The following is a 72,089-nucleotide window of genomic DNA, read 5'->3' as shown; positions in this document are numbered from 1 at the left end:
TTTAAAAAAAAACTTTCCCGGATTTAAGTTTCAGGGTTTTTGAAGTTTAAAATGACCTTTCTCAAATTTTATTTTAGAACAAGTGTATTTATTATTCGAAAATTAATTTTATGCATTATATTATGACAGAATGAATTCTTTGAACACGAATGCGAATTAGTTTTGAACATTGATAGCCTAGGTACGGCGTTCATTCTCAAAAGAAACTCACTTATTTCTATTAAATAAAAACACATTGAAAAGTTCTTGGGGGAAAAGATCTCTATCTAGACTGGCTAAATTTTCAGGGATAATTTACCAAATAATCGGAGAGTAACCAAAATTCTTCGCATTCCATCATCTCTTTATAAAAGTAGTTTCGTCTTTTCAACACCTGTTAATATACATTACTTCGAGTTCTAATCGAATACACGCAGAATAATTGAAATGTCATTATCAACTGTTTTGATTATGTTACTGCTTCCACAGAACCTTCTGCTTCCTTGTTTTTCCGTAATATTGCAGCACAAAAGATATTTCATATCATCTTAAATTTTATAGAAATATATTTTCAATTATAGAAGTTTAAATACTTTTTTGTTTGACTTTATTTAATTCTTAAAGTCTTTTTTTTTCAAATTTTTACAACAATACTTCATTTTATTATTTTAATGAAATTCAAAAAGGTTTTATTGTTGTTGAAATTATTTCGAGGTGAGGAAATTCAGCTTTTTTTCTAATTGAATTAATTTTTGTTTAAAGCATGTTTTTAATGAAATTAAAAAAAATTTTTCCCTTCATTCTGTGGTAGTGAACTGCTTAGGTTTTACTTCAGAAGTCAACAAATATGAAAGATTTTTAAAGTTCTTTTTTTTAACCACTGTTCTTCTTGTTTTATAACTGGAAGTATAGAGGTATCACTCTTTTCGTTTGAAGTTTTGTTTTTTTATAGTATTGAGCATTTTTTTAAAATTTTTTGTTGAATAAGATCATTTATTTTGAATATTCTTCCGAGATATTAAGGAAATCGTTAAATATATTCTGTAGTATGCACAAAAGCTTTAATGCTGAATGATTCTAATTTATATCCTAACATTTTTTATGAACTTGCTTCTATTCAGCAAGCATGCTATTGTATTAAGTACTCAATTATTGTATTTTTAGTTTAAATTTTGGATGATATGACAGTAAATTTGGGAGTCGTTTAGTATAATAAACGTGGTAATGTAAGGGTACAAAAAATGTGGTAATGAATGGGGTGTAGAAAAATGTGAAGTTTAAAAATATTCTGACGAAGCTTAAAAATATTCTGAATATTCTGAGGAAGTTATTTAAGTTATATATAAAGATTTATTTGAAATTTTTCTCAACCAGTAGTCTCGATGAATCAGTTTGTCGGCAGAGACAACTGGTGATTACTGCAGTGTTCTTAATTATGATGGTTGTTTAAAATGATTTGAAGTACTTGTTCTTGAGACTATTTGGATTCGGCACTCCTGTTTTGAGAAGTTCTGTGTTAGAATAATAAAAGAAAGTAAAGGAAATTCAAGCAGCAATCAGATGTATAAAATCTCTTTCACTTATTACAGCATACTGTTTTATGTATTAGACACTCTGACATTGAGTATTTAAAAGAAGAAAAAAAAATATTACGCTGAATTATTTTAGGTAATAAGTAGGACTCGTTTTGCTTTTCCCCTCGCTTTATGTTTTCTAATGTGAATGAAGAACTGTTCTACTTTTAATGTTTTACTGCTTGTGGAATATGTCGATTCTCTAGTTATACTTCATTATTGTTATTCTCCCGTGGCAGCATGACACAGTTTCTGTGCATGGCCGGCAACATATACAAAATTAAGTAACCGATAAATAAAGAGTTGTAACATCATCAGACTAAATGCTCATCAAATGGTTTCTTAAACAACAACTTAGATAAACAATTTTTTTTTAACTTCAATGAATTTCGTTTGACCTTTTAAAATATAGTAAATTAAAAGAATTAGTTACCGTCAGTGCAGATGAAATACTTTTAGAAAACAGAACATTAAAAGAAATCCATACTTTTAGAAATTTCTCTCAATTATAAGTACTCAGTCGTATTCAGAAAGGTTCCCGAACAAGAAATGGGGAAAGAGGGCTGTTGGCGGCTTATTTCAAATGAATCAGCTGTCCAAGGCCACTGGGTGCAGAAGAGGCGGGAAGGGGGAGGGTCACAGGCTGGTTGTTTAAAAATCTTATAAGCCGGCTTGCCCAATAAATAAACTTTATTTATTGGTTCAAGAAGATTTTAAGAATTATGAAATGTAAAAATAATTTTAAAAGTGTGTCAAGCATAATTGGTTAGATATCTATCTGTTTCATCACGTTCCTTTATTATTAGAATTTTAATAAACACCGAGCGTTTATATAAATAATACCGAGTTAAATTTGGATCCATACAATCTTGACTCATAATAAACATTAGCATTTATAAATTGACAAAGTTACTAAAATAAAGTTCACTAATAAATGACTTGAAATATTCATGAATATGTTGATTAAGTTTAAAAGTCTGTTGAAATCTGAAACTAAATTGTTCAGTGTATTAAAAGGGAACTTGGTAATGTGTTGTTCATATTGGATCTGGGTCATTATTGTTGATACTGGTTGATAGATGATGATTTACAGTGACTCATTTCAATGTAATTGCCTCAATCAAAGGTTTATTAGAGTTTTAAAATTGTTAGATGGGGAACTTTAAAGTAGTAAAATGAATTTCAAAATTTCATCTTTGCTGGTATATCAGTCGAGTTAAATAAAATTATGTTAAAATATATCCAAAACAGCATCATTTCAAATAATAACTGAAGCACGAATTTATTACATAATATGCGATGATTGTCAATTGCATATAAAAGTAAAAGAAGCACAGAAGATATCTTGTGTAACCCATTCTTTTCGATTTCAAGCTTATTTATTATTTAAATATACGATATCTCTCCATCTGCCCTAAAGAGTATACTCGATAGTAAACAAGTCTTTCATAATGATCCTTTCATAAGTAACAAGCTATTAAAGCTTCAGAAATATTAATAGTTGTCCAACTTCATGAGGTCCACAGTCACGTTTTTCATATATACGTCACGCTTCATAGGGAAATATGTAACAAGAATCAAGCGTGATTTTTTCATTGTTGTTTTACTTTCCCTGATCTTCGAAATTCGCGAATACTGCTGCAGATCCACACGCCTGCGCATCCCAAGCGTTAGAGTGAAATAATTTTCAAGGTGACCTTCTTTTAATGGCAGCTGAGCCATCACGACTTTTGCATACGAAGTTCGGAAATTAGCCGTGATATGTTTTGCCTGTGAAAATGGAACTACACAGACAAGTCAATTTGCTGTATGAAATTAGGAAACAGGTGGTGTCTTTTGCTGTTTTGGAATTTTTGAGTAGGGCAACAGTTTTTGAAGCATGGAGTCATGAGATTGATTTTCTTGTCTCATTTTTAAACAGAATGGAGCTTTTTAAAAATGTACTGTTTTAAATATAATTTTTTCACCAATCAGGTAAATCACGTTAACCAAAATTAAAAAATTTCTCAAAATTCAATAAATAAATTAAATTAATAATATAAGAGCTGTTTTCATTTTAAGAATTTACTAGTAGTTTCTAATATCAGAATAAGTATTTAAAACTTAGTAACTAATATTACATATATGAAAAACAACTTTCGATTGCATAAAATTGTTCTTAAAACACTTCCAGTCTAATTCAGGCAGATAATATGACAATTTAAAAATTTTACATGGGAAACCCTTTTTGGCTTAATAGGGATAATTAGAATTGTATAGTATCCGTTTCCATCAAACATTAATCCTCCCCCTTCCCACTCTAACTTTATGTTTGTAACAATATTATCACAATATAAGAATATCAATTTGGAAATATAAATAATTCAAATCTATATTGTTATGATTCTGATTGAGATTCGGGGTTGATATAATGAATCTCAAAAAATGTATGCAGAATTGAAAAAACAGTTAAATTTTCAAGAATGTCTGGGAAGTAGAAGATTTTTTAATTTGTATACATTCAGAAGTATAAAATAGTTAGAACTAAAAGATCCTTGCTCAACGTGTAGTATCTCAATTATAGCAAGTGCAACATTTAATTCGTCACTTTTTTTGTAAATATTTATTATAATTATATTGTGTTTCTTTTCTTGTTCATTGTACTGGCAACTTCTTAAAAAGTTATAGAATTCTCCTATTATTAGAGGATTTTTTTTAATGATTTTCGATTCTGCTATTTGAATTTGAGAGTTTTCATTTAATTAATGTTGAATTGCTTCAACAACAATAAAAAAGAGTAGCCGCCATAAAGTGCGTAAAAAAATGTCGTCATAAGGGCATTTTCGTCAGAACATAGAAAAAAATAATTGACTAACAAAATAAAGAAAAGAAGCATTTAGAGAATCAAATAGAACACCTTCTTTTACTTTATTTTATACTAGCCGCCTTTGGAGACCAGCCAGTTCACCAATCTTAATGCTCATTAAAATTTTAATAATTAAATATTTTATGTTACTAAATATGTTATGTTAATTAAATATGTTATGTTATGTTTAATAGCTTCTTTATCAAAATATTTAAGCTTCAAATTTTGATAGTTATATAATTCCCTCATAATATTAAAAAGGCCTTCAGCCATGACGTAATATGTATTTCTCTAATTTTCTGTTAACTCCTGCAGAATTAATGCTTTAAGTTAAAGTGGAAATGATTAATCTGCAATTAATATAAGAACATTTTTTACTGAAAAGAAGCATTTTTTTAAATATGAATACTGGAAACAGAGTCGCTGAGCATTTAAACCTTATGGGCACTAAAGAATATCTTAGTTAATTTATGTAATATCTCAAGAAGTTTTCAGAATATTTTCTCAGATTCGTCATGAACAGATCGATTCATTAACAATGTTTAGTTTTAAATGGATCAAACACTAAGAAAATAAACAGAGTCGTTTGAAATAATCGGCAGAAAACATGTTAAGATTTCAAAACCAAGTCCGTATCCGTTATCCGTTGTAAATAGAGTTGTCAACAATCAGAACACAATGCGCATGCGTGAATTTTCAACGCCAATTATGGTAACGCAAATGCGTAAATTTTCTACGCCATCTGGGTAACGCTGCGCAGATAAGAAATTTTTAATTTCCTTTATTCTCTGTTATTTTAATTCAAAAGTACTTCAGAATGAACCGAAAGATCGATTAATTAACAATGTTTAATTTTCAATGCATCAAACAATAAGAAAATAAACAGAATCGTTTTAAATATTCGGCCGAAAATATATTAAGCCTAACATTTTTAGCGTGGGAAAAAAACTGTAGACTTACTCATTTGGTGGTGGGAAAATGAAAAGTTTTTTTGACGGGAAAGTTAGTTTTTAATATGTAATTAAAATGCTAATTAAAAATTCAAAAAAGGGACCTCAGGTGCACATTCCCGACCTCCAAGGTATGCATGTGCCAAATTTGGTAGCTGTAGGTCGTACGGTCTGGCCTGTAGAGCGCCAATACACAAACACACACATTGAGCTTTATTATAAGTATAGATATAAATATAGATAAATTAATTAATTTCATGATGTGTCACTTTTGTATGATGTGGCAATTACAATTAAAATTCAGATGCCAATCTCACGAAATACCAATGAGATACAGCAAATACGAATGTTTTCGCTATTTAAACTTATCACAATAAATAATGTAAAAATACACGAAGGAATTTCAAATACTTCATTATAAGAAAACGCCTAAATTTCTAATTTGTATTTATCAACTATGTGTTACACTCTATGAGTTTTTTTACTGCTTTTTTCTGAAGAGAAAATTGAATTTTATGGATGGTAAAATTTTGAAAATTTGAAAACAATCCTTTAATGCTTGTATTTCAAATTAGTTACATTGACTTCTGCATATATATTTTTAAATTTTTCATTATTTTTCATTCAAATTATGTACAAATTTTATTTAATAAAAGTAAATGTTAAAAGAACATATATCAATATTAAAAAAGAGATTTTTGAAGCCAATTTTTCGTTAAATAATTAGTATTAACCAATAAAGAGATGCAAGATTCCTTATAAGAATTATATGATTATTGTTTCATTGTAAAAATAAATATATATTTTTTTTACATAAAAATTCCTTTTTTTTACTACTTCATAGTATATTCATAAGTTTTGTAAAGTTTATTTATACGTAACAACCCCTTTTCAAGTGTAATACGAGCTATTCAGGAGTAGATCTTTAATATTTGGAATACAGATCAGATAATGAGGACAATACCTGAGCCAGCAATCATTCCCTAAATTTTCACAAGAATCCTTAGACGAATACTTTAATATGAACCAGGCCATATACATGGCTAATCTTATGTGAAAGCGAGTTTCAAACCCACGTTCCTTCAATATCAAAACCAATGGACCACAGTGAATAAAACCATGATCAATGGTGGTTCTGGTCTTTGTCTAGTATATCGAGCCAAATTCATGAGTCAAGGGCTCATGATGGTGGAAAAGTGTCGGATCTTTGGTTAGTCAATTAGAGCATTTAACTACCATTTGCAATGGCGTCTGATTTAAATCATATGTATAGGATGAGGTTGGCTTCTTTCAAGACATCCAGGAGAAAATGAGCTACATTTATATTTTGCTTGTTAGAAATTCAAGAAAACTTCTAACATCCAGGTCGACTACTACCAGCAATTCATTATTAAAATGTACATCGATTCTATTCGTTTTTAAAAAAAATGCTGTTTTCATCTGATTCATATTGCTTATCCGTGCCTCGTCATACCTTAACTCACTGGATAATGGAGAGCAATTCATGAATAATAAACCCTTTGAAAGAGGAACCTAGCATTTCGGTCAAATTTTAACTGATATTTCGTGAGAAGGATTAATAATATTGCATATTTAAACTCTATAACGGATATGATATCTTTTTTCAACCAAAATTGAAATTAAAGGATAAAAAGTAAAGTTTACCAAAGTTTTTTTTTTTTTTTTTTATAATTTTGGTGCAAAAAAATTGTTTTGGATTTATAACTTTACATAGATTATGGACTAAATGTCTCTTTGATCGAACGCATTAAATCTCCTTGATCGAAAACAACAAAATAACGACTAGATTTTTTTAAATATAATAATTATTAATTACATCCATATTTTGACAACTCGGCGATATTTAGATGATTAAGCCAAGAAACTAAGACATTGAGTTTGCTTGCCGATATTCAGACTATGCCGAGATCGCTAGCTCAGTTATGTCTAAGATGTTAAAATTCCGCTAAAATAGTTATGGCAGTTTTTAGATTACACTAAATTGCCACAGCCAAGTTGCTAATCGCAATGTTAAGGAAGATTTGCAGTTTTTTTGGGGGGGGGACGGGTGGCGATTTATTACGGAGGCATGAAAAGAAACAAGTGAAGTCAAGCCTCGCTTAATGAGCACCTCACATAATGAGTGATTCACTTAACAATCAAAACAAAATATTAAAAAAAATTGACTTGCTTAACGAGCGATGTTTCGCAGAACAAGCAACAAGGATGCACGTCGATGCCACACGCTGGATTAGCTTGTATCCATTTGTGTTGAGTGTTTTGAGAGCTTTCACATCTATTTGGAAGAAGTTAGCGTTGTCGAACTCGACTTCTAGGGGGTTGAGCAAATAACTGTGGAGCCTTAATCGAAAACATTGATTTCTGGCCAAATTTACAGAGCTAGAGGAGGTTAGTAATCGATTTGGTGAACGAACACAGCAAGAATTTGCAAGAGCTTATGAAGCGACATTCTATGTCACAGCAAAACGCTGCAGGATACTTTTTCAGAAGCGGCAGAAATAATAGACGCAATAGAGAACAGCCTTCTATTGAAATCGAAAGTTATGAGCGTTATAGATTCATTTAACGATAATGCTGTGTCTCATTTTTGCCAAATTGTGAAACGTAGATAATCCTCTTGTAAAAAAGTTTGTATTATAAATCATAAATAATATTATTATAACTTTGTTTGAATATTTTTTTCGAAATGGAATGCATTGTCCCATTTTACCTGGATTCCTATGGAAAATATTGTTTCGCATGGCGAGTAAGATGTGAAAACGAATATGCGTTTAAACCGACATTAGTTCTGAATTAATTTGTTAACTGGATATTTCTTTCCCTGTTTATAAGGAGATTTGCGTAACGTAGGCGGTCGGATATCTACTGCATAGTGTATCAGATATTTCTTCATTTCAACGAAGTTTACGTACAAGGGAAATGTCATGGCGCAGCATATTTTTATTCCTTTTTTTAAAAAAAAATCTTGTTTTTACATTATTTTCTTCATGAGCATTTGTTGAATATAAATCGCCCCCTTTTGAAAGAAACCGTTCACGAGATTGTAAGCGAAACGTTTGTGACCAAAGGAAAGAAAAATAAATACCCCCATAAATGTATTACCATCACCCTAGATCACTCAGATAGGAGGTGAAAAAAATGAAACCAATTTAAGCCCAGAGATATTCACATCTGATTAAGTTTAAACTACCCTTTTATAAGATCCCTTTTAACAGGGATATTACCAGACCTGCTGTCAGACCTACCACGTCATTAGCATCGAGGGAGAACAAACAAGAGCGCAATCACTGCTGGCATGCAGCCGGTAGCAAGGTCGGTGCCAAATCATGGGTTTAACGTTTCTAAATGTGTTATTTTTATGTATCCAGAGGAAAGAAGGTACTTAGCACATTTTAAGAAACCACCTGCTGGTTGGGAAAGAGCAGGATGTGATGGGTTTCGGTCATGCAAATGAACTGGGGAGTAAACAAGCTCGGAAATTAGGGATGTAGTCCAAGCCAGATTGTAATGGAAGGCGATTACATCTCTTCTGATTCTGATTGAAGGTTTGTGAACAATGCCATCTGGCATTTCAAATGTCGATGCTTCTGTGAGTTAAAGAGATCACGATTTTTGCGGGACAGAAGAAATATGAGGGCTGGCGTAATGGCTGCTAATAATCTGGCATATCTACGTTATGTGAGTTTAAAATCCGAAGCACGCGCTCTTTGTTTAAAGTTAAAAATAAAATTTAAATTTAGAATATTTTTAGGCGAAAGTCAGTTTTTGTCGATTTTGTTTGCCTTTTTATCTGCTGTATATATATATATATATATATATATATATATATATATATATATATATATATATATATATATATATATATATATATATATATATATATATATATATATATATATATATATATATATATATATATATATATATATATATATATATATATATATATATATATATAAGCCATAATAAATATTCGAAATCGTTTAAAATGAAATTATTTTGTTAAAATAATTTAATTAAATGCATATCCCAATCAGAAAGGTTTAATATGAAGCGGCTTAAGAATCTTCTGAAAGTGAGTAATGTCCTTTTAACAAAGAAAAAAAATATCAAAAGTTATGTAAATCATACATACATTTCTTTGCAAACAAGAACAAAAAAATCCAACAATTGTGCAGAATTTCAAATACCTTAGCATTAATATATCATAATTAATTAGTTAATTTCAAAAAATGAAAAAAAAAATTCTTAATCCATTTTCAGAAGTATCGCTATTGTATTGTTCTCTATGACAATACTTATTATCGAATTACATGAGTTCTTTTATATTAAACTGATGTGATATCTGATGCGTATCCTATATTCTTCTTAAAGGAAAAATATAGAATATGAGATAAAAATGAATTTTTTAAGGTATATTTATTAGATAATTTAGACTTAAATATTTTGATGATTCAAAATTTAAACATCTTAATTTTTAATTGATAGTAAAAATTGTTGCTAATTCATTTGCTACTCGATTACTTAATGCGAAAAAAAACTTTTAAAGAATTGTTGTATTATAGAGATTTTATTCATCTATTATAAAATTCAAAAACTGGAAACTATTATGCCGTTTAATTAATTTTCCATAATCGTAAGTTTTCTGGCAAATACTTTTAAATTTTATTGTTTCAAATTTTTGTCAAAGAATCAAGTGCTTTAAAGAGAAAATATCTAGCCCAACGGAATTCATAAATTTGCTGTTTTAAATATTTAAGTTAACCGTTTGAGAGCCTTATTGCTTCCATTAACGAGATGAAATTATTGACTGAATTTTTTCTTTCTGGTAAGTCTGATAATAATTTTCAAAATGAGTTTTTTTATTGTACCATAAATAATCGAATTTCTTTGTTGAAACTTAAATACAATTCAAACTTGATATATGACCAGTGTTTCAAAGATATTCAGAAACAATTAACGTATCTCAATAAAATTTAGTTTTCAACCTCGATATTCTGCTTTCTAGCATACCTGAAATTACAAAAAAAAAACTATCTCTATTTGTGCCGGGAGCTGGACTAAGAGTAGTGTAGATAGTATTATGCAAATAGTGGTGGTAGTAGAAAATGTGAAGCTCTTATGACTGCATTTACGGATGATATAATTGTTTGATACATTTTACGTGCTTCCAACTCGAGTTAGTTTTGATTAAAATAGTTAGTTCACCGAATAATATCAAACTTTGTTCCGTTATCTGCGGGGAGTTTTGGTCTGTTTGGTGAGAAATACTTTCTTCTTGATACAAACCACGATTCAATGGTTTAATGTTTTACCCTCCATCAAAGAAATACACCCTATATATTCAAATCCATTAAATGCAAATTTTTTTTCTCTAGGCATTTGGAATGTCTCAATTGTATTTCTTCTTAATACAACTTAGATTGTGAAGTACCTACACCGACAACATTGTGAAGATGTTGCATGCATTATTAAAAGTTGAATTCTTAGTCCACTATGAATATTTTCCCCTTTTCTCTAATATTACCCTTATTATATAAGAAGATATGCCTATCCAGATAAGCAGATAGAAGATATGCGTATCTCCTTCTGATATAACGGCCACATATTAACTAACGAAAGTTGTACCATGTATATTGTCAAAGTGCTTAAGAAATAAAAAAAATCTTTATATATTATTTATGCAATATAATACTTATTAACTTTAAAGGTTTCGTTTCCTTTGCAGTGGGAAAATATGTAAAGAAATACTAAAAGCCTTATTTCCTAGCAGTAGGATCTTCTCTGTTCATTATATTCACAATCTTCTCTATTCATAATATTAAATCAAAACTAATCCCTAAAATCAAACTGACACAAATATTGGTCCACTAATGTTGAATACAAAGGGGAGAGGGGATGGTTTCCACAAAACCATCTCGCACACTCTCTTATAAAGGTGTTATCCCAGAGATCAACAACTGTAATTACTAAACATTAACCTTCGGCGTGAATTGAGCATTTTTACTGGATCTATCGTGTCATCCTTCGCGTGAAAATGAAGCAATATTGTATTTTAATAAAACCTTTTTAATAAAATGAACTGCTTTCTTCAATTCATCATTAGCTACTTTCTTATTATACCAACCTTTTTCTCTACCTTTTATCGCAAGTTGCCTAATTTCATTGTATCAGTGGTAATCATACTAACAAGAAAAACGGATTGTAGCATAAAGAAATAAAATTGAGATGAAAAAAAAAAGAAATACATTATGAAAGGCGATTTCATACTAGCGTGAAAAGGCCGTTGATGCAATTACGAATACTTAAAAGCAATAAAAAAGTAACATTGTTACGTCGGCACATTCGAAATGCTTGGATTATTTATTAGTGCCAATTGCTATAATCGAAGAATAATCAATTCCTCCCTCTTGTTGTAGAAGCATCTCTATTTCAGAAGCTTTTACTCTGGTAATATCTCAATAAGCTCACATTCACGGAGCATCCATTGATCAATACGACACTCAGGAAAGAAAGGGGGCAATTCTCCGCCCATAACCTGCCGAAGACATCGAAATAGCTTAGTGTTTGCTTTAAGTCACCATACTTATCATTTCTCGACTCGCATCCATCTCTGTCAATTGACTCCGAGGGGTTTTATATCGTGCGATTCCCTTCAATATGTAATTTCCAATCCTCCGGTTGCAGGCAAATGCGATTTAAAACAGGACTTGTCCCCCTCCGTGACTAAAGTGAGTGTTAAAATGTAATTTGGTGTCTACGGATTAAAAGGGACAAAAGCCTGTTTCGGGACGCTGGAAACAGGTAATCAAAGATCTTCCTCCGCTGGAAAAGAAGATCGCTATCGGGTGTTTTTCGTGACTGAGTTATTATGGACTTGCCAATTCCGTCAACTGGTGGTTGCAGCCGATACGATCGAAGGAACACACTGAAGGCTGTAATAAATGTCCGTACTCGGGGAAAATAGTCGGTATATAAATGATGAATTGTCTCGGGAAGAAGCAGTGATGGCCTATGTCGTATGCGCTTGATTCAATCTGCTTGAACTGAAGATTAAAGCAGATATAAACAAATTGTATTTCTTTATGACTTTTAATTTAGTAACAAGTCCTTCATCACTGAATGGACGATAAGTATTTATATGCATTCGTCATTCATTATGGAAATGATTGTTTATTATGAAATATAAAAAGTTAAGACAGTTAAAATTGGAAAACATATCATCTTCAAAGCAGTGACACAACAAGGAAGGGACAACAAGAACATACACTGAGATGATAAAAGTCATTGGATAACAATATTCGAATATACAGATAGTAGTAGTATCGCTTACAAAATGTATAAATGGCTAGTGTATTGGCAAGGCTTTCATTTGTATTCAAGTGATTCATGTAAAAAGGTTTCTGACATGATTATGACCGCACGACGGGAATTTAACAGACTTTGAACGCGGAATGGAGTTGAAGCTAGACGCAGGAGGCATTCCATTTCGGAAATCGTTAGGGAAGTTAGAATTCCGAGATCCACAGTGTCAAAAGTGTACTGAAAATACCTACTTTCAGGCATAACTGCCCACCATGGGTAACTCTGTGGCCAGTCACCTGCCCTTAATGACTGAAACCAGCGACATGTACGTAGTACTGTCAGTGTTAATAAACAAGCAATACTGTTTTAAACAGCCACAGGAATCAATGTGGGACGTATAATGGAAGTATCGATTAGGACAAAGTGGCGAAATTTGACTTTAATGGGCTGTGACAGCAAAAGACGGACTCGATTGCCTTTACTAACAGCATGACCTCACCTCTCCTGGGCTCGTGGCCATATCGGTTGGACCCTAGAAGATTGAAAAATAATGGCTTAGTCAGATGAGCCACGATTTCAATTTGTAAGAAAGTGTGGGAAGAGAGTGTTCAATTTGTAAGACCTCACAAAGCTTTGGACCCAACTAGTCAACCAGACATTGGCCTGCTGGTGGTGACTCCATAATGTGTGGGCTCTTTTTACATGAAAGGATTGGGTCCTTTGGTCCAATTAAAACCATCAATGGAAATAATTATGTTCAGATACTTGAAGACCATTTGCAACATTTCATGGACTTCATATAGCCAAACAAAGATGGAATTTTTTTGAATGACAATTCGCCATGCCACCGGACAACAATTGCTCGTGATTGGTTTGAAGAATATTCTGGACAGTTTCGGAGAATGATTTGGCCACCTAGATCGCCTGAGATGCATCTCATCGAACACTTATGAGACAAAATCGAGATATCAGTTCATGCACAAATTCCTGTTCCGGCAACATGGCTCAATATTTCTGCAGGGGACTTCCAGCAACTTGTTGAATCCCTGACACTGCCATGTTGTTGCACATGGCAGTGTCATGGACCGGGGTAAAGAGGGCCCGATATAATTTTAGGTGGTATGCCGTGACTTTTATAACCTCATTGTATATGCCTGTGGTTGAAGACGTCAGGAAGACAACATATTAAATAGATTTCATTCATTTGTTAAAAACAAAAATGACAAAGGAGCAAAAAACATTTTATTCTGTGTAGCATTTATCATCGCAAAGCATTTAAAATGTCAAATTTAAATGTTAAATTATGATTGTAAAAGGAAAATAAAATTTTATAATTTCTTATAAATAAAAAATCATTTGTTATTTTTCAGAGCGAAGATTTTCCATATTCGCAGTTTCATCATTTAATATGAAGAAATACTGTTGAATACGTATTCACTTAATAGAATTGCATGATTTTGAATTTATTTAAATAAATTTATTGGATATCTATATTGTTAAAGTTTTTTTTATTCGGTTTCGTCTATCAAGTCAAGTCGAGTCATTTAAATGCAATGGTATTCTCTCTCTGGCTTCTCCTAGAAGAAGACAAGAGAAACGGAAAACAAAAAGAATCATTTATTATCGTTAATATTCTTTACGAAAGAGGGGCGCTATCATCAGAATCATTGAGACAGTTTTCATTTAAAATTCCTTTAATGATTTTTTCTGAATTCTTTTTCTCCAAGAAAATTTTTAAAATATCTAAAATATTCAAGTACTTAATTGTTTTTAAAATAACAATTAAGTAACTGAAAAGAAAGCATATTCTTAAAATAATCAAAAAATTTAAAAGATTGGACATTTTAATTTTTTAGTATAACTCGTTTGTTTTCTGTTGGATTGCAATCCTGCTCTTAGAACTATTACATTCCTATGAAGATAATCGACATTGGCTTCTTGATTATCTAACGTCATTTTTATTTTAATCTTATAATCATTTTAGTGTTTATGTTTAAAAAATATTTGACTTTCAAAAATATATTTAAAAAAATTATTCCAAAAGTATTTGGAAGAGTTTTATATAAATTAGTCAAAGACAAGAAGACGATGAAATAGATCCCAATAACGTGGCATTGAACATTTATTTTAAAGTAAAAAATGTTCAACATGATCATACCATCACAAGGTATTAGGCAAATAAGGCGTTTTTACGCTTATTACATCTAAATATGATATATTTAGCTGCATCGAGGTATATATTAGATGCATCGATGTCACCGACGGTTCGTCGAATGACATCTTTCAATTCTACCAAGATGACTAAGGAGCCCCTGGACACACGAGACTTTAAGTATCACATCAACCAAAAATCTGCCGGAGTGAGTCTAGTGATTGTGAGGGCCACTTAAACTTACAATTTCGACTTATCTCCAGATCTTCAGTGAGGGTGCGATGTTGCCGAGATACGACTTATTTGCTCATTGACGTCATCATGCAGAAAAATGGGTTACATATGATGTTCAGCAATAATTGTGGGCTATGTTCCACTTGTAATCAAACAGTTCAAGAAGCAAAGTTTTGTCTTTCTTGTGTATGTGCCTGCAATGAAGCGTCGGCATCTTACAGACACAGATCCAAGATTCCATGCAAAATACTTCTAATAGATGATTCCATAATCCCTGTTATCCTATTTTTCACAGGTACTGCTACTCTCCGCTGATGTCATGGTTGCCAGTTCTTCCATGACACCTTTTATAATATGGACACAGTCTGTGCTGAAGGGCGGTGTTCTATTTCATGGACAATTCTCCAAATTCCCCACTTCCTCAAACCATTGTGCTAATTTCAATATCCCATTCAATTAAAAATATTTTTTTGCATCTTCAATCCTTTATTTGTATAAATCTTTCGCAATAACGTAGTTATGGATTCCCCATTCTTGTAGAAAAATTTGACCTGGCAACAATAACATGCTGCAGGTATCGAATGACAAATCCATCATCAGCCAGGTGTTTTATTCCAAGCCTGATTTGATATCTCAATATGGCTAATGAACGCCCTCTTTACTTTTGGTCAGTTTTTGCAGAATTTATGACGCACCTTATATCTGTGAGTATATGTATGTCTATCAGGCTGCTTGACATAAAATTATCGAATTTTGTGCAAAATACTTTGGAGGACAGAAATGTTCTCCAAATCGCTCCGTATCAGAGCGATTGTTTGACATTTTTATCAAAATTTTAAATAATAAAAATAAAACAAGATTTTTGCGTTTTTCGTGAAAATTTCCAAAAATATTAATATACAAAAATAATTTTTGAGACAGTTTAAAATTTAAAAAAGTTTCTTTCTAATAATACTTAGTTGTCGTACAATTATTCCAAATTTTGACAATTTTTAAAAAATTACTATTATTTTTTTGCATAATCTTCAGCAATATTTTCATTGTTGCAATAAAATTTCAACCATTCTTATTACTTATTACTTTATTACGGTATTTTATTACGTTATTTTACTTTCTTTCTTGACAGCTACGAATGAAAAATTCTGTTAATCATCTGCGCATTTTATAAGGAGCGTTAGGAAGGGAAGTGATGCTACCATAAAAAGACAACATGCAATTAAAATAGGTCACCCAGACAGATTTTTAATAACTCTACAAAAAAAAGGAGCTCGACTTCATTCGGAAAGTTCACTTTCGTAATAAACATTACAAATGCAAAAATATTAAAATAGTACGACCTTAATGTTTGTCATAAGTTTATGGTTAAAAATAAGTTGTTGAAGGAATTATAAACACACAAAATTAAACACAACCCCTACTCCCGGCAAACCAGTTTTCGGCAAAAATGCCGAGTTTAATAATGAAAAACGGGTATCCCTCTATATTTGCCAGTGACTATTCAGAATACTTCCAAGAAAAATTGTAAGCGAAATGAAAATGCTATTTGCCATGTGGGAAGGATAAAAAAAAACGATTCAAAGAAGATGTAAGCCATTTAAATTCAAATTAAATGGCAACCGCTGAAATGCACTTCAAGATCCTGATAAAAATCCACTAGGAATAATAACAAAAAAAAAGAAGTGTCATCTAACGGAACTGAAGACATTTTCCATGGGTTCCGGTTGAGTGATGAAGTAAATTGAACGCCATTTATTTGAAGAACTAACAACTGTTTCGTACCTTTCCGATTCGGTGAATCTGTAGATGAGGCTTACACTTAGGCACAGAAATGGCAAGCTACACTTCGCACAAATAGTCAACCCGTATTCCAGAAAAGGTATTGTAAAAAAATGCAACCTCATCCGATTCCACATTTCTGGACGTCGTTTCTTGTTTTATTATTTACATACAGGATTTCTATTCGCATTTTAGTTCCAGATAATTTTTAACTTGATGTCTGAATGTTCTATGTATCAAAAATGGCGCAAAAATATAATCTAATTGTATGCCGCTTCTTTTATTACTTATGTACAATATTCTTTATTTATTTTAATACTGTTAACTTTGATTCGGTATTTAATTACACTAAGTTTTACTTATTCGTTTATTTATTAATTAGTATATGGAAGGACATTTTGAAAAATACGCAATTAAGGTAAACATTAATTCTTTAATTTTTCCTAGAAGTTAGTTCTTTACAAAGTAAGTAAGATTCCCCAAAAGTAACAATAGGAGTCTTCGTAGAGTTATATTAAAAAGATTTACAGCAACTGGGGAAAAAAGGCTTTATTCTCTTCGACGACACTCATGTAGTAATATAAAAGTGAAATCTTAAAAAAAAAAAAGACGGTTTCTTAAAATTTATCTCATTTTCTATCCCTACTAAAAATAAAAATGAACATGCTTCTTTGTATTCTGCAAGTGTGTGCTCCTTTTTCAGAACACATCGTTTGACCTGAAAATTTGAAATAGGGCACAAATATTTATGGCCTTAGGAGAGTGGGAATGTGCACCTCAAAGACGATTTTTTTTTCTTTTTGAGATATTAATTATTAAAGATTAAATCAAAATTTTGGGATGTAATTGGCGATAATTCTCCAAACTACTACAACAGAAAAGTAATTTTTACCTTATTTTACAATTTGAAATACTATCTTTTCAACGATACCTAATTAAATGTAGCTCCATTTTTTTCTGGATTTTACCAATTTTTAACAAATTGTTAAAATTCCATATAAAAATATTTCAATATTACAAAATGTTTTAAATGCTTGGAACAATACTTTTTATTATTACAATTAAATTTAAACGATTTTTAACGTTTTTACAAATATCCAATGGCATGTTTTCTTCCATTGAAAGCTAAAGAATGAAAAATATTTTTCCATTTTCTTTGACAATGTTTTAGTGGATTTTTACTATCGCAACTTAGTCTAGCATATTCGCAATTTATTCTATCAATTTTTTCTGTGAATTATATTAAAAATTCTCTTTAACGTATTAAATAATATATTCAATATAATGAACGATAATATTTTTTATTCTTTGATTTTCATATCAATATGTTTCCATCCAGCAAACATGTTGTTTGACATGCTTTTATAATAAAAAAATAAAATATCTCACACTGTTTTAATCTTGGAAACTGCTGCATATTTTTCACGAGGAATAAGAAAGTGAAATGACAGAAAGCGCGCGAGACAATGTGTATTTATTTGTTAGATGAAATGGATAGTTACATATATCATGCAAAATTGATATCATATGATTCGACTCTGTAAGTGATATCCGCATAAACAAAACAAATACAAAATCTACTAAAATAACACTGTTGAGGAAGACATTAAGGTAAGATTTAAATAAAACAATAAAACATGATTAAAAAACACAATAAATAATAGTTAAATTCAAAATAAAATTATTTAATTCAATGAGTAATGAAGGGATTCAATGAATTTAATTCTTAAAGGATTTTTAGTTATTCAGCAGTTCAATTTAAAATTGAAGGAGCTTCAGCAAATATTGTGCCGTTTCTCCAGACTGAAATTTTAATTCGCAAGTCATGAACAATTTAGAATACTAAGAAAAAGAACTATCAAACAACAAATGGAACTTTTCTATACATTTTTAGGAATAATAAAAATGAATGTGTTTCTGTGTGCGTTGGCGCCACCTGCAGGCGTTTGACCCCACAACTACTAAATTTGGAATACTTGCAGGGCGAGAATTTCATAGGCATTTTATTTGCAATTTTAATTATTTAAAAAATAAATTGAATTTTGGCGTTTTTCTTCGATATTTTCCGAAAATATTATTGCATAAAAGTAAATTTTACACTGTTTTAATATATAAAAAAGTGTCGTTTTAATGATATCAATTTAATAATTTTGAGAATTTTTGCAATTTTTTAAAATTGTTTTTTTGCTTAATTTTCAGCAATAGATGACATTGTTACTCTAAAATTTAAACTGTTTATATTATTTTATCAAAAATGTATCATGTGATTTTCTTCCGTTGTTGAAAGCTACAGAATGATTATGTTAATTATTTTTGCAGTTTGCAAGACGAATATAAAAGTGAAGTTACAATATCGCGAAATTTAGAAGATAGATGAGAGCAGAATGGCATGTCTAATAGATCTATGATATCATGGAACCGGTTTCCAGTAGAAAGCTTTATATACACAATAAATAGAACCGTACTAAGACAATTAAAATAACACTGCATTAAATCTGATACTTTGGCTGAATCATAGATATGAAATTATAATTAAACGTTTTATCTGAAAACAAATATAACCAATATTTCTGATAAATCAACTAGTCGACTGAAGTGATTAGTAGAATATAAGAATTATGTAGAAAAATATCCCAATCTCAAGAATCAGCTATTCTACACTTATGAAACAACGTAAGGATGAAAATAACAACATAAGATGGCTTCCTCCTTTCTCTGTCTTTGTTCAAAGTATATCATCCTTTACATCATTTTGTACATACATTAAAAGTATTTTTTTCAAGTATTATTTAGACTGTATTTCTGTGGATTCTCTTACATATATTTTACATGTATAATTTTATGCTTTATGTATTTGTATTTTGAATATCTTATTTTGATAATGTTACCGAAACTTTTCCTTTGGAAAATTACAGAATGTCTCTGTTTGCATGTGAGGAGTTTTTTGAAATTTCTCTTTGCATATGTGTATATTCCTTTATTTTTTTGCTTCATTTTTCATTCTTCTTATTATTATTTCTTATTTTTATATTCTTGTCCCTTTCCCCTTTTGATTTGCATTGGTACTTGTATTTTCTCCACTTGAAACTTCCTTCCACTATCAACTGAGTATTGACTTATGCTTGTAAGATTTGTGTTATACTTATTGGCACACAAAGAATTCATACTTGGAGCCTAATTTTTTTTTAAAAAAAAATCTATGGCATGCAATTAATAAGAAAATACTTGAAAATTGAGCTTGTATTTTGGTCGTTCCTTTCTGTCCTATTCAGTCCAGTTGACAAAATTTCACATAAAATTACAATTGCAATCACAGCATTATATTCCAAATTTCATTTACTCAAGTCATTGCACTTTTAATTTGAATAAATGAAATTTGGTTTACTTGTATGCAAAAGTATAAACCGACAGATGGTTACCAGTTGTCAGATTTGGTTCAAAATTTGATAGGTCTCCACACTATAGACATTAAATCTGCGTATACAATCCTATCCACCTAGCTCTCTTCGTTTTGTGTTTATCGTATTCATTTTCATTTGGACAGCCTCAAAGATTTCCTGTGATTTGATTATTTTCAAAGTTTGCCAAAATCTTCAAATTTGATGTGTCGTCCTTCAAATTTTCATCCTTTAGCTCAATGCAGTTTTGAGAATTCACAAGCTGATAGCGTTTTAGCATAAGTCCAAAAATGTATTTTTCAATCTCAAAAAGGTCTGAAAGGTGGAGATTCGTTAAAATACTGAGTTCGAATTTGTTGATGATTAAAATAATTTTTCTTTGTGTATTTTCTATACGAAAAAGCAAAAATTATAGATTTCACATAAACCAATTTTTAGTCCCTCTGCTAGTGAATAAATCTCGCAATTCAAAATCCTCTCTCTGCCCCGTGATTTGTAAAATGCTTGAATCCTTCTGTAACACACTTCATCTAAGTTTTTAAGCAAAAGCAAAAAAGTTTATGGGCATTTCCGAATAAAATCCATTTCTTTTCAACTATTATCTAAAACCAGATTAATAGAAATTTAGCACGAAAATACTTTAAAAAAATGATTAATAATTGCCAAGTTTTCGATAATCAAGTTCACTAATTATTCGATCGACGTGCCAAGTATCGAGAGAAGGATTAACTCTGTAAAAGTTACTTTCCAGCATAAATTTAGCAATTGCAGAGAAAATATTATTTCTGAACAAATGATTTCATAGTGTACATAAAGAAGTTTACAAAGAGCTATAATGTAAATCACCTGTTTAAAACTGGAATAAGAGTATACTAAATAAAAAACAAAAAGAATATATAAAAAATTTCTAGTGAAATATTTATAAATTTCAGAATATTTTTCTCTGTAACAAAGAAATATTTCATCTGAAATGCAACAGTTTGTAATGTTTTAACTATTCGAATGACATATCTGCAATAGTAATGCAAATTTGGATCCACTGCTTTTAAAACTGCATTTTCATTGCACTAATGTTTTATTTCTAATTCAATCAAAATATAAGATTCTATCAAATAAAAATATCTAATATTTTTTTTCCAAAATGGAGTCCTTTCAAATGGCACCACAAACGTGTAACAATCACCATAGCGCATGTCAGCTAAACCTAACTGTAGATTGCTTTACAGTTTATTGCAATGAAATATATGAATATTTAATGCAAGACGAACAATAGATTCAAAAAATTAAATTGTCTAATGGGAATTTGTATTGATTCCAGTTTGTCCAGATGTTTTACATAATGTATATCATTTCGCGCTCAAGAAAAGCACAAATTGTTTGTTGAGATTGTTACGTTCTAAGGAAGGACTAATACCTCTACCTTAGAGATCTAGAAAACCCTACTCTACCCAGTTCAAATGGATTGTTATGAATTTTCAACAAGCCATCTTTGACGATTCAGCTGGCTTTCCAAAATTAATGTTTTGTAATAACTTCCATTATATATTTAATGTAACTAGATCTTACTGGATTCCTCAGTAAAGTAGTAATAAAGTGTAAAGTAGTAATAAAGTAATAGTCAAGTAACTTTTGTTTCGAAGGGAATTTCGACTACTTCTGAATATAAATTCTCTTTGTAAGTAAAACATAATTTCAAAAAATTCATCAAAAGTTTGTTTTCAGTAGAAACTACCAAACATAGAGGGAAAATCCGTATTTTTTATCTTCATTAACAACATCGAAAGAAAAAAAACACGATGAAATATTCGTATGAACAACGGAAAAGATTTGAATTTCATGTCAACCATGAAATATAGTGTCGTAAAATAACTTAAAAATATGTTTTTAATTTATTAAAATTAGATAAAAACCATATCACATTGCAATTGATATCGCTGAAATGAACACTATTTTGAATTTTTAGTTGTTGTAAAAAATAATTTTTACGTTTTAATATTTTTGGAAGTTACAATGAAAAAAAGTCAAAATACTAATTATAAAAAATTAATTAATTAAATTTTTTATAATTATTCCGAAGTGAATATTCCCACCTTCCGAAATATATCTGTGCCAGATTTAGTACCTCTAGATTTAACTGCCTCCCTATAGAGCTTCAGCATACAAACACACATGCATTTCTATTAGTAGTAGAGATTATTCAAGAATGTCATTGAATGAATAAAAGGAAATTTTTCATTTCAAGAATGTCATTGAATGAATAAAAGGAAATTTTTCATTTCAATCAATGTACACTGACATAGAAAATATATTTTTGATTTTCTTGAGAATTTTAGTCTATGCATAGAAAAATTTGTAAAATATATTTAGCATTGGCTATTTTGTAAGAATAGAAGTAATCCATCATTCCTATGCAACTGAGAGGTCACTCTCATACGAGAGTTGTCATTTAAATCGACCAAGAGCGAAGATGAATGTGGCGTTTTAAAACTCTAACACAATGGAGCACGAGTAAGCCCCTACCATGAATTACAGAGGAGAGCCCTCTTAGATGTCAGTGAGAGAGCATGCGGCGAGCCATCAGACACTTATAATAAGCAGGTCTGTTAAGAAGCCTCATTACGTCAGGCGCCTGCTCGGAAAGTTCTGCTTCTCGAATCGGAAAAACATAGGATTAATGATAGATGATACAGGAGATCTCAAAAAATAATAAGGAAGAAATCCACCTCAAGTCGAGGCCTTCCAACTTTTATTGAACCGTCTTGTTCAACGTTAACCTGGGGCATTCAATTTTGTTTGAATGATTTTTAATGAATTTTATTTTAATGAAACACACATAAAACCGAAATCAAAACAATATAGACCCTGTAAGTAGTTTCATTTCTGTAAGTAGTAGAGTCCTTTCACTCCAACTTGATAGTACTTTTATAATTATAGCTCCTGGTGATTTTTAGAACATTTTACGGCCCTAAGCGATGTAAGTTGATGTTTCTCGTTTAATGAATTGATCAGTTTAGTATCCATTTTCAACACATTTCTAATTCAATCGACATGTTAATTTTAGATTATTTTTTTATTTGAGTAATTTTGTGCAAATATTAATTACTTATTTTTTATTCATGAAAGATCATCATATTTAATCATATTAAAACATACAATGGATGCTAATAAGTACTGTCATCACTTAATGTAAACATTGAAACAGACATAAATCTGTTCATATATTTTTCAAACTGTTAATGTTATCTTAATACGTTACAATGAATAGAATTTGCAATTTTTACCGGTTTTTATTTATTAGGAATATATTATATTGCATCATTGATTGCTTAGTATCTGATATTGAGATTGGAAAGTATCAATTAAAATGGGGGTTAAAAAACAGAAATCAGACTCATAATTTGTGATGCAAATATAAATTAAATATTACTAGAATAAATTCCTCACTCTTTTAAAATACAAAAATCCACTCTGGGTTTAATAGCTAATTTCTAAACCGCTAAAATGAAACATGCATTTCCAATTGGATAAATGTTTTGTTGTGAAAAAACACCATTAAGATAAATGCAATCTAATATATAAAAATGAATTTTTGTTCATTCGTACCCTATGCGCTGTGGTACTCTTCATCCGATGGCTATAAAACGGCGCCAATTTATTGCTTTGAACCTGGAAAATCCATGTTGCTCACATGGGCAGTTTTATGTTGGATGCTCACCAGTCGGACAGCCAAGAAATTTATTTATTTTTGCTGATGACGGATAAACAAAAAATATTGTTTAACCTGAAGTATACTTGAATAATAAAGTTAAAAAAAATAGAATAACACACTTAACAAAATTTACACTTCTCCTTTATATATCATTCAATTTCAATGAATGCATTCATTGTCGACAAAAAAATAATTATCATTCTTTCTATCATTTCTAATCAAACAACATAGCTATTTCCGATTTCAAAAGACATTTCAAAAATTATTTCTTCTGTGGCAGTAAAGCACCGGATAATAGCTATTAAAAAATAAAATTAATAATTATAATACATGACAAAGAATATAATTATTGTACGACGAAATATCTGGACAAAAGCCAGAAGTGCCATTTAACGGATTTCAGGTTTAAAAAAATTGTGAGGTATTATTTCATCTGAAGTGAGGAATTCTTCAAATACCAATATATATATATACAGTAGACTCCCGATTATCCGCGCCTGCCGCACAATTTTTTTTTTTTTTTTTTTTTTTTTTGTACAAGCGTAAAACAAAGAAAATGAAAATGTTCACAAAACTGATCGAAACGTTAAATTTGCGTTAAATTGATAAAACAGTACATATGTATTCATTTTTCTGTGTATCCTTGACGCCTTTCGTAAATACAAAGCACTTTTCTGTTTTCATTAACAAAATACATTTTAGGTTAGTTTTGAGTGATATACTAAAATATTAAGAGTTAAACATTCCCTGCTGTTTATTTTACGTTTTATTGTACATAAAATGATTTTTCAAAGTTGGAATGACTGTCTTCTCTTTTGCTATACCCGTTTTTAGCTTTTTTCGGATTATCTGCGATTTTTGTTATCCGCGGCGGCCGCGCCATCCAATTCCGCGGATAATCGGGAGTGTACTGTATTTAAATTCGTCTTTTAAGTATCAATGAAATCAAATGATGTGACGTTACCATTACATAAGAAATTGAACCGGGCATATCATTTAGCGCGTAATTGCCAATTATTTTATTCCCTTCTGTGGCAGCACAATTTTCCAAATTGTTCAAGATGCATAGAAAATGAGAAAATTAGGTTGTCGTGGTATGTGCATCAGGTGAGCATGAAATGGTTCCATTATCCATCCGTAAATTCAGCTTTATCATAAAAAATGAGGCATTTCAAAAAATTAGAATTGAAAAAAAAAACGCTCTAGTTTGTTTTCATGGAAGAAAATTTATTTCAAAATGTTAAAAATGTTTCTTGTTGATTGAAAAATGAGGAACATTTATTTACTTTTGTTTATTTTAGCTAATGTATTCGTACAAGAACTTTCCAATTAGAGGCAAAGGAAGTTTTTGAATCACGCAAACCTTACATCTAACTGGAAAGGTCTTTCAACTAAACTATGAAAGAGTTTATTTTTCTGAAAATATAACGAGAATGAAAGTACAAAAAAAAAACTGTCAATTCTGTCTCGCATCTCATTCCCAATGTAGAATTACCAAAAATCTAGTTTATTTTCATACCATTTCCGCAATTTTGTTTATCAAATTAATTTAATAAATAACTTTCAAGAGATTATACCTCCTTAAAATTATAATTATAATCTACTTTCATACAAAATTGCACATAGCTTTCGCTAAAAAATTTTTCACAATATTTATAATGAAATTCACTTAAATACCCCGAAATGAATGCTGTAATAAATAAATCGGAAAAACTGTTAGCGATGCTGATTTCCCATCATCGCGTTAAACAATACAATTTCATCGTTTTACATTTATAGGGATAATTCGCATACTTCAGAACATTAAGAGTTGTTTGATGCCAACAATTTACATAAATTTCTTTTGGAATGTCATACCAAGTGCAAAACACATTTTGTGTTCTCGGAATCCGTGTGTGATCCGGTGCAAGAACCTATAAAAGTTTTCGCTTACGGTAGAGGGAAGCAAATTGTCTTTATGAAGTTCCAAATGTAATGAAGAAGAGTTCGCCTACGAAGCCTATTAAAATCTCATAATTGGTAGGCGGATTTCTTGTAAACAACTGCCATTTTGTTTTCTCTTTCCAAAGAAGTCCGCCTACAGCATTCTTGTAGCAATTAGCTATTTCATTATTTATTGCCGCACTATAGTGACTGATAAACTTCTTTTATGAGTAAAAATAAAGTTTCGGAAAGCGCTTTCTGTTCATTTGATGCTTCAAAAGGCGGAGAAAAGGCAGAGGTGTAAAGTTATAATAGATAATTGTCGAAATAAATATTTTATATGTATCTGGCTTGAAGGCAAAGTTCAATAATCTTTGTAAGCGCTTTTTTACTTTCTCGAATACGAAATAGACTAAGAGAAAGTATTGTAATCGTCAAAAAATTCGAACTCGAGATTTTTGCCGAATCTCCACTTTGGGACTTCCTGAATTCAAAATACACATATTTGGAAAATGTCTCTCCGTTTGTTTGTCTGTCTGCCTGTTTTTCTATGACAAAGATAACTCAAAACTAGTTAGGTGAATGAAATTTAGTATATGATCTTTATCACCAAATTTGTAAATTTCAGCAAAATTTATTCAGAGGAACTCTCACTGAACGGCTCTTCGAATATAAGTTACACGATAAGGCAAAACGGAGATGGATAAAATTCGGTATACAGATTTAACATCTACAGAGTAGACACCTTCCAGATTTTCAACCAAATCCAAAAAAGAGTAGAATGTCTATCGGTCTGTACCTTCAGAAACATGTAAACGCGATAACTTAACAACGCAATGACTTTATCAAATCCTTTATGTGATTTTATACCCGCAGTTGAAATTTTGTGTCACATTTCGTTTCAGTTGATTGAGAAAAAACATGTCTAAAACACGAAATCACTTCTATTAGAGAGTATACGAGAAAGTTTGGTTTGGAAGTGGTGTCACAGTCAACTTGACGAAAGTACTTATGGTTAAATGGTGGGAAACATTTCCAATATTGAAATTACACTTCCTATGAACAATGAGCTTTGATGGCAGCACTTAACGGCTCATGTGATACTGCTCAAATGCAACTCGGCCATTTATTTTGAGAACCCTAAACAAATCATGATGGAAGAAACCAGAGAGAGTGTCTCTCCAAAACATTCTCTAATAAAGGTGAATTTTTGCTTTAGATGTGTTTTTCCCAACCGATTAAACCAAAATGTGCCACAAAATTACATTTGCGCTCATGTAATCACACAACACATTTGACATATTAAAAGTATTGCATTTTTGAGCTATCGTGTTTATATTCTTGTGAAAGCGCAGAAAGACAGACGCTCACCCTTCTGCTGGATTTGGTTGAAAATTTAATAAATGTCTACTTTATAGATGATAAATCTGTGTACCATTTTTTTTTTATCAATCTAGCTCTCCCCATTTTGTAGTTACCGTGTTAGCTTATATTTGAACAGCTGGACAGACAGACTTCCTTTGAATAGATTTTCCTCAAAATGCCGTTGAAATCTACAAATTTGATGTAAAATTCATATACCAAATTTCATCTGTCTAACTCGAAGCATTTTTGAATTATCTAAATCACAACAGACAGACAGATATTTTCCAAAAATGTTTTTTTCCAACTCGGAAATCTAAAATTTGAAGATTCGTTCGAATTTTCACCTTTTCTGCACTTCGTATACGCGACGACAAAGCACAGGGGAAAAGAGCAAGTAGATAGACGACAAATGACAAGAGAGAAAGGCATGGGAGACTTGTGTACCTAGGGCCACCTTTTTTTTTTATTCTTTTTTTTTATCAATTTACGAATACTACGTTATTGGCTCTTTTAAAAATTGTGAAATTGTATATAGTTATGCTAATTATTGTAATTCTAAAGATAATAAATTCTAACTAGAATAATAGAAGAGTAGAATAGCTTTTATCAGAATAATATTCTAATAGAAGTTTTATTAATAAACTCCATAAATGATCTCAGGTACAAGATGTCATTGTATCTAGAACCAATAATAGATGCACCTAAGGTCACTCCCTGAAAGTCAATTTTACACAGTAATGAATTGAAAACTAACATATACTTATGAATATACATATGAAAATACATAACATACACACACACATACGCATATATATATATATATATATATATATATATATATATATATATATATATATATAACAATTACATATGAATTTTATAAAAGTAACGATATCAAGCAATACATTTATTTATCATATAATAACAATATAAATTGCGATGCGCAAACAATTTGTAAATTATGAGTATTTTCAAAATTTAATCAAAGTAGTAATTTGAGAAATTAATTCCAAACCTCAGCTGCCTACATTGTCATTTTGAAGCACCAACAAAAATTTTTGAACAATTTAAACAAAATATTGTTACTTTCTGTTTCGTATACATCTTCATCATACATAAACTTTTTTGAATGCGTAACAATTTTAGATATTCAACACTGTATTGTTCCTCTTTAGTTAATATTATTTTTGCCTCATAAAAAAGTTAAATTTTTTTTGCCTTATACCGTGTTAAACAAACGCCATCTTTTTCAATAGTGTCACTTATATCAGCTACGGCAGAACTTATACATCAGCGGAATTGGAAGAATCTATAATGTTCTTCCGAAGCCTCGATCTGAAATGCAAGTGTGTTTTTTCCAGAAGTTTTCTCTTTCCCCCCTTCTGTCCATTATAATGACTTGTTTTTCAGTTTCTTACTTCACTGGAGTATCTGTCGGGAATCTACATCTCCCTGGTTTTCGACCTCTTCTACAACAAAGCAACGATACACGACAAAGATATTCTCTTCATATTTAGAGTTTAGTTTTGTTATATTAACGTCGCGTTTCAAAGCAACACAAGGGCTATTTTGGAGTGGATCTCGGGATTTTGAACCGCGGTTAGATGACGAGGACACCCCAAGCTTCCATATCACACCAGAGGGTGGAAGTTTGTCCCGACGGATTTAGCTTGCACTAGACCACACTTACACAACGGTTCTTCGGTAGAATCAGGCCTCGAACCTGAAACCCTCCTTACCACCAAGCCACCACGGTACCTTCATCTTTATAGAGAACCATCTAAACCGCACATGGATTAAAATTTAAATTCCGTATTTTCCGTCTTCAAACAAAAATTAATTCAGCGTTGTTTCTGTTTATTCCTAATTTTCGCTCTGTAATTCAAATTGGAACTCAATCTTCCAAAACTCTACTGCAGCCTGAGTTACATCATCTGCATTTAGCTTTGACTACTTTATTCCATCGGAATTTCTAGGCATCTAAATGTATAATTAGAAATATGTAATTAAAGGGGGATACTGAAAAATTAGGGATTCACGATATAAAAGTGTGATAAAGATTGAAAATGTAATTTAGAAACTTCATTTAAAATTATACTTTTACTTTTAAAAATATAAAATGTTTCTTTAACAAGAAATTCGCACGTTTATTTAAATAAATTTAAAATCTGGAATGATAATAATAGCAAACATATTTTTATAAGCACATTGAAAGTCCTGTAAGATATACACCCCTCACATTTAATAAGCATTCAACTGCAAAAAATTGTTTAATTAAAAATGGCTTAGATAACTAAGGCTTTTCCTCTAATTCCTAATTCTTTTATTTTATAAAAGAATTTTTTAAAAATAACAACGTACAGATTATGTTTTAGTTGTAATTAGGGCCATTGTCCTAGGTAAAAGATTGTAATTCCATACTAAATGTCTTCAACTGAAAAATCTACATGGCGAAGGAATTTGCTTGTAATATTTCATTTAGTTAGAAATAAAATTATGTAATGGAATTCAAAGAAAAGTATTTGACTCAGTCATCAGAATAAAATAATGATCAATAGATGAGATGACTTTCAGAATTTTGCTGCAGATGACCTAAAGACTTTTTCACTTATACCTTGCCGCATGTCTTTCTTCCAACATTTCGAAATGGCTGGCTAAATAACAATTAATGTTACCACTCATGCAACACAGTAATATTCTTTAAAATTTAATATTATTCAATTTAAGAGTGGAGGCCAGGGGTACATAACGGCTCTACGTACACAGGTCTTCCTTATATAATGTGCAGAGGCCGATTTAGGCATTTCCTGACTCTAAGTAGCGGACATTATAAAATCATTGACATTATTAATTGTTTATTAGGACTCATGCTTGCGAAGCATCCACAGTTCCACACAATTTTATTTAAGCAGTTGATAGATGATAATAAATATTGTAGTACCTAAACGAAACAGAAGGGTGCCTAGTCAATCACATTTAATGAAGCGTTCAAATTATCTTAATGTTTTATAGTTCGTAGAACTAATTTTTTTTCTAAATTTAATTCTTTGCTAACTAGATTAAAACATTTTTAATCGATTGCTTGCAGACCTCTTCAATTCAGCGGTTTTAGGCGACATTGTTATGTGGCAGTGACATTACTCAAATAGATTTAAATGATTTATCACTTCAAAACAGACAGCAAGAGTGGGCAAGGTTAATTAAAAATATATAAATAAGCAGAAATAATTATTTGTGATTATTTTGCTTTTTTTTTCTCGAAAAGCATGGTTATAAATTTTAAAGTTTCGTTAGAAAAGTCGGATAAAATATAGCAAATAATAGAAATTTAAATCAGAATTTCAAAATGGTAGGTGTAATGTCTTTTATTATTTTACTAACAACCATTGGCAATCAGTTGCTCCCTCGGGAATATTGATTGTATTTAATTTCAATTAAATCTTTCATACATAACTTCATGTTCATGGTTTCCTTCAAATATATATATATATATATATATATATATATATAACCATTAAAAGGATTTTTAAGCATTCATCAGACATCAAACCTGTATTATTTTGCTACTTACCGATAACGTCCATTTTTTATGATGTACTTGGGAATTCCTAACAAATTTAAGTTCAATGACATGATAGTGTTATCAAATGCATAACAATTTGGTAACCATCTTCTAATTATACATTGTCTTTCGCGGTACTGTCACTTCACTTTCTTGTGCCTTGAGTAAACTGTGCAGATAATAAACAGAATCATTCTGCCTTCATTCCAAACAATGGGAGAAAATCGCACGATTAAGTACTTGATGGAACCGCGAAAAGAAATTGAATTTCATGAAAATAATGGAATTTATTGTCTAAAATTATGAAAAAATATTTTTTTAAATTGTCAAATTACATGAAAAATTGGCCCGACAATTGAATAGATTTCAATATTTTTGAATTTTAAAACATAAATTATAGTTGTGCGATAATATTTTCGGAAATTATTGCACCAAAATGACACAATTTTTAGTTAGTTAAAATTTGAAAAATTCTCCGATGTATAGTTACGTTCAATATGAGATCCAACACCTAAACAACACAAAACCTAATCTCTTTTATTATTAGTCAGGATAGAAAGACGCTTTCCAATGCTTACACGCATATTAACACTGCCTTCCAAAATAAACAATGCTCTATACCAATATATTATTTTATAAAAAGGAAAAAAAAGCTATAGTACCAAAAGGAAATCAATTTAAATGAAACAAGTGGCCTTGAAATGAACAACAAAAAAAAGCTAGAATTTCAAAATAATTAATTGCTTCATAAGCCAATAAGGGGGTTAATGATAAAAAATTTAAATTCTCCTTTCTATTCAATCGAATTTTTGCTGAACATTTAAATTATTCAATACCTTCCAACATATACCATCCAATGGGAGAAATGAATTGATATATTATATAATCGTGTTTTTATACGTATAATGTATATAAATATATACAGTGGAACCACGCTTAGAGTTCCCGAATTTTATTCATAATGCGAATATATTCACGTAAAGCGAAGCCATTTTGTTCATAGGAATCCATGTTAAATAGGACAATACGTTCCATTATGAAAAAAACACCCAAATAAATTTGCAATACCATAATTTATCTTTCATAATTTACACATTTATAATTAAATTTGTCTAAAGTTGTTTGCCATTAGCTACGCTTCAAAATTTGGCAAAAGTGAGGAGCAGCATTGCTGCCCGATTTAGGCGATATTTCTCAACTTTGATGCAAATATTTCCATGATTTCCAATGCCACTATTATTTCACAGGAAAATTATTGCTCTGACGCTATTTTCAGCCACAGTGGCCTTGTGGTAAGGTCTCGGCTTCTGAACCGGAGGGTTTCAGGTTCGGGACCCGATTCCGCTGTAGAACCGGAGTGTAAAGGGATCTGGTGCACGCTAAATCCGTCGGGGCCAACCATCCTCCCGTTGGTGTGGTGTGGTGTGGTGTGGTGTGGACATTTAGAAAGAGGAGTGCCAACTCAGTTGTCGTCCTCGTCATCTGACCGCGGTTCCAAATGACGAGGTCAGTCCTCAAATAGCACTAGTGTTGCTTTAAAATGGAACGTTAGTATAACTAAACTAAAATTTATTGTTTATCCTCCTTCTGACCAAATCTCATCCGCAACTTCTTACTGTGATACAGAATGCAACTCCATATAATATTCTATGGTTCATGCATGTTCTTTCACCAGTTCATCAGTGTCATTCTATTCACCTCCACCCCTATAATCCGGATTATAGACACTATCTCGTCGATTAAGGCCTTCATAGAACTTGCTCATCGGAGTAGCACGCGATTATGCTAAATTTCTTCCATAAAAAAAAAAGGATTTTCCTCATGCAAGTATTCAGCACAGACTCACTTTCAAGATACAGACCGTATATGACTTCATGATGTCTCTTCGGCACACTTTCTGCGAAATATCGCTTATCAAGTGAGTCATTTTTTTTAAACGTTTTGTTTTGTTCGTTATGCTAATCACTCATTTTGAGGGGTGCTCATTAAGCCAGATATATGAAAGATATGATTATGGGGGAATGATGCTTTATCACTAGAGAAAAGTCAATTCCTTTATGCAGATTGCAAATTCCGTGAAGGACTTTGTAAATATTGAAATATTGACATGATATACATGTCCTCGACAATTTAATAGTTCTATCGAAGGAATACTCGAGAAAGTAATCACATCAGAGATTTTTAATGCAAGTCGCAATCTCTTAGGGATCGTAAAGTTTGTTGTTTTATTGAATATCCAGTTTTGTTCAGGTAATCACCTTTGTGGATATTATTGCGTGATAAAAATTTCAACAGAAGCATTTATTTATAATTTTGTTTTATTCATTTTCCCAGCAAAGTATTTTTAAATTTTGAATTTTAGTAGACATCAACTGATACTGTTTTAGAGGCCTTCTGTTCATCTAGCTGCTTTATTCCCTGTGCCAGTCATCTCACGAACAATTTCAGCTTCAGTCCGAAACGGGAAACGACGAAATGTCGATTACTCCAAAAATTTGCTTGCTTAATCGAAATAGGCAGATAAAATAAGTAATGTTAATTTGCGAAATAATTCAACATAGAGTTTTTTTTTGTGTGTTATATCAAAAACCTTTCATGAGTTTTAATAATGTCTTTTGCAATTATTTTTGTATTGTTTGTTTACTAATATAATAAAATAATTTTGTTTCCTTCACTAACGAAGCAAAACTTCAAACTTAAAGAGCGATTATATATTTTTATACATCCTATTGCATTATAAAAATTTACCAATAGTATTCTATTGGTGTTTGAGAATGTACAAAAAGGTTAAAAAAAAAGTCATTGTTGTATATTTTTTAATTTAGTATTTATCTGTAACTAGCACAAAACTTAAAAACAAATAAGGCATTCAAAATAAAGTTTTAAAAAGAATTTTTAAAAACAAAAACAAAAGCTACATCTTTAAATTTTGGTAATCAACAATGGAATAAAAGAAAGAGTAAAATACTTATAGAAGATAACAAAAAAAAAAGAATCTTTTTTAAGAACTCCGATGCTACTTTCTTTTAAAATCAATTATTAATGAGTTGATAGTTTCTTGTATAGCAAGTGGAACTAGTTCAAATTTTTTTAAAGCAAATTAAATAAAGTTAGTCACAATAAGCAATATTAAGACGAAAGTTTCACCAAATGACAGTTCGTCTAGTGCTTCATGACTGTAATGAAATACACGTATCCTGACTCGTTAAAAATTCTAAAAATATATGTTTAATCCAGATCTTTATCGGATTTCAATTAAAATACTTCCTGTCACAGAACCTCAAAATGATCTGTAACTAAATTGTTGAAAATTAATCTCCTTTTTACTAAATGTTTGTTTGATTATACAGTTAGTTGATCCATCTCTAAGTCATATTTCACATAAATAACAAGAATCAAAATACAAAAATTCCTGCCATTTTTTTTTCTAAAGAAAATTTGTTAAAGAAATTATTTGCTTAAGCTTTTAATGTCGTCAAAAATAAATCTGAAAGATTTTATTCAAAATTTTTCACAATAATTATTGTCCTCTTCTTGCCAAAATGACTAAAAGGTTCCAACACTATTCCAGCTTCTTACAAGTTTTAGTTTTTCATTAGATTCGGATGTCTATAAATTGGATGGTGTCAATTATCATTTAGCCTATAAACCCGACTTACTTTTGCAATATCCGTTTCGAAACAAATGACCTTTTCTTTGATAAACTTTTGTTACCAATTCGGATCACAATCGATGCAAGGATGTCATATTTGGATGTCTACAATTAACCGATTCTTTGGAATTTTTAGGTTTTTTTAACAGCAACAAAAATATGCTGCAGGCTCTGGACGAATCTCTTTCAAAAATTGTTTTCGACAACTAGGAAGCCATTATTTTCCAAGTTGTCATTTACTTGATAGAAGTTTCAATGGAATCCGATACTTTAGACGGTTCATTCAGTTCCCGGAATCAGGTGAAGAGGCGGTCGAAAGGGTGAGGCTGGCTCTTGTTTGCCCATCTTCTGTGTCAGGAAACAAAGACAGGGCAGTGAGAGTAGCACGCTTAAATTAATAGGAGAAGTTCAAGTTCAAGAAATTATGTCATTTTGTTTGAAAAAAGTGCAGAAGACTTTGTTGCAAAAGGATATTCTCATGAACTAGGCAAGATGGCTTGCACTCTTTTCAGAATGAACCTAATGCGATTGTTTTCTTTTTTTTATAAATCTATAATGAATAAATAATAAAGTTCTATTGAAATAATTTCAGAATTAACAAAATTAAATGGAAAAGAGTTTTCTTTAAATACATTTTTATTAGTGAATGGATAAGAAGATTTTTTTATTTTAATGTTTTTCCTACTTTTTATCCTTTAATTTAAACGTTATTGTCACAAATATTATGGGTATTTTTATGAAATTCATGTTACAGATACAGATTGAAAAAATTTAAATACATCAGACAATTAATTGTTAGTTAAGTTCTGAAAAATATAAGAAAAATGAACTATCGTGATCTCCCTGATAATCATTGCAGCACAAAATCTAGACAAAGAAAAGATTTAAAATAAATTATGAGTGGTTTTCGTTACTGAGATTAAACAATGAGTGTTATACAAATCGATGTAACACTAAGATAATAAATTTCTTGCAAGTGTTAAAACCTTCAATCATCTTTGACATTTTTCTAACCTCTTTTACAATAAATGGAGGATAATATCTTACGAGATCATAATTTTGTCTACTGCAAAAATAGCGAAGTGAGAAAAAAGTGATTTTATAGAGAAAAGGTTCGCAGATACATCGTTTTCCACTTTCTGCGGTTGGATTATCTCCAGCATATTATTATCCAATTATTTTCGCAATTCTTCCATGTATTTACTATTCAGGCTCCAACAAATATTGGAATCAAGTGAAAGACACAATATCTTGAATATGGCGATATATAAAAAAAATTCAAAAAGAAACATTTGGATATAGCCAAGCCATGGTTAGCTTGTTTGATGAGCTATATTTGACAGGGAAGGGGCGATGGTATGGGAAATCAAAAGATTGGTTCTTACTTTAAACACTGCATTGCGTTTTTTATTCATTTCTAGAAAGATTGTCTTCTTAAATTCTTATACTTCTGTAAGAGCTCTGTGAAAGAGATGTTAAAATGATGAATAATTGTCGAAAAGGTGTACATAATATATATATATATATATATATATATATATATATATATATATATATATATATATATATAGAATATGAAGATTCGGCACTTTTTTCAGATTTTTTTTAACTTCTTTCTTTACTTTAACGCTTAGTCTCTGTTCTATCATTAGTTAATAGCTTAACTTATGTGCAAAACTATTATGGAAGAACCACTATTAGTCCTCATAAATATGATTTTATTGGATTAGACGTAGAAGTGTAAAACATCTTCTAGAACACAACCCTTCCGTGAGCTGTTTGCTTTGACAGTTCCTTAATAATAGAGTAAGTAGCATGCTTCGCGGATTCTCGACAACCCGTTAGGGGTGCAGCTGACGACTGTTCGCAGTTATCGGCTGGATGAATCGCATGCACGCTCGCCTTCTCATAACCGATCATTGTGATGTCGTCCATTTGTCGAGGAATTCCTTTCCACAAAGATGGCGCTACTGATAATAAGGTTGCTTGAGATAAAGGAAGTAACAGCCGGAAGTTGGAACACCGGATATTTTTTTATTCCAGCTAGATCATTTTAAATCATCTTCAATACTTTTTTGTTAGACAGAATATTAACTACTTTGCAAGTATTTCAGACTAATGAGGGACGAAGAACCAAGAACAAAATCTTGCAGGAGTTAAAAGAAAGATGTATATTTCGAAAAGTTTGCTATAAAAGAAAATCAATACAAATGGGGTACTACAATTTACTTCATAATATTTAGCATTTCTTATCTACAGACTTCTTTCGAATTGGGAGGCGGGGGGGGGGGGTAACATTGTTCATAATGAACTAATTTAAAGTGTATGTCAACAAAGTTGACAGTCGAATTCGTGCAACGCCGCTGTCAGATAACAAATGCAAATTCGAATTTTATTAATGTCTAATTTCAGACTGTTTTGCTTTTTCTTCAACAAAACGTACCATGAATTCCAGGCATGGTGCTTCCGCGACTCTCGTCCATTCAAGATCTGAAAAGCATTTTATCTCCTTTTGCAAGTATAAGTAACTTCTTGTACTTATAAGGTCCTTATCAATGTCATAAGCAGGAAACTTAAGGCCCCGTCTCTAAAATTCCGTATTACACCAACAGGAGGAAGTTTGATTCTTGATATGAGATTTAATACGCTCCAGATCCACATGTATAATGGATTTTCAGTGGAGATGAGTTTCGAATTATTAAATTTGGGACCTTTTGGGACCTCGAAGCTTTTTTAGATTATTACGTTTGTCAACATCTGTGTTAAAAAAATTTTTATATTGCAGATGGTCATGTAGCTTTTAATTAAAGGAACCCCGAACTCATATTTTTTTAAAAATTGGAGCTATACTATAATATAGAAAAGCAAAAAGATTAATTTGTTTTTTATGTATGTTACTAGTACATTTCATGTGTCATACCGGAAATACATGTCAAACAGCAAAAAAATTATTTAGTTTTCTTTGCAATCATTATTTTCTGTTAAGAAGAGGCATTCACGAATAAAGTACTATATGCAGTTTAATAATCAAATGGCGCAATAATAATGAAAAAGAAAAATAGTTGAAACGATGTAAGCAGTACGAAAATAAAGTAATTTAAAAACTTTTTTTAAAGCCACTTTTGTGAGTGAGTTAAATTGCAGAATTTTTTTCCTATAGTATTTTCTACTCTTTATTCTTTAGATCTGTACTTAACTGGTAGATGGCGTTACGGATACCTAAACGAAATTTAATTTAATCAAGGATTAATCGACAATTAATTAGTGAGAATATTAAAACAGCATATTATGATGGAGAATGCACAAGTATATTAAATTTGAAACTTCTATCACATCAGGAAGCGTGTAAAAAATAGATTATGAAATTCCATTTTTACAAACTCAAAACAGTTAAGTTAAATAAAAAAAAAAATTAATAAACAAAGGGATTTGAATATTATGCTATTAAAAAAAATAAAACCAGTTATAAATTAAACAATTGAAAGAAAAGCAAACACTATGTCATAAATAAGCCAAGTATATATATATATTTTTTTTTGAACTAAAAATGCTAAAATTGATTGCCCAAGCTGGAACAAAAATAACTTTTAGTGAAAAGAAAAGCAATTATTTCTCCAGGATTTACCTCAAAAGGTATGACCGTTCGTCTTTTAAACCAACGTTGAGTCATGTGAATAAACAAATTTCGGTTTCAACTTTGCATGACCCGCAGTGCTTCAGAAGCACAATCACGATTTCGTTTGACACCGGGGTCACTGCACCCAGGACTCGAATCATCTCTTGTAGGCATTAACGCTGTGATCCTCTCGGAATGTACACTCCCTGCCTTCTTTGCGAGAAGTGAAAGGAGATAATGAGTTTTAAAAAAATACAGCAAATATTTTGGTAGACATGGACTGTCACGCCTAAATCGTCCATTTTTTCTTCAAAGTTAGAACTGCTCCTTAGTAGCTGATTTTCTTGGAAATGGCTTATCCAAAAAAGAGGATGAGGGAAATACTTTACTTTCCTCAGAGACGGGATAGATTTGGGATTTAAATGACTTTTTTTTTTCATACAGGGACATTGTAAATATTGGGAGTGGTATCAATTTGGAAAAAAGAAATAAAACAATGAGAGTGATCTTTCAAAAACTTTCTCGCATAATCTCTTATAAATGCACTTGTAACTTGTCACCCTTATGCTTTTGGTAAAAGATAGGAGTAAAAGAACCTATTAGATTGTGATCGGAGATTTTTTTTTTTTTGTGATTCATTGCTGGGATGCGTTTATATACAAGTGGTTTGTTCGAATTTGTTTCCTACCTAATACAACCAAATTTGACACAGAACTGTACAGTCATCACAAATATATCTTTCCACATTTCATGAAGGCATCAACGCTTTTAAGTTATCGCGTTTACGTGGTTGTGAAAGTATAATCAGAGAGGCAATCCATCTGGACAGATTTGGTGCCAAATTTCATGCATATCTGCATTTTAGATGTTATATATGTGCAACAAATGTTATCCAACCAGCTCTCTTTATTTTATAGTTAAATTACGTTTGTAACACCAATAAACAGACTTGCACTAAATGGATTTAAATCAAAATTTAACAAAAACAAAATTTGGAGTAAAAGACCAAATATTGAATTTCATCCATTTAACCCAAAGAGTTTTTCCGTTATCGTGTTCACAGAAAGACAGACATCAATCCAAATATCTATTTTTCGATTTATTATTATTTATCCTACTCAGAAAGGTTTGAAACGCACAGATTCTTCAGAATCTCGGATTCGAATTTTTTGACAATTATACTATTTTTCACCTTGTTTACTTCATGTACCTAAAAGTAACAAAAAAAAAAAAAAAACTTTGAGCATTACCTTAATGTATGAAACTTTTATGATTGCAAAAGTTCATAGAAATTAGTAATACTTATTTGTGTACAGTAATTTTTTGTTCAAATAAAAATGTGTTGCATCTTCTAAGGTCGTATTGAACTTCAGATATCACAGATGAGTTGACATAGTGGCAGACTTAACCTCGCGAAAAATAAATAAATCTACTATAAACTGCCACTATGTTTATAGTTCAAAGGATGAAGTTACCTTGGAAAGCTTTGTATCAATTCGCACAAAAAAAGAGGGATTCATCGGCTGTGCAACATTTTCTGGAAAGAGCATGATTACTTTAACCTTCTCTTATTCTTTCTATTTTTTTCGCTCCCGTTTTTTTCAACATCTGAATTTAAAATTCAAGGCTATTACTCTTAGCTGATTATAAGAAAGAGGTAAATGAAAGGAGAATAAAAATTCCGTTCAAAGTTATTCGTTTTTTACTAAAAATGAGTGTTTTGTCACAAATAAAATGATGCATTTGTTTTAAAAGAATGCAATGAAAATAATAACACTGCAAAAAGATTCAAATTTTTATTTGCTACAAAAATAAAATTCACGTATTGTTTAATAACTGCTATCAATAAAAAATAGCATCGTATGCTTTCGAATGCAAGTAGATTTATATTCCTTTAATACATGTAAGTCGTTTTTACTCAGTCCCTAAATCTGATTGCATCCACGTGAATTGATATTTTATTTTCTATACTCTTTGCATTAGTGTTTAGTTGACGCATTTTTTACCAACCTGCATGGATATTTTTCATTGAGAAGAATTATGACCAGCAAGGTTGGTTAGAAACCACCTGCCAGAGTTTTATCACCTGCTTGTAACACGGATGATAAAATTTCCGTTACGTAATTAAGACCATTTTATCTTATAATTAAACATTTACAAGACCTTTGATGGATGGTACAGCTGCCCCTAATAATTGTTATTTAATTACTTGTTGTGCTTACTGAAAGAGAAATTTTTACTTAAAAAACAGAAAGTGATGTGGTAGCAAAGGGTTTTTATTTTGAAACTGCTTGTGGGCATTTTGTTAAATACAATACTTATGAAAATTATTATTTTTTTTCAGCTTCTTCGTTCTCAGCATTCTTCACATTTTATCAATGTATTCAAAATGAAATGACTGTTTTTATTTGAAAAGATTTTCATGATAATTAGATTGTTATAGTTAAAATCTGGTAAATAATCTCAAAATATTACGCTTAGTAAATGCAATACATTTTTTAAAGAATATTATGATATCGCAATCAAGCTTTTTAACAATTTTAATCACTTTTGTTTAAAACGCAACAATTCAAGCAACTGCTCCCAATGTATTAAACAATATGATTCATTTACTTTTCTAATGTAAAAACGTATTTAAAAAAATGAGCTGAACTTTTCAAAGATTCAAAAGGAAAAACTTCTTTTTTAACTCTTATATTTCAAAAAATTCCTTTTAAATATTAGCTTCTACTTCTTTTACAATATAAAAACATATTCACAAATGCTGAAATAATTACAAATTGAAAGAAAATGTCTGAGATGTTTCTGTTTTGTCATATTTAATATCAAAGACAAATATCTTACTAAACTGCTGTTATTGTTGTACTTCCTGTCTTTATTATCAATCAATTAAATATTCATCAACAAAATGAAAGGAAGAAAAGCGAGTTTCTGTTTGTAACATGGACTACGTCTCAAATGTATGCAAAGAAGTCCTTTATGATATGCAAAGAAATGACGTTGTTATCTTAAGATCGTACACAACTTCCGGAAATGAAACAAAACCCATTTCTTTGAGTAATTAACTCCTCCTCTTTGAAAGATCAGCTAGCGGGTTCCGTTTTCCTGGCTAACGAGATTTATTCAGACATCACGAATAGATGCAGAAAAAAAGTCACCAATTGTTCTCTGACAAGTTCTGAATGAAGCAAAAGCTTATTAATCCAAAGAGAATATTAATGGCCAAATGGCGTAGAATAGCACCTGCAATGTATCATGTAAAAGTGAAAGTGTAAAAATCAAAAAATGTTCTTAGTTATCTCAATTAATAATGAAAAAATTAAAAGTCAGCCATCACTTTTAAAAGTTAATGATCAGTTTCAAGAAGAATTTGTTAGTATGAGCTCCCTATTTTTTCAATTCCTACTATTAGTTCACACTCTCCCTTTTTATATATTTATATATCTTATTCAAATTTTTAATCGTTAATAAAATACTTTTTATTCATTCACTCAAATTCAAATACATTTTTTTAAACTTGTAGTGGATGACACTTGATGTCAATACAGTTTTTTCAAATATTAATTCATTAATTTAATTTAATTAATTTTTAATACTTTAAATAGAGTTTTAGCAGTTTGTAATGAACATTGAAATCAGCAGGCAGTAGCTCAATCTATAAAATGCAAATATTTTAGTATTTTTTCCGTGAAGGTGAAAAATGCGAGTTCAACTCTGGCGAAAATTCATAGTTTTTTTATACTTAATATTTTTTTTGATAATTATTTAATAAAAAGTAACTAAAATAAAATTTCTCTTTGTTGACCTAAGTAGGAATTGAATTAATTTATATTACTTGTTAAAACTAATCTTGGAGAGTATTTCATATATGTCATATTAATGACCATATTTCAATTTGTGCTTTGCTTGTTTGATTTTTGATAACTTTCAGCTGTTTAATCATTGTAGGTAAACCAATCTATTTCTTAATCTGTGAATATTATATATATATATATATATATATATATATATATATATATATATATATATAATAACACGATCCAAAGTGCCATTAAAAGTAATTACTTTCATACAAAGTAATGATGTTAGACAAAAAAGCAGAAAGTTTAAAACGTAAGGTACTTAAAACAGAAAAACCATAACAACACCAATTTTTTGCTTTCATAAAACTTACTCAAATTTATTTTGCTCAAAAAATACAGTAAAAATATCCATTTATTTATTTATTTTATTATTCATCACACATATAAACAATTCTTTCACAACACTTTTGAAACAATATTCTTTTAAATAACAAATAGAATCACATACCAAAAGTTTACTTGTTACAAATAAATATTGAAAATAAATAATGTAATTGCATTCTATTAAATCATATTCTTTGCATTTCATATATACAGGAAAATGTCATATTCTTAAACATCCCAACTTACTTCTTGAGCACCATTATTCATTGAAATCATTATAACTAAATCTCACCATGTTTGTGTAAAATTGCATTTTTTTGGAAATTATCCCTTTAAATCCAGACCGCCGTATAAATTCCCAATTGAAGCAGAACTTGGAAGCATTTTAAATAAGTTTCCTCCCTTCAAAAGATTCTGAAATGTTCTGGTTCATTTCATAAGCGCACTGCTTCGTTGTATAATGATAAAATTAATAAATAAATATCATTAAAGTTTCAAGCAGGGAACAGTGTTAAGCATAGTCTTAATTAGATACAAAAATCACTCTTGAAATCTTGGAAAACACTGTTCTCTTGATATACAACGATTAAATACACCTCGTCTTGTAATTTTGCTCTACCAATTTCATAACAACACGTTCCGTGCTTCGCTCCTCTTGTCCTTGAAGCAGTTGATATAATCTCAAAAGGTCTAATGTCATGTTTTGAGAAAAACATGAGCGGCCTTTTTTTTATATGTATTTAATTCAAAGCATATATACAGCTTAATAAACTTGAAAGAAAACTCATAATCGAAATTGTTAAATAAATAAAATAAATAGTAGTTCCAGTGCATGATAATGATTTGTTGTTGACAAGCATTTTAAGGGCAAGAAGATTAGCAAAGCTGAGCTGATTGAGCAAGTCGTAAAAACTGTAATGCTTTTTCTTTACGCTTACGCGTGTCAAAAACGTTTTGGTGTCCATTAAACTATTAACATCGCTTAGAGCAAGTTCATGGATTGGTCTTTAAGATAGATGCCCACAGGTTTACCATTGGACACAAACTTCAATGGCAGCCTTATCATCTTAGAATCGCCATGTGGAAAGTAATCTTGAAACTGAGGACGCTTTTTAGGAATTACGTGCATCACTCGATGAGGTTTTCCGTTGTTAAACAATTGCAAAGGCAGCTTGTAAATGCTTGATGGAGCTGTTTTGCCCATGGGAACTTGGGGGAAAAAGAATTCGTCGAAACTCTGCTCTGGTTGCGGTGCCGCAGCTATGTAGGGGCTGATGAAATGAATGGGTGAGCTTCCACCCACGAAACGACGTTCTGATCGAAAGTTTGGCATGAGGTGGGATTTGGCCATATTATAATGCTTTATTTTAAAAGCAGGTGCACAATCACAAGATCGGATGGTAATTAAGAAAGCCATCACCAATAATGCAGTTGTTTGCTGATAAAACCTAGAAAATAAAAATCATGCATTAATATTTATTTACAAAATAAAAAAAAATTTGGCCAGGAGATTCAAAATTAGATCTTTAGAGAATACAAAAGAATACTAATCAAACACACTCATGTTATAAGCAAAGTAGGATAAATTGTTGGATTTTTTTATACGGATTTTATCAAATATTTATTTCACATTTTTCCTGAATGCATTCAAATTTACTAGTTTAGGATGAAGCTATCAGGCTACAGACTGAATCAGCTCTATTCAGGTCTGATATAGTTAAGTCTAATAAAAGCTTTAAAAAAAACGTTAGAGTAAAAATTCTTTTAAATTAGTGAAATCTTGTAATATAGTCTTCTTTTTCTGAAATGATATGTATATTTGAGAACACAAATATATGTAGTACAAACCAATTTTTTTTAATTAAATTTTTTTTAAACAAAATGAAATTGCATGTTTTTGTTTAAAACATTTGTTGAGCATTCAATAGATTCCAATTGACAAAATATCACTAGAATCATTTGCACAAGATTCTATCTTTAATATTTGAGAGTTGTCTTTTATTAGCCAGTAATGAAAACATACATCTTCATTCACCTTAATAAATGAATAAAATTCTAAAGATAAGTTAAGAATGCTTCCATGATAATGGAGTTTTATACAGCAATCTTTATTCTTATTATTATTGCTGTTTTCAGTCCAGAACAGTTCAACTAATCTATATAGATTTAATGTCAATGCACTTTGACTTCATAACAAAAGGCACATCATTATTTTCCCGAACTTGCAAAACACAACAGCATCAAAAGGAACTGAAAACATTTCATCAAAAAGAAAATTCGCCTGAAATTGGTTTTTGGACTTGTATTCTTCAGACTATAATTTTAGGATTAAGCATTACTGATGATAAATCAAATATCGTTTTTATTTGTTGCCTTTTGTTAGCATCGGGCAATTTATTTAAACTTTGCAAAAGATAACAGAGTAATCACTCCTTCAGTCGAAGCACGTACATTAGTTAAAACTGATGAGCACAACTTTGATGCCATTTTGATGGGTAAGCAGTCATAAAAACATAAATAAAATGACTTTTGTAAAAATAAAAATTGAGTGCAGTCATCTTCCAGGATATGTTAAAAATAATAACTAAGTGAATTAAATGGTATAGTAGAGGAAGAGATGTGGAAAAAAGTGACCGATAATTTGATTCCATTGGGATATTTTTTTAACCCTGAGATTGATGTTCCACTTTTTTCCGAACATTCACACCCAAGAGTTAAGTTGTTCCGGGATAGGCGCTAAATTGCTTGCGGGAAAGGCTTCCAGAAACCGATGATTAGAATTCGTGCTCTTTTGTGGCGACTGGCATTGCGAAGCGGGATATTTTTCTGTTTGTGATTGATTTCGACTTCAAGATTGTGTCCTGTAACATTGCCAAAGAATATGTGGGAACTAGTAACTGAAAAAGGGACTGACGCGTCAGACAGCTTGAAAGCCATCACCAACTACATTAATTTCATGAGGACGGCCTTTTTTTTTAACTTCTTTTTTGGGTCCGACAAGTTATGGATGAGATTTTCTTCACCAACTGTCATGCTTATTTCTTAGAGGAGCTAATGGACAGATTTGAAATATTTTCTCTTGATAGAATATCAGAAAAGTTAGGTTCGTCTTATGACATTAGTTTATCAGATTCGGATTGATTTGAAACAGTAGCATGTTAATTATAATGAAAATGTAATGACTCTTTGTTTAACAGTAAATGTAGAAGATTCCTTTGATTGTATTTTTTATGCATGAATTAAGTTGAACATTATTTCATTTTAAATTTGTGAAAGTAAAGAAGCAAAATTTTATATTTTTTTATATTTTATATTTACATTATTTTATAAATGATTATACTTTTAAGTGTTTGGGGCATAATAGGAAATATTTATCGAAATTTTAAAATCTAAATTTGTTACTTTAATTCATTTTTTTTTCAAAATTTTAATATTAGAAATCTTATTATTAGCACTAATAGCTTTTACTGTAAAGTTTCCCATCATAATTTTTCTTTAAATTTTTATTTTAAGCATATCATATTATCAATTTTTGTTGTCCTACTCATGAAACCGGGACATAACACATATTGAATACGATGTATTTCGACAAATATTTTGAACGGTTTGTGTTATTCATGAATGAACACAATTATAGGAATAAAAGCAAATTCCATTTTTTTTTAAATGCTGAGGTGTTTTGTTTTTCCACACAGTTGAGTTTGAAGCAAATACCGTCACTGCTTCTCTGCAGGCCTAATTTTAGCAAATACAAGGACTGAACAAAAAAATATTTCCTCTTCACAACCAAATAGTAAATATAATTTGAGTTCTTTAAATTAAAATTATAGTAATAATTCCAATTTCTAAATTCTAAATATGCAGCGTTAAGAGTAAATTAAATTAGCAGCGAGTTAACAGTGGTTTACGGTTGATGGATGAGGGAACACACGGGCAACCAGATAATAAATATGATTTTAGCCTAGCTGCCGACTAAATTTGTAAAAAATTCAAAATCAATAAATTACAAAATGTAGAATAATATTAATACCTTGCCAATTATAACTGCTCAGGTTCTCATTTGTTTCATTACAATATTTATAAATATAATTTTTTAATTATAATAATATAATTTATAATCATAATTTTTTCGGAAGTACATTTTACTGACTGAAACAAAGTAAAATATTACTATCCACGTCATCTAAATCCTTTTGAAAGTAAAACTAAAAATAGAATTTTATGATAAATCAGAGAACTTTTTATTGAATAAGTTTTTGCATAAAGTATGAAAAATATTCTATTATCAATGCTGAACTATTCTATCTGCATTCATATTTTTAAAAAGAAACCTGTTTTGTTTCAGCAGAAAGGTTTTAGTATTCATTGATGTTTAACAACTTCCACTTCAATTTAAAGTTCAAATTTTGAAAGAACTGTGGGAAAATGACAAAGATGCGTGGTACAATAATTAGAGCAGTATAAAGCTTCTATAATATTATGAGCTATATGAATATCAAAATTTGAAGCTTCATTATTTTGCTGAAAACACTACTTAGGGACTAAATTATATAAATATTTAATTGAAAATTTAAGCTAGCATTAATCCTGACGAACTAACTGTTTGCTAAAGGGACTAGTAATGAATAGATGAATCATAATAAATAAGTTTAAAAAAAGTTTCTCAAAGTTGCTGAAATTGAAAATTAACTTCAAATAAATAATTAAAATGATGTTAAATTAAAAAAAAATTGAAATGTGAAGGGTTTAAACTGAAAAAATTCATAAAAAAAAAAAGGTCTCTTAGTGTAAATTGAACAGCCGTAAAATGTCTACACCATTACTAAATAAAATAGAAAAATGACTATGACGATTGGTTTCAGAAAAAGAACAGCCGTGAAAAGTATATGTATCTTTGTTATATCGTCTTTTATTACCTTAATATGACACTTTCACTTAATCATGGTTATAGAGAGAAATAATGCATTTTCTCTACTCTATGCTTAACCTTAATATTAAATGAAATGCTCTTGTTATATGTATTAGAAACATTACAATTTGTGAAGGCCTTACTTTAGATGTCAATGCAATGAGAGAATATCTGGAGTAAAATGGGATCTCACATTACTTATGCACGGAAGCAGTTCAATGGCATGTTAATAATGAATGCGATTAACAATTCATAAAAGCAATTGAAAAATGGCAAATGGTTTCATTTGCAATAATGATAGTCTCAAAATAGCTTGTAATTGGCGAAGTGTTATTATGTTTTTAACTTTCTTATAATTATCGCGTAGCGGAAGTATACATCAGCCTTCTCAAAAACAACCACATTGTTAAGCGGTATCCTTTTGGAAGGAAAAAAAATGTTCTCTTGTTTTGTATTTGCAGATGAAATAATTAAAATTTAGCAGTCTTTCAATAAATGTAAACTAGATATTTCATAGAAACATTATTTGCGCAGTCGTGAATATTTTTACTTGAATGCAGATATCAGCATTGCATTTGAAAGATTATCGTATTAGTTGAAGCACATTACATTTGACTATTAAAAAAAAAAAGGAAATATTTGCAAATTTCGCAATGACATGATCTCAGATTTTATGAGAATTCACAATGTATTATAAAATCTAATGAATAGCATCAGAGTTAGGGCTCATTTATAAATCATATACAAAAATCGATTATACTCTCAAATATTAAGAAGAAAAATTTTTAAGCACTTAGCAAAGATATCTAGAATTTCCCTTCAATAGCAGTTAATTGCCTCTCAGTTTTGAAAACAGGAAGTTCTTAAATAAACTTCTCTAAACAGAAAGCATAAACTTCTTAAATTAATATTTTAGAGATATGTTTACGAAAAAATTAATTCAGAAGTAGCAAAATTTTTCAGGTATTTATTGCTTGCTTTGTAGAATGGGTCACTTTAGCTTGTGTTGAAACTAAAAGCGAGGACTTCAATAGGTGTAAATTTCAGTGTCCATTTATTGAACAACATGTGATTTGGCTGTTCAGTTTCGTAATCCTTAAGATTAATAATTAATTAATTGAAATAGGGGTGATTTTTTAATATATCATGCTTTTGCGAATAATCACATATAAAAAATTTTACCCCGAAAAAATTCTTTCCCTTAGTTTAAAAATGTCAGATGTTTCCCTTTTTCGGAATCGATTTTGTGACAAAGAGCAATAACGTTATTCGATATGCTAAACATAATATAATTATATTGGATATTGGATTATTATATTATATTTGTAACTAAGTGGGAAAAAATAAATAGATCCCGGGCATCTATCTACATTTAAATTTTTAGAAGTATTCTTTTTAACATTTTTCTCTTTTTCTTTCTTTTTTTTTTCCTTGTCTAAACAGAAATATCCGATATTTCCCTTTTTTGCAAAAAGCGTTCATTATAATAGTACAGATTTCTAAGGAGCTTTATCCTCCGCGCATCTGTCTATGACTTCTTAATCCTTCCAATCAATTCTATTTTGTAGTAGTTACATGCCGTAACATTGCAACCTCACAATCGTTTTGCTAGCAAAAAAAAAAAAAAAAAAAAAAAAAATGTAATGAAAAGTAAGATATGATATTAATATATGTAATAACGACTTTTTGGTGTTAGTCATAGATATATCATTCTATCATCTATGGATGAAAAACGGGGGTATTTTCATCATGTACAAATTTTAACTCATAATTTTGTGCCCTATAAAACTATGAAATTTAACAAACATCAAATTTGAGTTTGACAAATTCTGAAAAAAATATCAGGTCCATATTTGTAGCATTGGAAATAAGTCGGGCATAAAGCGTTTTATAAAATTGTAATAGATTATCCTTTTATAGAGAGAAATCAAATTTTTATAATATTACTCTTTACTTGAAAAAAAAAAGAACTTCTTCATGGGAAATATATGTACAAAAGATTAGCCTTTATTGGTAGTAAAATGAGTGTTTGCCTTTAAAAATAAGGCTAACATTTAAAAATCTAGTGCATGATTTGTTGAGAAAATAACTGAAGGTAGATACAGTTTTCTATTCATTTTTCTAATCGGTTTAGTGCAGTTTTGATGAATGTAAGAATTTTTAATAAATGGGAATTTTTCTTTTGTCAAATTAATTTCAAGATTTTGTATTCCAAAGGGCCTTATATTTTTTAAAACAAGGAAAAGTAGTTAAAATATATGAAAAAAATAACTTACTATTCGGAACGCTGCCTCACAATTTCGTAAATAATAGCTTTTAAATTGTTTTATTCAGTTTTTATCATTATCATATACTAAAACTGTTTCTAACTTTCTTCATTCCTTCACTCCATAGACTTGCTGGAGGGTTGAACTGGATCGAATGCTTGCTTGCTGTTGGTAAATATTTGCATCTCTAATAATACAAAAGAAAGGTATCGACATTTTTATCATCTCTACAAACTTGGAGTGATGAAACAACTCTCAACTCCTTCACTCACAATATCAGAATTCTTCAAAATGCGATTGATAGTATAATAAAAAGTTTAAATTATAAGTTACGATTCTGCGCATCCACTTCAGCACATAAGAATATATTCGAAATCAAATTATATCAGCAATTATTGCAGCATTTTCTTTTCCTCTGTTCACTCGCTTCTTAGTTTGCTGTGTAAATTATTCAATGAAATCTTCCACAGTTCAACAGCAAAACTCATCAAAAGATTATTTTTATCGTCATGATCTGAACTGTTGTTTGTTTTTTAAACAACAGTTTATCTATGGATGCGCATCTCACAGTGATGTACAAAACTATCAACTTAGCTATCCATCCGTTGTAGTTTAATGTCGGAAGATATTATTAGATTCTAATGTCGTGAAACATTTAGACAAGTTCTTTCCGAATCCTTTCGTGCAATGACATCTTGAAATCCCCGCATCACGAAAAGTACAAGTCGATGATATCTGGTCACATGATCGGAAGCGCGAAGCGGTGGAACTATTGGCGCGTGCAATTCTCACTTAACTGTTGTTTATCTTATTTGTCTCCTTATAATATACAATCGAAGGTACTCAGACACAGTGGCGTCGTTAAAATGTTATCATCGAAATTCTTAAGTTGTCATCAGAATCAGAAACGGAAACATAAAGATTTGCACCTTTCTATGCACCTTAAACAGCGTTGAATTTTCAAAATAAAAATTTTGTACAATCAATTCATTCATTTCTGTTTAGTAAATAATTTAGAACGGACAAAATCCTGCATTAGATTTTGTGTTGATCCCAAATTTTTAAGAGTGCAAATATTTAATGGTAATTAATATTCATAGAATACTTTCTTCTTTACACTATTGAATTACACTTTTAGGTTATAGAATTTCAGAAAATGTGTTACGGTCACGGATAAAAATTCAATTTTGGGAAGTATTATTCAGAGAGAATTTAAAAGAAAGTATAATTAAAATATATATATATAATGAGCGTGGGTTTTCTTGTTCTTTCGCAACATCAATATAAAATTTTAAATAGTTTCATGAAATATTTCTTCTTCTTCCTTACATTATTTAACAGATCCGGACAAAAAAGTTTAAGCAAATAAGAGAATATTGGATTACAACTTTATATTTATCCCAATTAATGATCATTGTATAAGATAATTTATAAAACAATACCAAATTTTTAACGAGACCAAGTAGAGAGAAAATCTCGATTACTTTATAAGAGGTTACATACCTCCTTCGTTATTCTAACAAATCAATCCAAGGATCCGTGCCGATTTTTGTCGTCAATTCGGATTTTCTTAAAAACAAAGTGAGCAGTGGGATCGAATTGGAATAGACACTGCAAGAAACTTTTCTTTCATGACTGGAGAAGCAGTACTACATTATTTTCTATTTATGAGCAAACGTTTATAAAAATTCAAGAGCGTATATTTAGTTATTACTTCTTAAAATTATTTATATGATGTCAAACTATTCAAATTTGAGGATTGATACATTGATTGATTACAAAAACCTTTGCACGAAATCGTCCGATATGTCCGAGTGATCGGATCGCCGCAAATACGGTATTGTGACCAGTTACAAAAGAGTCATCGTCGACCGCATTTCCATTTTGTAGAAGGTATGCCCCGTCATGATAAATGTGACCTTTCTATTATTCATGGAAGCGAGATCCCGCTTACTTAATCGGTGATTTCCCCTTTCCATATTTGAGATGCTCTCCTTCCGTAAATGTTTATGCATTCATAAAGCAATAGTTTGGAGAAACTGTCAATTTTTTTTCACTGCTCTTAAAAAAATAGGAGCGTAATAACTGCCTATTAACGTAAAATGTCCAATGACGTGCATTTTTTTTTTCATCTCTCATTTAATCTACTCTAAGAAGCATAGGTATAACAATTCAAATAAAACAAAAGAATTCTTCGTGTTTGATATTTATTGGTGATCATAACGTATTTCTAAAACGTGAGTATTAAAACGCATTTTCCAGAATTTTATTTCATGAAATCTGTTAAAAATCGTAATAATCTGTATTAAAGAAATTTTAAAAAAATAGAAAAATTCATTTTGAGTTGACATCATATTTTTTCCTTACTAATTGAAGGAAGGAGTGCAATAAAACAATCTTTTTATATTGTACCTACATACGTTTTTTTTGTGAGTAAACTTATACGCAGAAGCATTTCTGGCAAAATGTGTCCACTTCACAATTTTGTAAGCCAAAGTAATAAGTGAAAAAATTTCAATGATCCGAATCAACCGTGCTATAAGAACTCTTATAGCATTGTTGATTTGTTTTTAATTATCGCGAATCCTTCAATAAGAGGCTCGGAATGAGTCCTTGGACATTAATTTAATTTTCATTTTAAAAAATTTACATTATATATATAAAAACCTCTTTATCAGAATGCTATATTTGGGGGATGGGGTTTGATACGAAAATGAAATGCTACGAGGTGATCTGCGCAGTGGAGCCACGATTTCTTTCAATTTGGCGAAAACTCTGATGAAATGACGTTGTCTTGTAATTTTTGCAACACATTTTAGCAGAAACCGTGTTATTCTTGTTGTTAGAGGATAAATTACTTTAAATCTATCTTTTAATGCTAGATATTTATTTTTGAGAAATTGTCAACAGGTTTGGTCCTCAGGCTAGTAGCCTAATTCCTAAAAACGTTTTATTTTGTAATTAAAAAATTATTATAACATATGATTCACACATTGCAGTAAAAATAAAACAATAGCAATTTAGAATAAATGAAGAAAATCTCTGTCTCTACTAATAATTAAGATGTGCGTGCGTGTGTGCATGAATTAGCGCTCTACAAGCCAGACTGTTTTACCTACATTTACCAAATTTAACTCATATACATCTTGGGGTATCGAAATGTGCCCTTCAGAGCAGTTTTTTTAAAATTTAATTAGAATTTTAATTAATTAAAAACTGACCTACATTTTAGCGTTTTTCCTTGATAATTTCCGAAAATATTATCGCAAAAAGGTAAATTTTACACAGTTTAAAAATTTATTTCTAATGATACTAATTTAATAATTGTTGACATTTTCCTAAAATTTCCACATTTTTTTTTAATATTTTTTGTCTACTTTTTAATAACAGCGTTACATTGTTGCTCTGAAATTTAAATTGTATTCATTGTTTCGTCAAATATTTAATCGCGTGATTTTCTTCTGCTATTGGAAAACTAATGAAGAAGTTTGTGCAGTTTACAAGACAAATACAAAAGTGGAGTTAAAAGATAGCTGGACTGGACGTTTATATTTTTAATGTGTTATAATGTCATGAGACTGGTCTGCATTAGAAGGTTCATGTGTACAATAAACAGAACGTAAGTAAAACTGTTGAAATAACGAGGCTTTAATGGGAGACAATTTTGTAGAATTATAGGCATGAAGTTAAATATAAACAATATTCCGGTAAGCTAGCAGATCGCCTGAGGCCCCTAGTGAACAATTAAGTGTCGAAAAAAGTATAACATAACTTCGAATTCCAAGGATACACATATGGTATAGCTCATTTTCAGAAATTTTTCAGTACCTCTGAATTGGAATTCTTTAAAATAAAACGAATTTCATTAATGTTTAGTTTATATTCAGTCAGAGATACTCTTTTCATTTGTCTAAACATGGGAAGCTAAAGTTGAAGATCAAAATAATATGCATTTCATCCAAGGAACATTCCCCACAAATTTGATTTAATGGCATTTCTTAGACATCCACTGAGATTTAAGTCGTTAATATCCGTGAGATAACTGCTCGACACACAAGACGTTTCAAACTTCAATGTCCGATTTTTTTCTCTATATATGTAGTAATCACCGAATCGAGAAGGTTAAAACTCAGAAATAATTGGTATTTTGACTGACCTCTAGGGGTGTTATTTACATCACTAAGTAGAAACCTTTTTCTCTCATGACTCATAAAAGATCCTTAACTCGGGATCTTGTGTAAATCTCCAAGTGGAAAAAAATAGACGCTGATGAATTTAATGCCATGGTTTTCTTGCTACTACTGTATGTAGTTTTATGTCATTAGTAGAAAACTTGATCTGTGAAGTTATGATATCATTATCATCCCAAACTAAGCCTTTCTTAGATAATATTAGACGAAGAATTTATTGAGGTGTTATTACATTTTACCTAAAATGAGTTCCATCTTTTTAAATTGCGGTGTCGCCATTTCATCTGAGTTGATTGACTGAGCGTAATACGTGCACTAATAAGACTCGGCATTTCCAGATATTAATTGTTTTGATAATTTAAAAAGTTTGCTTAAAAATATAATACATTATATTTAATGTTATATGAATATATTTTGTATTTAATTAAAAAATAATCAACCAAAGTAGAAGATTCAAATTAATTTTTTGAATGTCCTTTACAAAACATATTATTGCTCTTTATACTTAAAAGGAAACGTATTTAAATACTACATTTTTATAAAACTAGCATATCAAGATTTAAATTTTAATTAAAATATTAAAGTTTTAATTAAAATATATTCATTTTTTTTTCAAGCACAGACTCAATTCGCTTCTGTATTTCTTTCTTCTGCTTGTTCTATAGCATTTTTTTTAATGTGGGCACTAATTTTAAATAAGATTTTTTTTAAATTTACTTTTGAAAATATGCAGTGTATATTGCTGCTGTTTTAAAATTACTTTCATTCGATCCCAGACAAAATTCATTTCAATTAGTCCAATTCTTGGAAAAGTTAATCACGGCAAATTTTGCCGCAGTACCTCATCGGAAACTTTATTTCGTTTGAAACATCCTGCTATTGCTGCAAAAACATTTTCATGATATTTGTCCGTAGGTTTTACTCTCTGATTTCAATACTTCGAGGACAGATTTCACGCAAACTTTATTAATACGATATTATTTCGACGAATCATTATCGAAACGCCACATTCCTTTTAACTGCAAATAGATTACCGAATTATGACATCAATTTGTTTTTCTTTGTCCACTGAGGCGTTTTAACGAGTAGTTAACTGGAAAACTAAACCGCAGTTACTAAGTGGCGTGATCAACCGGGCATATCGTATTTTCATTTCGAAAGCTAGCTTCGGCATTTCTTCTCATGACACGATTGCTTCATTTCAAGCGCTCTCTAACAGATGCAGGTCATGGAATGCTAAGGAAAATTTGCATTTTATCACCAGGAAATTTAAATTTACATCCTATCTTTCCTTATTCATATGCTGTAAAATAAATACTTACCCTGGTATTTTTAATAATTATTAAATATTTTGGTCCTAAATTTCCATAAAATAATAAATTTTTAAAAAATGTAAATAAATTTATAATTTTTTAGCAGTGAAAGAAATTTTTTCTGTTAATTTTTCAAATGCATTGAAATTTGAATATATTTGATATTCCGTGCATTAAAATTTGAGAGTTTTTATTTGAGATATCAGTTAAAAGTATTTATTTTAATAAAAATCCAACAATTAATAATAAATCAAAAATCAAGATATCAGATAATATTTTAGCAATACATGTTCATAACAAATGCTTAAAAAATGCATAATAATAGACAAATTAAATTTTACAGGCTCTCAAGATTTTATTTAAAGTAAATAAATAAACATTTCAGAAAATTAATTAAAATGTAGGAAGTTATAAAGATTAACATAAATTATATTTCAGCAATCTGTTTGAATTAGCTTATATAATAATTCAATGTTTGGAACTACAACTCCTTATGATATATATATATATATATATATATATATATATATATATATATATATATATATATATATATATATATATATATATATATATATATATATATATTCAGCATAAAGAAGGAAGATAAGCTGCGGGTAAGTGAATAATTCTCTTTACTATTATTAATTTGACTATATTTAAAAATAGAATGATCAATTCGTGAATTCAAGAATTATACTTAAGTTTTCTACATATTCCTTTTCGAAATCAATTAATTTCATTTATTTATAAAAAGGCTGTATATAAAGCTATTTAAGCTATTATATAAAAGCTTATATTTATAAAAGCTATTTATATATAATTAAGGAACAAAAGAAAGCTGATTCTAGAAAAGAATACTAGCTCTTCGACATCCTTAAAATAGGTTCTTTAATGTCATCTTAATCAAAAGATACCATGTCAGCTTTTCTTTTTTATTAAAAAAAAAAGACTATAGTTCGGTCTCATCAATCTTCAGGTTGCGCCTTTAATCGCTTATTAAAGACTGTCTCTTTTCCACAATCACCAATATACCGCAAAACTTCAGATTTCACACAGCGAGAGGCGTTTCCAACAAGGTTCAGCGGACGCCACAGGAAATACCGCAGCTCATTCCACACAGAATAGGTGACTGTGCCCCACGACTTCTTAAATACCCTTCAATTAGAAGCAGACGGACAGAGAAAATGGGCCCCTTAAGGCACCGAGACCCTCGATTTCCCCCTCAGTGGAATCTGTTAAAGATGTAACGCCATCCATTGACGTGCAGGATTACTGGCACCAAGTCTCTACATGTAATGAGGGACATGTGCAATTGCCGACCGAATTGTAAATTTGTGAAATATTTCTTTTACTTGACCATCACTTTAATGAAATTCCTTTTCTAAAATTTTCTAAAACGTTCTATTTTCGGTGTGTTTCGACATTTTATTCGACTGAATAAAATGCCAATTATGTATACTAAAAGATAAAGCATCATAAAGTTGATATTTCATTAAAGCAAAATATTCCTTATATTAAAAATGCATATATTAAGAGAAACATCACAAAAATTTAAAAAATAATTAGTTGACTAATTAAAAAACATCCTATAACACACCCTAACGCAGAATTTTCGTACAAATGACATCTTTTGGAATTCTCACATATTTCTAACTCGAAGGCTATTTTAGAGAATAGAATTTTAAGCATTTAAAAGAAACCAACAAGAATATTTAAATTAAAATTAATTTTGTGGTTTAATATTAAATCTTTTCCATCTGCCAGTGCTGGTAACAAATGTAATTTAGATTTTTTTTAAAGTCTGTTAAACGTTTTGTTTATAAGTTTGGAGAATGAGACATTTATTTTTATTATTATTTTGTCCAGATGACAAAATAAAATAAAAGTAAGCCTTATGTAAAACAAATAATAACAAGTAAGTTTGTGCTAGCTATTGAAGATTATATATACATGAATAATATACAAAATGTGGGTAAAATCTCGATTCTTTGCTTCTTCTATTCATTCCCAATGTTATCTTCGTCGATTTCTTAAATTCGATATACACAGGTGTCTCATTTTTCCTGTAAACAACGCTGATTTTCATTTCAGTAGTGTTTCAAGCAACTCTAAAAGTAAATCACAGGGAATGGCAACATTATGTTCATTTATTCGGAAAACAAGACAGATTGACATTCTGCGAATGTCCGTTCAAAATGTCTCAAAAATCTTCTTTGGTGAGAAAACTTCAAAAACCATATGTCAAATGACATCTTTCTAGCTGAATAGATTTTTTTTTTTTTTTTTTGGAATACAGTATTCGCAAAACGATTTACTGACATTATTCTAAAATGTGTTCTTAGGACTCAAGGAAGTCTGACACGTGGAAATTCCACAAAATCTGAAATTCAAATTTTTTGGCGATTACTTACATTTTCTCTTTGTATTCTTCGTATACAAAAAAATGAAAACAATATCATGCGGAAAGGTATGACGTAAATGACCACTAGATTTAATCAGAGAGAAATTCGGTGATTAGGAAATGAGCTTCAAACAATCATGAAAGCCGTTAAGCCGTTTGAGTGATTAGTAGTTCAATCCGTTCGAAATAATGCATCCTATCGATTTGTTCATCATCATATATATATATAAACTCTTAATTATAAAAACAAATAAAATAACAAACGAAACATATTTAATCATTTAATTTTTCTTCGTGTCCCTTTCAAAAGCACTGCACGGCCTGGCGATGTATGTTTAAAGTGTTTTTGCATGCTTTTAAATAGAAAATGAGGATAATGCAATCTTTTACACTCTTTTATAAATATTATCCTTTACGCATTACTCTATAAAAAAAGATATTATCAAATTTTATATATGCTTAAGTTTTTATAAATTTATACTGAATGAAAGCAAGCATTAAATCAAACGCTTTTTTGTCATTGCCATAAATTAAATATGCTTTGCCAAACAATAAAGAGCAAAAATAGCGACAACCATTTGGGTTTGCGAGAAGAAAATGATGCAAATGAGGACAGATATTTCGATCGCTGAAGTTCGCTGTGCACTCATCACTGTATATCTTTAATAACTCACTTTGCGAAGTGTTCGATGCCGCGTGAATTCCCTCGTCTCATAGTCACCGGCAACCTGCATCAGCCTTGCCCTGAGCGATGTCCTTAACACCGACCTTGGAGAGGTCGAATCCAGCAACACGATTCCATCTCTTGATTTTTGCTCACGATGGAGCAGAGTGTAAGCGGTTCACTTGTTTTAATAGTGCCAGTCATGCGTAAGGAGAGCCTCTAACGGCTTGTTACTGCTGCCATTACACGCTTGCAAATGGTTCGATTGAGCTACATTTGCAATACGAATTTAATCCAGACTAGAATTCATAATGATTTCGAGTTTTAGTGGCCATGTTTTCTTCGAAAAACGATTCATAATCCGCTATAACAATTGTATAATTAGAATGAAATCACTGTATATATGTACATCTGTTAAGCAAAATTGTATTTTCTTTTTTTTTTTAATTTTCAAACCAAGCATGTGATTTTCCACTTAGTGTGAAGTAAGAAGAGCTTCATTTGCTGGCATGTTTGACGAAATTTTACTTGGAATACCGGAGGTGACCTTTGCTTTTTGAAGATCGGCGGATAATTGAATGCATTTGTTGTGAAAGTGTTATTTATTTATTTATTCTTGTCATTTATAGGCTAACTCAAAATAGCAGCCAGAGGAGCTCGGATTTCCGATTCAACAGCGGGGTAGGGAAGGAGGGTTGGATTAAGATACTTGACAGTTTAGGCAGAAAAATCTTGGAAAAATTTGCACCAACCAGATTTATTTCATAAATAAGTTTAAAGCATTTATTCATTATCGCTATCTACTTTATTGTATTAGTGATACTTCTCAAATTGGAGGCATTTATGCGAGTTAAGAAAGATGGGGTTTACCTTGGTTCCATTTGGGAAAATGTATGACATATAATTTAAGAATGTAGTTTATTCTTTCAATTAAATGAGTAAATATGAGGGGTAATAAAATTCCAGCATGACAGCGAAATGATTTAACGACGAGCAGTTGAAAGCTCTGGTGAGACAAATAAGAATCTAAACTACAGAAAAATCTCAAAAATGAACAGAATTGCTTCCATTGTGATATTATTCTTTTGTTGATATACATAACAAATATATTTGTAATTGATATATCATAAATATTACTGACTTTCAAATGAGAAAAAAATTGAAAGATTTTAATGATTCCAAAAAAAATGAAGGGAAAGAGAACAGAATGAAGCAAACCATTCCGTGCGTATCACTTGGTATTGCCATTACTCTTACAAGCAGAATAGTGCAAAGGTTTTAGCAAGAATATGATACGATATGCTTTTAGCATTCATTTTAATCTACAAGTATTTTCAAATATGGACAGACTGTTCTCTATTCAGTGGAATACTTATTTAACGGAATTTCATAGTATAACTGCTTTCAATTTTGAGTATAAGTTTCTTTTCAAGAACAACAATAAAAGAAGTGAAATAAATATTTATGTCGAACATAACGATGTAAAGAATGCCGACATTCTTTTTAAAGATCCCCTCCCCCTCCCTCCCAAGACTAAATACCAATAAAATTTCATGGATCATGCGAATGAAGATTCCTTAAGTATTAGGAATCTTTGCATAATTGATACGCAAATTTGGCGCTACAGATGAATTTGATGAGGCTTTTTTAGCAAATGAGAAACCTTCCCAGAATAAGCAAATACAAATTATAATCATTATTTATACTTCAGACTATTAGAATTCGCTAGAAATTTGAAACATTATCTATTTGGTAATCTAGAAAATTAATTATGCAAGCGAATCATGTTTCAGATTATTTTTTTGATGAGTCTGAGATTTATTTTTTTTAATTCTGAATCTGCTTCTGTTATCTGTAATTATTCATTTCTTTCATTTTAGTAAAATGAATTTTCTTCTAACAAATTTCATTGGCTAACTATGGTCGTCCTTTTAAAATTATCAAACACCGAAAGTAGACAGAAATATCTTCAGATGATTTTCTTATTCTCTTCGCTTTTTTTTTTTTTTTGACGAAAAATAATGATGAAAAAGTATATACAAAAGTAACAGAGAAGTCTTCAATAATATAGCTATTTCTTTTCAAATTCATAACTGTTATATTGCTTTAAAAATTTTGAAACAGTGAATGAATAGAATAAAGAAAATGCAATAAATCGATTAGAAATACTTTTATGAAACTTCTGGCGAAAACTATTATAAGTAGAGAAATATTTTTGTCTCTTTTGAAAAAAAAAGTCTCTTAACACAACAAAGCAAGAAATTTTAAATGTTTATTAAAATTATATTAATTGCGATTTCAAAAAGTAAGCGAAATCTGTAAATTGATTTAAATGGATTTCAGAGCACTCAAACTGAAGTCTGAATTTTTTTAACGCAAAATAATATTAAAAACTATTACGTACAATCAACGCAGTTTTTAATTTACAAATATCTATAAAAATCGAATGACACTTTATTCGATTTTTGTGCACTTCGTTTTTGAATTGATAATGATTAATTTATTTTAATTTTGATTTTGGAATTAAAATCCTAAGTAAATAAAAATATGCTTTTAAACTATAAGATAAATAAACATTTTTAATAGCAACATTCTTACAAATTATACATGATTAACTATTACCTTCTATACCATGACATTGCTATGCAATAATTTTATTATTACCCCTTTATTAATCATTATATACTGTCCTTTAACATGCAATTGCAGTTTCTCTCTAACTCTCAACTCCTTTGGAGAGAAAAAAAATTGCTTACTTTCACCAAACAATCCATTTGTCAAAATTGAGTAGAAAATTACTTTAACTAAAGAGCCACAGAAATTCTTATATTTATCTCCATCCGAAATTAAACGTAAATACTGAGAACTGGTGGTAGAAAACGACATTCCTCCTCGGATATTCATTCCTTTATATGATGATATATGTCAAGTTCAGATGTCGACATACGTTTTCAGACATCGCTGAATCATTATGCTAAATTAGTTGCATTACTCTTACAGATTATCATAAGAACGCTAATAAAAAAAAAATATCGAGACTGAAAAGAATTTAGACTAAGAATTCTGTCAAATGTAATCATGCATTCATTCCAGAACGAAAGCAGCGTAATTTTCATGTCAAGACAGTTCGCAATGGGCAATGTGCTACTGGGTGAAAAGTTGTAACTGGGAATAACAAAGAAGACTTTTAATGGCAGTCTTTTTAAGCAGCGTGAAAGAAATGGTCTTTTATTTTAGAATACGTCGAGGCCACGTCAAAAAAAGATGAAAGAATGAGCATGTCGTACTAATTACCTGACAACTAATATGGAAATATCGCGACACCAGAGTGATAAAATTGACTCATTTTTATTTCTACTTTAACATAATGGGGCCCATGAAATTATTTGCCCTATAATTATTCTACATTTTTTAAGGAAACAACAATTTCAATTATTTGTTTATCGCTTAACATTATCGAACATTCAACCTCGAATAGCATATGACAATATTTATTGCAGATTAAACGTATATTGTTATATTATCAATTTCAAAAAAAAAAATTTAATTTTTTTTCTGGCAGTATAAGAATATTTATTAGCATTTTATTCTGCTTAAAAATAATGCTTAATATCTAGCTGATATATCAGATTTCACGCTTGTTTAACACAAAGCTCAGAATCATTTGCACGTTAAAAAAATACATCATTTTAAAACTAATGTTTATGGTGCAAATATTTTTGGTACCATGCAATCGTCAACAAAAATAATGAGACCCAACTTTGCTATTCATAATCGTATCTTCAAAAAACAGGTGTCGGTGGAAATAGCTCAAAAGGACAGGTTTATTTAGATAGATACATTGATTCATTGGGCTAATTAACACAGTTAATTAATTGGCAATTTGAAATTTTTCCATTACCCCTACCAATTTTTTCGCTTAATCTAAAAAAAATGTCAATTAAACTCGTCATAAAAATAGCCACCAATTTTTTTTGTAAGCTTCTGATAAAAATTTCAAGAGCTACAAAATTTTGAAAAATGACGTGTCCAATGTTAAATGAATCATAAACATTCTTGGAGATATCTGTAAAATTATAATATATTTCTCAAATTTATTTTGGTAAATTTAAAGAACATAATTTTGCTTTTCAAAAAGATGAAATAGGTTTTTAAATTAAAAATAATAATTTTTAAAATACGGTTGTAATAAAAAAAGTGAATTGTAGATAGTAAAATTTTGATATGAGAGGAAAGCTGTGATACCAAACTATCGGAATCATAAAAATTACTTGAATACCTGTAATAGTTTTTGAAATATTTCGAAAAAAGACTGTAAAATTCCCACTGCCGATTGGAAACGTCTTGTATTGATGGACTATATGTTATTTCTATCGTAGTTTCAACTACTGTTACAAAATCTCCATTGAATAATTTTCAAATTAAATAATTTTTGTATAAATTGGGATTTCCTTTATTATCAAAAATAAATGTATTTAGCTTGTCGATACAAAAATTTTAAAACATTAAGAATAATTGCTTATTAGAAAGAAGAGTACTTATGTTACTGAATTGGGATTTTTAACAAATCATTTATATTTTATTTTCTTCCTTTCTAAGATTCAATTATCAATGACTAGATGTGCAAGTAATGCATATTAATGAATTTTTAAGTAAAATTTAAGCATTAATCCTATAGTTTAAGTACTACGGATTTCCTTGGATATAAGGATTTCAAATAAGGGCTCTAAAATCAGCACTAAAACCGCACCTTATAAATAGCAATCAAATATATTGATGTTTTTCATATTGAAAAGTGTTTTTATTGAGGAATTAAAACAAATATTGTCTTATATTTATTTAATATATTATATTAATTGGAATCAATATCTTATCTGTGCTTTAAACATTATTTTATATTTTTCCAGAAATATGTAAATTAAGATAATGGAACTCAAAGAAATTGAATTTGAATGAAAATGCTTCAATTTACAAAAAAATAATAATTATTATTATATTTTAATTGGAATTTGAAAATGAATATTCATGCCAAAGATCAATGTGAGTTACGTTTGGCTAATTTTTTAAAATCTCAATAAAATAAAGGCTTTTTTTTTTTTTTTTTTTTTGCTTTTAGCACTTTGAGATTTACTTAATAAATGGGCGTTAGTGGGTATTCTCTTCCTAGGCGGAGTTTCAAACAAACAAAATTCATTATAATTCCAAACTACTGAGTATTTTAGAAAGAAATTTGATACACACACATATATATATAAAAGCATACAGGATGGAATTATTGAAAAATATCTATTTCCGTAATGGGAAAGTTCTGAGCTACTGATTAACACTATGTTAATTAATTCAGTTAATCAGTTTTTCGATTTAAAAAAAATTTTATTCAATATAATTTTAATCAATTCCACCTTGTGAAGGTACGATAATAAGCAACAAAGTTACAGAGATGATTCCATTATTTTTGGTGAAAACTAATCTATAAAAATGCAAAATAAAAAAAAGCATCCTTTTTTTAAATTCTGAAAACATTTATACACAATTTAAACAAATATATAAAACTATAAAATATTCTAAATTTGGACATTTTAAAAAGGCACTGAATAATTTTAAATGTTATAAAATTATTCACGGAAGATATCCTTGTCGAATAAAAATTCTCTAATCAAAACCTAAGCATACAACAAATAGGTTCTGGTATTTTATTTTTTTAAGTATTCCGTATGATTTGATCATAAAAATTCAGCTCTTAGATTAAATAATAATTATAATTTAAAAAATGTAGGCACCGCATATCGAATGCTTCGAGTGTGGAGAAAATATTTTTTTCTAAATGTATATTTTTCACGCAGGATACTAAAAATACTTTATGTGGAAGCTACAACTTTCTCCCTCAAAAATGAACTCTGATTCACCAGTGTTGTTGACTCGCACAGGGTGACAACAGGTTTATTGATATTCTAAGCGCAGATGTGACCTGCGAGTCGTTAATGGTTATGAAAACACTGACCTTTTTTATTTTTAAAGGTTGCATAAATCCCTATGGTATCTTTTCAAATTTTGTATTTTTCACGAAAAGAGATGCATCAGTAAAATGCACGAAGTTAGCTTATTATATTACTAGAAGCAATGCATTTTTTCAAGAAGAAGCTCACCGGATGTTTACGATAGCATTAAGATATTTTTTATATGAGTAAATATTTGTATAATTATGTGAGTGATGCCAACTTTAAAGGAAATAACTCTGTGTCCCTTTATATTTAATGATATTTTTTATTTAAAAAAAACAAGAAACTAAATATTTTGCAAAAATTCTTGGCATTATTTTTGACGAGAAAGATTTATCGTGAGATGAGGAGTATTGTTGAATTTAAAATTGAAATATAAATAATCAAGAAAACAAAACAAATATATTTTATTATTTTTATATTTGTGAAATTGTTATCTGTTTGAATATTTGAAAAAGTTGCATTTATATTTCTATTATATTCTATCAAATATTGATGCAAAAGAAAGTATAAAAGCGAAATTATAATACATTTCAGATATCCAAAATAGCTATTTGCTTTAGTTTTCATAAGCCATTTTACATCATTTTGCATTGAAATATACCTGCTCTTTTTCAAAACTTGTTTGCTGACGATTTCACAAAACATAAGTAAATTACGTCCATTACAGATAAATTCCTCTGATACAATCCGCATGTATATTTTAAAGCAATATATATATATATATATATACATATATATATATATATATATATATGATGCCCAATTATTATTTATTTAAAAACGTATTATTTTCGATTTTTTTTGTAACATTGTATTTATGTTTTCTTTCCGAACAAAACAATCACTATCCATAATAACATTAAAAATTTGCAAAGTACAATATAATGCAAAAAGTTGAGCGAAAAATTTCTTCCATTGTATAAATTTTTCCTTTCTCTTGATATAAAAATTATATTCAGAGAATATTACATTCATATCAGTTTATTATTAATTGCTAAAATGAATTACTAACTACAAAAAAAAGGCCAAATGTATAATTTTAACCAATAAAAGAATTCTTTAATGCTTGATTTAAAGATTTTAGCAGTGTTTTGTTTTGACATAACAGATTAGCTCGGCATCATTGTATCTTAGATGTTGTAAATTTGTGATATGATAATAATTCTTTTACGAAATTCTTATGATTTCCAGCGTTTTTAAAACCTTAGATAGGGAGCATTTTGCATAAACATATCATTCTAAAAAACTATTTAAATGTTTTTTTTTTATAGTTAAAAAGGTGCTTACTATTATTTTTGAAATGAAAGAAGATAACTTGCGAAATATTTTCGGTGACGTCTTCAAGAGTTTAGCGGGATTTAATAACTTCAACTTTAAAATAAATTTGTATTTTAAATATGAAGAATAATCTATTTCTTGCGAGGTCGAATAAGAAATATGTAAATTAAAACACCGGAGCTTTATTTCGGTTTTTAAAAGTGTTGAGATGATTTAAACTTAAAATTTTAAAGAGATAAAAATTTAGATATATTTTATTTAGGTAGAAAGAAATTATAAAAGAATTCTAGTTGACAAAACCAGAATTGCTCAGGATGAAACCATTTGCATATTGTTTACTCATGAAATATTAGATGTTTAATTAATTCTCATAAAAATTTCGTTAAAACTCTGTTTATATTTCAGTATTTTTGAGCAAAATTTGAAGTGTTTATTACATGATAAATATATATTAAGTTCTCAAATTGCTGAAGGCTACACTGTGTAAACGTCGTCCTCTGGAAAATGTTTAATTTCAACCCTCGCCGGATTCTCAATGCGCCAGTAAACAATTGTTTTTCAAATATATTTAATATCTCTAATGAATATTATTCTTTTACATAAAATATTATAAAACAAAATATACAATAAGGCATCTTATCGTTTGCAACTTTATATTTTAAGGAGTAGTATTGTTTTATAAAAAAATATTTTAATTGCATTCATTAGATATTTGTAGAGTCTTAATGCCTAGGCACGTCTACTTAATTTGAAATAGCTAGTAGCAAAAGAAAGACAATAATTATTACACCAGTAGTAAGACACGTATATTAAAGAAAATGTTGCTTATTTGGGCTTAAAATGAGAAGTGAAGCCATTCTTTAAGCTATTACAGAGGGCAAAGTTGATTTTCTCTTTAATTGTGGTATTTCCGTAAGTTTAAATTGGTTAAAAATCTTTCTGAGAGTTCCTTGACGGAACTTTCATCGAATTTTGGAATTTTGAGATTTTTATGCAGAATATAATTCCTTATAAATTAATGAGCGTTGAAAATATTGTAGTACATCAAATTTTAATATAGCCTGCAACTTTCATTTCAATTTAAATAAGAAAATCTGATGAACCAAAAAGTTTTAATATCTAGTGGGTTTTTTTAAAATTATAAACTATTCCAAACTATTTTCTTATACTCCAGAAAGAGAATTTTAATAATTTATGAATAATTGTTAAGAATGATGCAAAATTTAATTAGATATCACATGACAACTCAAATATGTATTTGAGTTCACAGCGTACTATAATTGTGCTACTTTTTAATTTGCAAATTTGAAGGAACCCTTGTTTTGCCCACTTTTTCAGCTGTCAGTCTTTCAAAACTGTTTAGAAAATAGCATGCAAAGTCAAATAATTATGTAATCAAGTTACTGACCCTGCCGACAGCTCCTTTTGTTTTTAATCTTTTCTACTGTTTGGGAATGACAGGTGACACGGCAGTCAATGAGGCCCTCGACTGGCAACAGACTCAAAAATGAACCATTTAGCATCAGTGATTGAAACTGGTAGTTTTTTTTTTTTTTTAATGATCTTCATTTCAATTTATAAGTAAATTTTTGAGAATTGCAAACCGGTTTGCTCTTACCATTTCGAAAACACTTCGATTTAATGATCATGATTTCAGCTGTCTGATATTTTTCCCATTGGGTGAATCTGTAAAATGTATTGTTTTCTTTCCCCCTCAATCGTAAATATTTTTGCATAAAAACGGAGTAAGTTTTTTCAATAGTTATTGATCGCAATGACAAACTCTTATCAAAAGAAGAAACAGTGTTATAATAAAATAACGTTTCTTCAGTTGACTGCCAGTATTTATTACATAATTATGAACAAATCAACCAAGATTAATTTAAATGACTCGATTCAAATGACCAAAACTTAAAGAAAGGTAGGGTTAAATATTTCAAGTGTCTCTTATAGGTCGTATTTATCATTAAATGACGACTTCATTTTAATTTTTTCAAATAATATTTTGATACTTTAAGCATTTTATCCTAACAATTAAGTTTGCAAAATAACAGTTTCCACTTTCTAAAAAATATTTATAGCTTTTATCCATTAAATAAGAAACAAATACGTTGTTTAAAAACAGTTTTTAATTTATTTTATTTTCAATTCAATCAAAATGACCCCTTATAGGGAAACGAAGACACGAACAATTCTGATGTATTTAAAATAACTTTTAAAATTAAAAATTTGGAATTTTTTTTCTGTATTTGTGAAAGTTTTGATAAAGTAATCTGCTTATTTCGGAACACATTTTAGGAACGATGCATTGACCGAGTAAAGTGTCAAAATATCCATCACCTGGCTCATATGTTGAAATGGCACCGATTACACTGAAACTCCGGTTTCTGCCTTTAGATATCATTTTTCCTGGAGGCTTACGAGTGTCCGTTTCAAATGCATATGCGTCCTGAAATCACTCTCACGCACGTCATTCTCAGATGCACGTTGAATGAACGTTCTGCGAATAATTCATTTCCAGAATGAATAAATCTGTTGATTCAGCGATTAAACTTTTGCAATTCTATATCATGATGAATTTTTCAGTGGTCAAATTTGTAACAATTCAACAATTTATATTCATTGTAATAGATACACAATAAAAAATGATACTTTTACTTATTATCAAGTTAACCAATAGTTTATATTGGTTAAATTATTTACTATGTAAAATCAAATAATACATTATAAAAATGTACTTTAAAAAAATCTTTTTTAAAAATCTATATAAATTAAATATACATGATCTTAATATGCACATGAATAAACACTTTAAACATTCATTCGAAGTAGAAAAAAAAAGCAATTTTGAATTTTATTTCCTAAACAACACAAAAAATGCTGCTTTTTCAAGTTAATTTGGTCTTAAACAGGTTTAAATTTCACTTCTAATTTCCTGAAAAATACGAAGAATAGTAAAAATGACTTCGGCTATATAAAATTGCAATTCCTTCCTTATGCAGAAAGAGTTCGAATCAAAGACTGTACACACTTATCACCAGACAGAAAGAGCACAAACTGACGACTCAACTGGCAGAGAAGTCAATGAGCACGAGAGGAACGCGAATGACCATCATTAAGAGCAAATTATTTTCCCTTCGGATCTTATTTTCTTCCTGAGAGAATGATAAAATAATAATGTGTTTACCAAAGAAAATTCAGAGCCTTGCTCTCCATCATTACTGGCTGATACTTCCAGGAGTTAAATGAATGAAATGAGCTCAATGCTCTTGTTACATTCTAGCTGCTCGCTTCAAATCTTTGATTTGGAGACAGTAGTGAAGACACAATGAAACTTTTAATATTGTATAATATAGATATAATTTAAATTGCAATCTCTTTATAAAATTTCAAAAACATTCTTTTCTTTAAATACGCATTTCTACAGTGTTTGCAGTGTCAATAATCTTTGTTTATTACATAAAAATAATACTTCCATGAAATTACATAATTAAATCAAATTTATAAAAATACTGACTTGGAAGACAAATTGACTTCCCAAGAATAAAAAATTTATAGATCGTTCGCTGAATGAGAGGCGAGAGATGGCAAGTTATTTATTTTTCCAATTAAAGTACAAAAAAAACGTTGCCATTTTGATTTTTTCAACGATATTTAATAATAAAATGTATAAATGAAATAAAAATAAATAAAATTGTTTCATTCCAGATGATGAGCAAAATATAATGGAAATATCCATAAGATTTATAGGAAAATAAAAAACGAATATATTTCTAGACATAACAACGACCCAAACGCAATGAAACATATTGAGCATAGCTCATCGGAATATATTAGTGAAACATAAGTGAAAACTGCATTTATATAAGTTTTAAAATACAATTATCAAACACATCATAAAACTGCATTTAGGTGCATTTTTAACCGAAAGATCATCGCTTAAAGATCAAATTACTTTTAACTATCATACATTACGTAAAGCGAATGAACTACGAAGCGGTTAAAGTTGTTTATTAAGCATATCTGAAAGCTGCATTTATGGGTAGATATTTTCATATTACCATTGTGAATATTTATAATTTAAAATAGATTACAAATGGGTTGTATCCATTTCATTACCGGCAGATTTTCTTGAAGGATTTTAAGTATATGCATCCAAAGAAAAATCATACATCATTTTTTTTTAATTTGAAATATCTTATAAACATAATTTAGAAAAAAAAATCTTTCTATTAAATTTCAAATTAGAAAATAAATTCAAGTTTTTCTAAACAGATTTTTTTGAGCCAAAGTATCATAATTGCATTTAGAAATTCTTTATTTCAATAAATCATTGAAAAACACTATAATAATAATAAATATATATCTTTCCATTTACTGCTTTATATTTTTTTAGGAAAAAGAAATATATTGAAGAAAAAATGAACTTTAACTAATAATGATATATATCAAATTCATCATCATTTTCATAAATGTTAAACATTCATATAGCATTAAAGAAAATCGGATAACATTTTCAGAATATGAAATGTCGAGTTGAATATTAGTAAGCATTCACTTCAAGTATTTTTGAAATATAATTCTTTTTAAATACATAACTTTTAATAATAATAATGAAAATATTTTAACCTAAAAATCTTACACAGCTGCTGAATCTCATAAATTCTATCTTAGATGATAACAATCTTAAAACTTTATCATAATGTCTATCACATATTGTTTTAATGTCAGATATGTATCTTTTTCCAATAATTAATGTAAATTTACTCAAGTTTAAATCTGTATTTCATCTAACCAAGATAATCCACATGTAAAACTCACATATAAATCTTTTCTTTTATTTCTATTTTTCTGTGGCAGTAGAATTAAAATTCTGCTATTCTTTTGTTATTCTGAAACTTAAAAAATTCTATTCCTAAAATGTTTGAGTCTTGGGGATAAACATATCATAACGTTTCTATCATTCAGATTTTATCTTCTGCATGATAATAAGTGTATAAAATAAAAGTCAGAATTCATTTATCAGAATGAAAACTTACTTTTTCGTCATTTCATTTAGCAATTTTAGCCTTTTTTGCATCAAATCTTTTACTATTTTTTATACATTCGTAAAGTAATTTATACATACGTCTGGGCAAAACGGAAAAATAACTTCAGTCGATATTTCTTCAACCCCAAAATATTGAAAAATAATGATCATTTCAAGAAAAGTAACAAAGTTCGTTAAAAAAAAAAAGAATGACTAACGTAGAACTGACCGAAATTATAATTTTAATGCAATATTATTTTTACGTGTTTTTTATTGTATGATTTTAAAAACTAGATTTAAATGCATGGAGTTAACTGATTTCCGTTAAAATGGAATGATGTATCATATATTTATTATAAATTATTTTTTTAGAAATTTCTGTTGTCTTAAAAATAACTGATTGCTGATGATATTCTCGGTTTCACATTGAAATCGGAATAACGATTTCTAAATTGGTATATCTAAATTTCCTATTTCACCTATCGATTAAATCATCTTACCTTCGATCCATGGTGAGTTAGAACTGATGATCCTGGCTATTCCTGCTTCAAGTACTGGCTAAAATTTCTCGGAAACAGAGTAGAAGCTGAAGAAGAACTGAAGAAGAGCAGAGAGCTCTATCATCATAACCTGACCACAGCAGAGATCAGAATCATCTGCCTGATGAAGAGTGATCGAGTCCGGATGAATAGAGAAGATGACTCGCCTCGTTGGTTAGACCGCTCCAGCATCTCCAGCACTCATTGGTCAGAAGAGCGGCGCATGCGTTGTTCAGACTTCAAACTTCTCTGGGTTTCGTTTTCTCCATCAGTGTGAAAGCGTGCAATAAGAGAATCGTTTACGTTTTAAGAAATGTTATTCCACCGAGAATATAAAGCCATATGCATATCTTACTCCTTACGCTTAGTTGTTTCAATAACTGGATCTCAATTCAAACATTTATCTTATAAGAAAAGCCTAAAACATCTGCTGAAGAATTCATTTTAATGCGTACAAAACAACACATAGTTGAATGTCGCTTTTATAAAGAAAAGTTACTAGATATCGTTTAATTATTTTCAAGGAAATCGTACAAAAACACCATTTCAATAGATAATAAATTAAGTCATATAATATAAACTTTTCAACAAAAGACTTTTGTATTTCTCATAAATATATAATCATTGAAAGTGTAGAATCAAATGTAAGGTAAATTTTTGGAGAAATTCTTAAATATTCAACTTTATCAATCACGCCTTTAAGCGGAAACTGAAATTTTTATACATTTTAATTCTATTAAATGAACGCATTTGAGTTATTTCAGTCGATAGTTTCTCCCGTCCTTTTTTTACCTTTCCTTTCTTTAAATTTTAAAAATAATTTTTCTTTCTTTCTTTTTTAGTATTCTTCTTTTCTTCGATCCATTTAATTCAATAGTGTCTCTCTGTGTCGCTCTTTCTCTCTGTCTTTCATCTTTAGCGTATAATATTCTATTTTATCCCTATTTTATTTCAAGATTGCTTAATGCATTCAGCCTTATCAAAGATTTACTGATTGCCATTTTCAAAGAAATATAGATGAAACTTTGATAGGAAAAATTTTAATTAGAAACAAGATATTAAACAATGCTTTCTTCCTTAATTGTTTTGGTAAAAAGCATATTTTTATGAGCTAACAGAAAATTGTGGAATCTTAGAAAAGATTTCTTTAAATCATAAAAGACAATAATTTCTGATAAAGTTTATTAGAAAAAGTTATGTGACTAATCTATTATTTAAAGCTTAGTGAACAAGACAAAGATAAATA

General features: G+C 29.7%; 1 protein-coding gene across 1 annotated transcript; it reads right to left on the bottom strand.

Moving 5' to 3' along the window:
- Nucleotides 1-42,294: 42,294 nt before the first annotated feature.
- On the bottom strand, nt 42,295-70,977 carry LOC129961559 (uncharacterized). The gene is made up of 2 exons (XM_056075048.1): nt 70,805-70,977; nt 42,295-43,696 (listed from the first exon to the last, which is right to left on the bottom strand). The coding sequence occupies exons 1-2, from the start codon at nt 70,813-70,815 to the stop codon at nt 43,231-43,233; spliced, it is 477 nt and encodes a 158-aa protein (XP_055931023.1). The 5' UTR covers nt 70,816-70,977; the 3' UTR covers nt 42,295-43,230.
- Between the last annotated feature and the right edge of the window lie 1,112 nt (nt 70,978-72,089).

Source organism: Argiope bruennichi, chromosome 2, assembly GCF_947563725.1.
Source record: "Argiope bruennichi chromosome 2, qqArgBrue1.1, whole genome shotgun sequence".
Lineage (NCBI taxonomy): Eukaryota > Metazoa > Arthropoda > Arachnida > Araneae > Araneidae > Argiope > Argiope bruennichi.
Note: the sequence above shows the minus strand (reverse complement) of the source record. Positions and strands in the feature narration are given on the sequence as shown.